This window comes from Arvicanthis niloticus, chromosome 30, assembly GCF_011762505.2.
Source record: "Arvicanthis niloticus isolate mArvNil1 chromosome 30, mArvNil1.pat.X, whole genome shotgun sequence".
Lineage (NCBI taxonomy): Eukaryota > Metazoa > Chordata > Mammalia > Rodentia > Muridae > Arvicanthis > Arvicanthis niloticus.
Genome location: NC_133438.1, coordinates 10,670,695 through 10,742,783, shown reverse-complemented (window position 1 = coordinate 10,742,783; position 72,089 = coordinate 10,670,695). Strand labels below are relative to the sequence as shown.

The 72,089-nt window shown below is 36.3% G+C and overlaps 1 protein-coding gene and 2 pseudogenes across 1 annotated transcript; all 3 read left to right on the top strand.

Annotated features, from left to right (window-relative positions):
• The first annotated feature begins 6,971 nt into the window (after nucleotides 1-6,971).
• On the top strand, nucleotides 6,972-7,943 carry LOC143440689 (formyl peptide receptor-related sequence 3-like). The gene has a single exon (XM_076927467.1). It carries the CDS (start codon nucleotides 6,972-6,974, stop codon nucleotides 7,941-7,943), a length of 972 nt encoding a protein of 323 aa, XP_076783582.1.
• A 16,880-nt stretch (nucleotides 7,944-24,823) lies between these two features.
• LOC143440688 (vomeronasal type-2 receptor 116-like) lies at nucleotides 24,824-44,486 on the top strand (annotated as a pseudogene).
• LOC143441074 (small nucleolar RNA U3) lies at nucleotides 27,211-27,323 on the top strand (annotated as a pseudogene).
• Nucleotides 44,487-72,089: the final 27,603 nt, after the last annotated feature.

Sequence of the window (72,089 nt, the reverse complement as noted above, 5' to 3'; positions counted from 1 at the left end):
AGCATAATTATGTATGGTTCACCTTGGTTAATCTTTTAGAGAGGCAATATTGCAGTGGATCAAAACAAGGCATTTGCTCATGGTAGAACTCTCACATAGAAGTATAATTTTAGTGCTATATTGTTTCCAATGTTAAAGATGTGGGTTTGCTTCTATGGATGATGTAGAGCTTCATCATACCATGTAGCTAAAAATGACAATGAACTCATCATCCTCAGTCACTCTGAATATATCATCCTCAGTCACTCTGAATATATCATCCTCAGTCACTCTGAATTTATAGGCCTCAACATTTACAGGGAGCTGTATACAGTAGGATTTGTGTGTGTTTCAGTGAATTCATGTAGATTTTTCCACATTACATATGTTTGATAATATATGTAATGTGGATTTCAGGGTTCAGAATGCAGAGTGTATGTGAGATCACAACAATTGAGACAATATATAAAAGACGTGCACAAGCTCAAGACAGACAAAATTCCAGCACAGAGCAGGAGATGTGGGTACAAAGATCCAGCTCTATGTGAATATCTCTTGGTCACTGTTGTGAGGAAAAAATAATTTTGCTTCAATGCTGTACCACCTGGTATATTGACCACACTCAATGGCAGTCCATATGCACAAGTGTAGTTGGTCAACACACACAGTGTTGAAAGAGAGAGAGAGAAAGAGAGAGAGAGAGAGAGAGAGAGAGAGAGAGAGAGAGAGAGAGAGAGAGAACAGCAGGAGAGAGAGGAGAGACAGAGAAAAAGACAGAGAGAGACACACAGTGACAGGGACACAAAGACAAAGTGATGGAGACACAGAGAGACATACACAGAGAGATAGATGGACAGAGATAGAGACAGAGAGCATGACATTTGGCGTGAGGATCTATAGAAGTTAGAAATGAGTTTGAGTGTGATTAAAATCATTACATAAAAATTTCAAATTAGTAAAATCCCTTTTGAAACATAAAAAAAAAGACAAATTTAAGAAATGTGAGAAAATCTTTTTAAGAATGTTAGTGGGAAAGAGCTCCCGAAGTATCAAAGTGTTCACTATAATGTTTATTTATTTTCTCCACTTTCTCCAGTTTCTATTCTGGAGCTTTCTTTTGTACATGTTCTGTTCAGAAGACATGTAGCATGTACTAAATAATGATGGTAGTTTTACAATTTTTATTATGCACATGAGGAAGCCAACATTGAGCATTCAAAGTAACTGCTAGATTTAGGACTAGACTGTCATTCCAACAATCCTCATCCTGCGTTGCCATCCAATTTCTGTGTGTGGGAAGTCTCACATAGAAAATAGTATAAATTGAGGAGACAAAGTATACAAATACATATCAAAATTCAAAGCTATAATGTTAATAAACTAATGTGAAGTATCTACTTAATAATCTTGTTTCAACTATGTGGCAAAATGATAATTTGGCTCTATAAGCCTAGAAAAATAATTAACAAAATAAGATATTAAAGTTATTCTGAAATATTGTTATATGATCTCCCTATATTATTTATTTCTGGCTTATCTATATATCTATATAATTGAAAACAATATTGTAACAGATCTTCTACATGTGCTTCCCAAGTCCTAGGAAATATCATCTTGCCAGGTTTCTTTTCTCCTCTTCTGTTCCTCTGTCTCCTCCTTGTCTTCTTTGCCCCTACACTTTTGTTTGTTCTTTTTTGTTTGTTGTATGTTGTTGATTCTGAAAAGGACTCATGTAGAAAAAGCTGGCGTCAACCAGGTACACCACTGAAATTTTGATCTTCTTTCCTCTACTTTTCCAGCTCTGAGATTATAATCCTGTAACAAATACCATGTTTGGTTAATGCAGTGCTGAGAATCAAATACAGGGCTTAGCTTATGTAGGGCAATAACTCTTGAAACAGAATTAGTTACATAGTTCTGTGACTACTTATTTCTTTAAATTATCTACTTCTAGTGGATAGTAAAACTGACATGTGTTTCATATTACTATGGAACCTTCTAGTCTTGCATATGCCACAAAAACAAAGTTAGGCTGAAGCCAGTTTCCTCTCAAGAATTTCTGAAGCAACTACTGAAAGAGTTTACTAATTGAATGAGATTTACAGGGCGGTGTTGGTGCACGCCTTTTATCCCAGAACTTGGGAGGCAGAGGCAGGCGGATTTCTGAGTTTGAGGCCAGCCTGGTCTACAGAGTGAGTTCCAGGACAGCCAGGACTACACAGAGAAACCCTGTCTTGAAAAACCAAAAAAAAAAGAAAAAAAGAAAAAAAAAAGAATGAGATTCTAGCACTGACAAGATATAACATTTAAGAGCAGAAGTCTGAGATAGGAGTTCATTGTTGGTTGTAGGAAAAAAGAAGGATTTCACAAGAACAGCAATGAAGTTGGCCACTGTTTATAAAGCCCCTTTAACCTGTCAAATGCTGAAACACATCCTCACAGTTTTTAGATTCTAGGCAGTATCAAATTGACTAATTGTTACCAACATTGTTATGGTAGATGAAACTCAGGCTTTGAGAATGGAATGTAGGCAAGACTAGTGATCTGGAGGAAGCAGAGGGGAATCCAGAACCGACAATGTGAAACACTGGTGTCCTGTTTTCTTGGATGCTCGTGGCTGCCCTCTTATTTTATTCCTCTTAGTTTTCATTGACTTAGAAGAAAAAAAAAAACTATTCTTTTTGGTTTTGACATAAAACTTTGAGTCTTTGTTCCAACTTAGACATATACAGCCTTGATTTTTTTTCCATGCAAAGCAACCATCTTCCTAATGGTCAGGTTACATAAGGGGCCACTACACTTTTTTGGGCTATGCTGAACAACATCTTGGCAGTATTGAGGCAATCTCTATAGCTACCAGCTGAGCTTCAACTACAGCTTTCTGCAGCTTATATCGAAGCCTTTCTGCCTCCAATCTCTTGAGTACAACCAGGTAAAACTCTGTCCACCTTAAAGAATAAGTCTTTCACTTGTGCTTTTGAAATCACTAAATGTTCTTCTGGACATCTTTAAATATATTCTCCTGGAATAAGTGGCCTGATTCTACCAGTTTCAGGGAAATATGTCTCAAAAATGAGAATTGGGAAACCGAACTGAAACCAGGAAACAGGAAATGAAAGATCATATTATTTACAGTGATGTCAAAACTAAACCTGTCTTAAAAAGTGTGGAGAGTAGGAAGGGTCTCTCTAGTGATTAAAGATGCTAAACACCTTTTCTACTTCTATGGTAAGAGAGAGAGATACAGCTCTATAGGTATCAGTGATAATGAGATCTGGCTCTTCAATCAGTAAGGTGTGAATGGGACTATTTGGAAGCAGAGTGTTTTATTGGGATAATTAAAGCTAAATGGGATCTTACCTGTGAGATCCTAATAAGTATAATTTATACTAAATAGGGAAATGCAATGACAGACAGGAGGGGTATAGAAACAAGGGACACAGAGAGAGGAAGCCAAATGTGAAAAGTTTATATAGTCCAAGGGAATAAAGCATTAACCACTCTGGCATGGTGACTTAAATTAATCCCACGATACTCTAAACATCTGCCCATTTAATCTATTGTTGATTTATAATAGGTACATTTAAAAAGCTTTCCAACATGAAAAATAGGTATGCAAATGTATACAGAACTCACAATGAAGTCTTCCAGTAAAACTTAAATGACCAAAACCTTCATTTTACCTAGAGAATGGACAAGCTGCCAAGAAAACATAAATGCCAAGAAAATGTATAGATAGCAATTGCTGATCAGATGTGAAATGCTTTGAAGTCTGATTGTTCTTTCTGATGATGACAAATGAGAATGCTGTGTTTCCACCATAGTCAAAGACACCCTTATTGAATTACAGGAAGGTTTGTTATCTGCTGCAAAATAGCCAGTGATTGTTATATCAGTATCTGTGAATGTATGCAGAGGAGGGTATGAGTATACCACAATTCATATAATGACATTAAGAAGGAGAGTTATCCAGTGGCCTTCTGTTCTAGGTGGCCCATTATACAACAAAGGCAAATGAAAAGAGACTATGATGGACTGTATTGAGTGGCTAGAATCCTTAATGAGAAATCCAAATCTTCAGCCCTCCTAGTAAATGGGCCTGCAAAGTCCTTTGTAAACAATTAAGGTTCTCAGTATGTATCTGGGCCAGGCTCTTTAATAACTAAATTATTGGATAAGTCATTTAACTGGGAATGAGCATTTTATGTAATGGTGAGATACAAATACTTCATACCAGGAGGCTGGAAACTATCAATCTTAACTTGGTCATGTAAGTACATCAATAACATATAATTTGGGTTGTTGTACTATGCCAACATATCTTCATTTAAGAGCAAAGCATATGAAATATGCATACCTGTATAAATCACAGCTTCTTTCTCTTGGTTTCTTTTAGTCAGTACAATAAAAACTAAAAACAATTCTTGACTAATTGGCTGTATAAACACATGTGAATAGACCAATGATTAGAGTATCAATCAGTTCACTTGTGACTTCAGTGTCATGTTTGTTACAGGTGTTTGTTTGAAAATAGCAAACAGGACATATGCAGAACATAGAGAAAAATTTTACTGCAATGATTAATATCTACATATTAGAGATAGAAAACATTCTTTACTCACAACTATTTAATATTTTTAAAAATTTTTGTATGTATGGTGTTTTTATCTTATTTTCCTGTAGGTATGTCTAAGCACAAGATAGACTATAGGACAAAGGAGACCAGACATTGATGTCAGATTCCCCAGGACCTCATTTACAGATGGTGTTCGGCTAGCAGTTAGTACATGTAAACACTGTGACATCTTTCCAGCCAGTAGACATTATCTCCTGTCTGACTATCTCTTTTGTGTTTATATTTTGAGATCTTACATTTCCTTCACCCTCACTCTAATCACGCTATCTCAGAACTTGTTATGGATATCCAGGCAAATCTTTGATTCAGTTGTTTCTTCAGTCCTAGCTCCATAATTCTTGCTCATTGCCTTTCTTTCCTACAATTCTATGTTATGGCTTAAGTTGATGTTTCTTTCATTTTCATGATGTATCCTTAATTATTATACATTGAAGTGTAACTATTGAGAAGCAGAATATTTACATAATAATTAAAGTTCTATAGGACCCTAAAGGTACTGTCTAATGAAGTATAGGTGGTGTCCTTCTGCAAATAAAGAAAAACCTCAGCTATTGACACAAAGAGAGAAGACCATGTGTTAACACATGAAGGTGATAATTATATATATGTCAATTTAAAAAGTTCTAGAAGAGGATGGTATCTTCATTTTTGGTTTCAAATATCCAAAAATGTCACAAGAGTAATCACTATGATGTAAGAAAAAGAGTATATTGTGTTTTCTTATGCTAACCTTAGGAAATGAATCTACTTAGTTTTACTTCAGCAATTTCTACCTCTCTGACATCCACAAATTAGATGAATTACCAGAGAGTTTTGAAGACCTTGACCATGTGATGAATATGTGGTTCAGTTGGTGTCCTGTCACACGTTTTTAAGCATGTGCCACGCAAATATGTACTTAGTCACACAAAGTGAACCAGTAAGAGACAAAATTAATGATCATATAGAAGCCTAAAATTGCTGATCCAATGAATTGGCTGAAGTTACTTTCAGGAGAATGAATTTATTTCATGTCTCTTGGAAATTTGAAATAATAAAATCTTTTCAACTACTATAAACATCATATAGTTCTTACAAAATATAAGCAGATTAAGGAAAGGCTATACATACATACCAAAATCTATTAAGTCTCACACTCTATACCACATAACACTAAATATGCAGGCATGGCAACACACTGTACTAAGCACTGAGGGTTGCATCTCAAGCAAGAATAATGGAAAAGATTACTTGAAGATAGAGATGGGATTCACTGACTTCCTGCCTTTGCAAGGGAGGCATACATTATCAAAAATTTCAAACTGTTAATAACTGTTGAAGATTCTCTTAAAGTCTATATTCAAACCAATGCCTTATATTAAGAGAACTATAATCTATAAAATATGCAGAAGCTGAGAGACTACGTGCTAACCTAGGTGAGAGATGTAAATATCATAAGTGTTTTTGCATTATGCGATGGACAGAATTAGATTTAAACCTGATATGAGCTCAGTATGAAGTTGGATATTAGATTATTTGTCACTTTGTCTTGGTAGTTGTTTGTTAAATTCCCCTTTGTCATTAAGCCCCTTTGAAGCTGCAGCTGAACTCTTCCTCATGATTATGTAAAATATTAAGAAAAACTTTAGCACTGTGAATGTAACTTGTGGCTCATAATCTTTATAAAAAATTCTCTTTGAAACTCACAATGTAGAAAGTATCAGAATCATTGGGTCAACCAAAATTTTAAGGATTTTATGGGCTTCATTGAGAGGTTTTTTTGTTTTGTTTTGTGTTTTTTTTTGTTTTGTTTTTTTATAACAGAGTGCACCTAGAAGGATAATTAATTGCAAAACAGACTAACAGAAAAAAAATAAATGCCACAATAGAAGTAACAATATTACAGCTAGAATTAAAAAAATCTACAATCTTTAGTAAACAAACTCCAATACTTCTATGTATTTCTTAATGATTTGTTTGTAAATAAACCCACTTAAAGTGTTTGCATTTCTCTACTGAATTTTCTTCTTTGAGAAGAACTGATAGCCTTAGCCAAGGGAGAACCTAGTCAGGCCACTGCTGTGATCCACACAGTAAACTCATGTCTGCCCACATTCTGTTTCCTGTCCACCCACAGCTCAATATCAGTAGTGAGGCATGGGAATTTATGATCCCTTTTATAGTTAGTCTGAGAAGTAATATTTCTTTTTCACAATCTGTAGTCATAAGCTTTCCATAAGGAACATTCAGCAAAGAATCAGATTTACTCTATTACCATTATAATGTAGAAGATGATGTTGGATCTGAGTAACAGTGATATAAATTGTACCCGCATCTGAGAAACTCTCATTGTTGAAATGGTTTAGGTGCTGACAAGATGGAAGCCAACTTCTCCATCCCTCTGAATGGATCAGAAGTGTTGTTCTATGAATCTACTAGCTCCACAGTTCTATGGATCATCTCTGTCATAGTCCTCTCTGTAACCTTTCTCCTCGGTGTGCTAGGTAACGGGCTTGTGATTTGGGTGGCTGGGTTTCGGATGGCACACACTGTGACCACCATCTGTTATATCAACCTGGCTTTGAGTGACTTCTCTTTCACAGCTACACTACCATTCCACATCATCTCAATGATCATGAGAGGAAAATGGCTTTTTGGTTGGTTCCTTTGCAAATTTGTTCACAGCATAGTACACATAAATCTTTTTGTAAGTGTGTTCCTGATCACTCTCATTGCTACAGATCGGTGTCTTTGTGTCCTGCATCCAGTATGGTCTCAGAATCACCGAACTGTGAATCTTGCCAGGAAAGTGGTTTGTGAAGTTTGGATATTTGCTCTGCTGCTTACCTTGCCACATTTATTCTTCTTGACAACAGTGAGAGATGCAAGAGGAGACATGTACTGTTTATGTAACATTGACACCTGGGTTGCAAACCCTGAGGAACAGTTAAAGGTGTCTGTTATTGTTACAACAGCTTCAGGAATCATGAATTTTATTATTGCATTCAGCATGCCCATGTCTTTCATTGCTATCTGCTATGGACTCATGGCTGCCAAGATCTGTAGACGCGGCTTTGTGAATTACACCCGTCCCTTACGTGTCCTCACTTCTGTAGCAGTTTCCTTTTTTGTCTGTTGGTTCCCTTTTCAATTGATTGTACTTTTAGGCAACATCTGGAAAAAGGAGACACCAGAAAGCATTTATATATTGGTTAACCCAGCCAGCACCCTGGCCACCTTCAATAGCTGCCTCAACCCAATACTCTATGTATTCCAGGGTCAAGACTTTAGAGACAAACTGACCCATTCTCTGTCTGCTAGTCTAGAGAGGGCACTGAGGGAAGAGTAGGCCATGAGTCATCGCTCAGTAATTGTTGCAGTTTGAATTTTTTGCTATCAATAGTAATGCTAAGTGCATGCTCCCAACACTTGTTTGTCCCAGAGATGAGAGAGTCCACATATAAGACTCTGAGTGACCATGCTCTGAAGTTATATCTGTTGGTAAATAAAAAGATGCCAACAGCTAATTGCTGGATAGAAAAGACATAGGTAGGGGTTAGGATTTCTGAACTTGGGGCTGGAAGAGAACCAGGAGGGGAAGAAGAGTGCATCAGGAGGAAGGAGAAGCTGCCATGTGTTAGGAGTCAATAGAACATTGCACTATGGGCTGGCTAATTGGATATAAGAGCAGCCCATATAAAATATAGTAATAACTCAGGGTTATCAACAGAAAAATAGATTCTAAAAGCATGGAGAGTAGTATCTGATCAGCTCTTGTGTTGTTTAAGGCTTATGTTAAACATAAAGTTTTGTGTCTTTCATTGGGAACATAATAAGAAAGACAGGATGGAATCAGGGTGGGATTAAATAAATTTCTACAAGCTATGACTAAGGAATGGCAGTTTCCTTAGAGGCCATGTGAATGCTTTCAGTGCCACCCTAGTCTCACTTTCCTTTTCACGATTCCTTGTATGAAAGTTTTTTTTTTTCTTGAGTATAAATCTGGTAAAAAAAATTCTTTGTCCTTTAGTTTGGCAGAAAGAAATATAAATGAAAATTAATATTACTGTTCTTTTGAGAATTTTTCAACTGAGCCTATAGCCTGGGCTAAAACTATGGTGACAAATCAGTGTAAGAAACAAAACATATGGGTATTTGAAAGAATTATATATAATAATATATTAGTAACAAAATTTCTTATTTTATTAAGAAATAAACCTTTGATGGCCATGTGGTGCAGGCCTCTACTCCTAGTACTTGAGACATATATAAAACAGAATCATATCAAGGCCAGGTTTTGTAGAGAATTTCAGAATTTAAGACAACATGGGCCACATGACACCAAGACTGAGATAAACAAAGGTGTTCTGCACAAAGAGGAAAAGTGTTATATCATTGCTAGGAAATGGGCAAAATTATTTATTAGCATAATGTGAACAATGCCATTACCAGGAGGAAATAAATTGCATGGTTTTATTTCTTAATTGTGATTCACTAGATTTTTATATTGATTTAGAAAATTTTGTATTTTCACATCTGTATATATGTGTGTAACTGGGTATGAAACATGAAAGTGCATTTAAACTGTCTAAGTGATCAAAGAGGCATGAGTGGAACAGGAGCAATGCAAGAAATGTGGGAGAATATATAATGGGTTGATTGTCAACTAGGCACCATCCAAAATTATCTGGAAGAAAAGTCTTCAGAAGAAAATTTCTAGATTTGCTTGGTTCATGGGGGCTTCTGTATAGAACTGTCTTATTGATATCAATTGAGGTTGAAAAACTTCCATCTTGTGTATTCCACACAAATTCTTAGGCATGGGCTGCATAATGAATTATGCAAGATTGCAGCTCTTTTCTCCCTTAAGTTACTTTTATGAGAGTATTTTTTTTATTATAGCAGCAGGAAATGAATTTTGAATATAAATTCTACTGGAGTATGTCCTTGCTATAATAAATCTGTTCCTGCTGTGGGAAATATAACTTTTATGTATTTGTAATTTTTTAATTACTTTTCTTTTTTTTTACCTTCTAGTCATTATTCCACTTCCAGTCCACTCCCACAAGTTCCCCATTCTATTCCTCCTTCCCACTGTCTCCAAGAGTATATTCCCAAGCTCCACTAGGCCTTTCTATTCCCTGAAGCCTCAAGTCTCTTAATGTTTAGGTGAATCTTCTCTCACTGAGGCTAGAACATGCAGTCCTCTGCTGTATATTCTTATCAGCTAGTGTATGCTGCCTGGTTGGAAGCTCAGTGTCTGAGAGATCTCAGGGGTGCAGGTTAATTGAGACTTCTGGTCTTCCTATGGGGTCATCCTCCTCCTTAGCCTCTCCAGCTTTTCCCTAATTCAACAACAGGGGTCTCCAACTTCTGTCCCTTGGTTTAGTGTAAGTAAACTCTTCTGTCTTAGTCAGCTGCTTGCTGGACCCCTCAGAGACAGCCATGCTAGACTCCTGTCAGTAAGTACACCGTAGCATCAATAATACTGTCAGCCCTGGAGCCCCACTTGAGATGGATCCCATGATGGGCTGGTCACTAGAATTTTTTTCCTCAATCTCTTCTCCATTTTTGTCCCTGAAGTTTTTTTAGAAGGGAAAAATTCTGGGTCAGAGTTTTTGACTGTTCGATGGCAACCTTATGCTTCCACTTGATGATCTTTCTTCTACTGGAGGTGGACTCTACAAGTTTCTTCTCTCCACTTTAAGGAATTTCATTTAAGGTCCCTTCCTTTGAGTCTTAATGGTCTTTCACCTCCCAGGACTCTGGTACATCCTAGAGGGTCTCCCTAGCCCCCACCCCCTGGGGTTGAATATTTCAATTCATTCTGCTGATCCTCAGGGCATCTCTCCTGTTTCTCCCACACCTGATCATGTTCTCCTTTTCCCTCTCCCACCTAGGTGCTTTCCTGCCTCTGTCCCACCCTGATTGATTTTTTTCTCTCTCTCAAGTTGGATTGAAGCATCTTCACTTGGGTCCTTCAGCTTATTAACCCTTTTGGGTCTGTGGATTGAATCCTGTGTAATCCATATGTTTTAGGCTAATATCCACATATTAATGACTACATGTATGTCCTTTTAAGTCAGAGTTACCTCACTTAGGATGATATTTTCTAGTTCCACCCATTTCCCTCCAAAACTCATGATGTCCTCATTCTTAATAGCTGAATAATTTTCTATTGTGTAAATGAACAACATTTTCTGTATCCAATCTTCTGTTGTGGGACATCTGGGTTGTTTCCAGCTTCTGGATATCACCAATAAGGCTGCTATGAACATAGTGGAACATGTGCTTCTGTGGTATGGTGGAGCATCTTTTGGGTTTATGCCCAAGAGTGGTACAGCTGTGTCTTCAGGTAGATCTATTTTCAATTTTCTGAGCAACCTCCAGATTTATTTCCAGAGTGGTTGTACCAGTTTGCAATCCCACCAGCAATGAAGGGTTGTTCCTCTTTCTCCACATCCTTGACAACATGTGCTGTCACTTGAATATTTTTTTATTTTAGTTATTTTGATTGGTGTAAGGTAGAATCTCAGGGTCATTTTGGTTTGCATTTCTCTGATGACCAAGACTTTGAGCATTTCTTTTAAGTGCTTCTAGACCATTCAAGATTCCTCAATTGTGAGTTCTCTGTTTAGCTCTATACCCCATTTTTTATGATTGAGTTTCTTGGTTTCTTGGAGGTTACCTGCTAGAGATCTTTGTAAATTTTGAATGTGGGGGTAGTGATGATTTTATTCAATCTTTAGGTTGCCAATTTGTCCTATTGACTATGTCCTTTGCCTTATACAAGCTTTTCAGTATTACGAGTTCCCATTTGTCAATTGTTGACCTTAGAGTGTGAACCATTGGTTTTCTGTCCCACTTTCTTATCTGTTAGATTCAGAGTACCTTATGTTATATGGAGGTCCTTGATCCCTTTGAATTTGAGCTTTGTACAAGGAGATAAAAATGGATGAATATTCAATATTCTACATGCAAACTGCTAGTTAGACCAGCATCATTTGTTGAAAATGGCTTTCTTTTTTCCACTGTATAGATTTGGCTTCTTTGTCAAAGACCAAGTGCCTATATGAGTGTGGGTTCATTTCTGGGTCTTTAATTCTATTCCATTGATCTACCTGCCTCTATCTATATAAATACCATGCTGTTCTTATCACTATTTTTCTGTTGTACAGCTTGAGGTCAGAGATGGTTATCCCCCCAAAAGTTCTCTTATTGTTGACAATAGTTTTTGCTATTCTGTTTTTTTTTTTTGTTATTTTAGATTGATTTGAGAATTGCTTTTTCTATCTCTGTGAAGAATTGAGTTGGAATTTTGATGTTCCCATGAAATTTGTAGATTGCTTTTGGTAAAATGGCCATTTTTACTATCTTAATCCTGCCAATCCATGAGCATGGGAGATCTTTCCAACTTCTACGGTCTTTTTCGACTTCATTCTTCAGAGACTTGTAGTTTTTATCATACAGAGCTCTCACAGGGACCATGCCAGCCCACAGCTTGTCTCTTGCAAACAGTGATGTGACATTATTCTGCCTTATTCTAGAGTCAGTACTTTGCAGATATGAAAACACACAGTCCAGTGTAGCTCATACAACTGCATAAAGATGTTGAACATTTCTTTAGGTGCTTTTTGACCATTCAAGTTTCCTCAGTTGAGAATTTGTTTAGCTCTGTACCTCATTTTTAAATAGGGTTTTTTGGTTGTCTGGAGTCTAATATCTTGAGTTCTTTGTATATATTGGATATTAGCCCTCTATTGATGTAGGATTGGTAAAGATCTTGTCCCAATCTGTTGGTTGCTGTTTTGTCTTATTGACAGTGTCCTTTGCCTTATAGAAGCTTTGAAATTTTATGAGGTCTCATTTGTCAGTTCTTGATCTTAGAGCATAAGCCATTGGTGTTCTGTTCAGGAACTTTTGCCCTGTATCCAGGTATTCGAGGGTCTTCCCCACCTTCTCGTCTATTAGTTTCAGTGTATCTGGTATTATGTGAAGGGCTTTATGCACTTGGACTTGAGCTTTGTACAAGGGGATAAGAATGAATTGATTTGCATTCTTCTACATGCTGACCTCCAGTTGAACCAGCACCATTTGTTGAAAATGATCTCCATTTTCCACTGGATGGTTTTAGTTTCTTTGTCAAAGATCAAGTGACCATAGGTGTGTGGGTTCATTTCTGGATCTTCAATTCTATTCCATTGATCTTCCTGCCTATCTCTGTACCAATACTATGCAGTTTTGTTTTGTTTTTTTTTTTTTTATCACTATTGCTCTGTAGTACAGTTTGAGGTCAGGGATGATGATTCCCCCAGAAGTTCTTTTATTGTTGAGAATAGTTTTGATATCCTGGGTTTTTTATTTTTCCAAATGTCTTTGAGAGTTGCTCTTTCTATCTCTGCAAAGAATTGATTTGAAGTCTTGATGGGGATTGCATTGAATCTGCAGATTACTTTTGGCAAGTTGGCCATTTTTACTGTATTAATCCTGCCAATCCATGAGCATGTGAGATCTTTCTATTTTCTGAGATCTTCTTTGATTTCTTTCTTCAGAGATTTGAAGTTCTTGTCATACAGATTGTTCACTTGCTTGGTTAGATTCACACCAAGGTAATTTATATTATTTGTGACTATTGTGAAGGGTGTCATTTCCCTAATTTCATTCTCAGCCTGTTTATTGTTTGAATAGAGGAAGGCTACTGATTTTTTTCATTTCATTTTATATCCATCCACTTTGCTGAAGTTGTTTATCAGGTTTAGGCTATCTCTGGTGGAAGTTTTAGGGTCACTTAAATATACTATCATATCATCTGCAAATAGTTATATTTTGACTTTTTTGTTTCCTATTTGTATCCCTATGACTTTCTCTTGTTGTCTATTTGCTCTGGCTAGGACTTCCAGTACTATATTGATTAGGTAGGGAGAGAATGGACAGTCTTATCTAATCCTGATTTTAGTGGGATTGCTTCAAGTTTCTCTCCATTTAGTTTGATGTTGGTTTCTGGCTTGCTGTATATTGCTTTACTATGTTTACGTATGGGCCTTGAATTCCTGATCTTTTCAAGACTTTTACCATGAAGGGATGTTGAATTTTGTCAAGTGCTTTCTCAGCATCTAGTGAGATGATCATGTGGTTTTTTTTGTTTGAGTTTGTTTACATAGTGGATTACATTGATGAATTTCTGAATATTGAACTATCCCTGCATTTCTGGGATAAAGCCTACTTGATCGCGATGGATGATTGCTTTGATGTGTTTTTGGATTCAGTTTGCAAGAATTTTATTGAATATTTTTGCATCGATATTCATAAGGGCGATTGGTCTGAAGTTCTCTTTCTTTGTTGTGTCTTTGTGTGGTTTAGGTATGAGTATAATTGTGGCTTCATAGAACAAATTGTGTAGTGTTCGTTCTGTTTCTATTTTGTGGAATAGTTTGAAACAAATTGGTATTAAGTCTTTTAAGAAAATCTGATAGAATTCTGCACTGAAACTATCTGGTCCTTGGCTTTTTTTGGTGGGGTAACTGTTAATGACTGTTGCTATGTCGTTCGGGGTTATGATACTGTTTGATGGTTTATCTGCTCCTGATTTAACTTTGGTACCTGGTATCTGTCTAAAAAATTGTCTATTTCATCCAGATTTTCCAGTTTTGTTGAGTATTGGCTTTTGTTGTAGGATCTGATAATTTTTTGATTTTTTTTCAGTTTCTGTTGTTATGTCTCCCTTTTCATTTCTGATGTTATTAATTTGAATACTCTCTCTGTGCTCTCTGGTTAGTCTGGCTAAGGGTTTATCTATCTTGTTGACTTTCTCTAAGACCCAGCTTCTGGTTTTGTTGATACTTTGTATAGTTCATTTTGTTTCTACTTGGTTGATTTCAGCCATGAGTTTGATTATTTCCTGTTGTCTATTCCTCTTTGGATTATTTGCTTCTTTTTGTTCTAGAACTCTCAGGTGTGTTCTCAAGTTGTGTATGCCCTCTCCATTTTCTTTTTGTAGGCACTTAGAGCTATGAGTTTTCCTCTTAGCACTGCTTGTATGGAGTCCCACAAGTTTTTGTATGATGTGTCCTCATTTTCATTAAATTCTAAAAAGTCTTTACTTTCTTTCTTTCTTTTTTCCTTGGCCAAGTCATTATGTTTCCTAAATGGTACAAAATTTACTTTGATTTCAAATTCAAGGTTTTCATTGGTACGAGTTTCTTATTGATATAAAAGTGAGATGAATATTGTTACTCTCATGGGCATTGTTCCTATATAACACATTTAGGAATACAAAGCTTAGACCCAGTCCTTCTTTAACTTTTTAAAACTGATTTGAGATGGTTAGCCTGTGAGTTAAGGGCCTATAGCAAATTCATGGCTCTGATTTTATTGTTAGGGTGTTTTTTTATATTTTAATTAGAAATAGCTGAGAGGAGTTAGTGGACAGACAATAGTCCAGATTGCCTTACATGGATAGTTGGTTTTCAAAACCTCAGAACTCCACAGAATTAATGTTACAAACATTTTTGTATTAATGTTCATTTTCATTAGAGACCTGTCTGCTCCGGACAGCTTCCTATGTTAAATTCTAAGAAGAAATTGAGCATCCTTGGAGTTACTCCAGTTGTGGTGAGACAGCCACTAGGCAAGAATTGCCACTTTCCTTCTACAGACAAATTACTGTCCAGAAAAGGACACACTTGCAGAATAGTCGACTGATTATATCTGCCTAGACAGAGTAATCAGCCCTTAATAATTCTGCAGCACTAAGGTCTGTCAGATGATCCTGGGCCAGAAGGCAGAAGAACAGATGCTCCAACGTTTTGAAGTAGAGCGAGTGTCCAGGTGTTCAGAGGTATCTATAAATTGGCTAAGTTTTAGAAGCTATGCTTTGTGCTTCCCACAATTATAGTCAACTCAGTCATTCTGGATTTCTGATGGGGTTGAAAACTTATAGCTATTTACTTTGAGAGAAAAGATCTGAGTGTATGGTCATCAGCTGACATTCATCCTAAAGCCAAGGAAAAAGCCAGGTTCAGAACTAAGTGTTTTAGTTAGGATAGATGACAGAGGTGCTGGTTAGTCAACAAAAGGATGGACTGGGTATTAGGACTATCTTGAACCTCACTGGTACAAATAGGCATAATTATGCTCTAATTGTATTTTGAGAGAAAAGTTTCCTTTTAACAGGAAGGGTGATGTGTAGGAGGAGCTAAGGTGGGAGGAGTACTGAGAGGAAGAAAAGGAGTAAGAAGAGGAGAAGAAGAAGGAGAGGAGAAGCTAGGTGATGAAAGAGAGATAGAGGGGGGAGACAGGGAAGCAGATGTTCATGTATCTCCACCAGTCAAAGATAGTTGATATATCTAAGTTGGGTAGTGGGTTACACCTCTGATTGAACAATACCAAACTTATAAAGCCTATGATTAACATTTCTTTAAAAAAATGTATAAATGCAAAATGAAAAGGGGGCATGGGATAGGGGTTTTCTAAGGGGGGGGGAATGGGGAAACGGGATGGTATCTGAAGTGTAAATGAAAGATCTAATAAAAAATTAAAAAAAAATAAAAAAAAATTTACTTATAAGGTGAAAGGATCCTTGTTGTCTGGGAAGATAGATAAGACAATGTTTAGATTATTTATGAGTCTGAGCAATTGATCACTAAGTTTCTGGGTTTTTAGAGTGTCCTCTGCACCCTATGTATAATGACTTTGAGACTTAAAGGTACTTCTTTATATGATAACTTTAGAAAATCAAAAAAAAAATTATTAAGACATGCCTAAATACATTGTGGTTCTCGTTTTTATATTTGTGATACCTTGCAAACATTGTTAAAAGTCTTTGTATTTGAAATCTTCAGAAATAAATGAGCTGAAATCAATAAAATTTAATTCTCTTGAGACTTCTATCAAAAAAAAAAAAAGAAAAAAGAAAAAATTGAGCATCTTTGGAGTTACTGTGGTGAGACAGCCACTAGACAAGAACCGCTTCTTTTCATCTACAGACAAATTATTGTCCAGAAAAGGACACACTTGCAGAACAGTCGACTGATTATATCTGCCAAGACAGAGTTTCAGTCCTTAATAATTCTGCATTACTTGGTCTGTCAGATGATCCTGGGCCAAAAGGCTGAAGATCGGATGCTCCAACATTTTGTAGTACAGGGACTGTCCAGATGTTCAGCAGTCTCTATAAATTGGCTAAATTTTAGAAGCTATGCTTTGTGCTTCTCATAATTTCAGTTAACCCAGTCATTCTGGATTTCTGACTGGGTTGAAAACTTATAGTCTCATAGCCAACTCTGGCTATTTACTTTGAGAGAAAAGATTTGTGAGGATGGGTTTCAGCTGACAATCATTCTGAAGCCAGGACATAAGCCAGGTCTAGAACTAAGTCTTTTAGTTAGGAGAGATTACAGAGGTTCTGTTTAGTCAACAAAATGATAAACTAGGTATTAGGTCTGTCTTTTACCTTACTGATACAAATTGGTATAGTTATGCTCTAATTGTATTTTGAGAGAAAGTTTTGTTTATTTTAACAGGAAGGGTGACATGTAGGAGGAGATAAAGTAGGAGGAGTAAGGAGAGAAAGAGGAGTGAGGGGAAGGAAAAGAAGGAGCTATGAGAGGAAAGAGAAGAGAGAGAGGGGAACATCGAGGCGGATGTTCATGTGTCTCCTGCAGTCAAACGTAGTTGGTATATCTAAGTTGGGTATTAGGTTACATTTCTGATTGCATGGGCATGTTGTTATTGATCATTACCAAGCTTATAAAGCCATTGATTAATATTTAAGCATTAGAGTCTCATTTTTGTACTGAGCTCACATGGATGGCGGGATGGTCTGGCCTCTGCCCAGCCTAGCAGAGACAGTGTGGAAGATTGGCAAAGCCATCTCCCATGCTGGCGTTTCATGGGTGGCAAGGCTGTTGTTTCTGGCTGGCCATTTCTAGCTGCAGCGTGCATGTGGCCTCTAGCCACTGACCATTGCAACTGAGCTAGGCAGAGCTGCATAACCTAGACAGTCAGCTTGACTGGTGGCCGATTTAAATAATTATAACAACAATTTAAATAACTGTAACAATTATTTAAATAATTATAGTTATCCAAAGGTATATTCTTTTGTTTTAGTATAAAATGTTCTATAGATATCTGTTAAAATCCATTTGGTTTATAACTTTTGTTAATTTCACTGTGTCTCTGTTTAGTTTCTGTTTCCATGATCTGTCCATTGATGAGAGTGGGGTGTTGAAATTCCCCACTATTATTGTTTGAGGTGCAATGTGTGCTTTGAGTTTTAGTAAAGTTTCTTTTATGAAGAATGTGGGTGCCGTTGCATAGATGTTCAGAATTAAGAGTTCATCTTGGTTGATTTTTTCTTTGATGAGTATGAAGTGTCTTTTCTTATCTTTTTTGATTATATTTGGTTGAAAGTTGATTTTATTTGATATTAGAATGAGTACTCCAGCTTGTTTCTTGGGACCATTTTCTTGGAAAATTGTTTTCCATCCTTTTACTCTGAGGTAGTGTTTGTGTTTGTCACTGAGGTGCGTTTCCTGTATGCAGCAAAATTCTGGGTCATATTTATCTATCCAGTCTGTTAGTAAGTCTTTTTATTGGGAAATTGAGTCCATTGATATTAAGAGATATTAAGGAAAAATGATTGTTGCTTCCTGTTATTTTTGTTACTAGAGGAGGAATTATGTTTTTGTAGGTCTCTTCTTTTGATTTTTTTTTGAAGATTACTTTCTTGCTTTCTCTAGGTTTTAGTTTCCCTCCTTGGGTTAGAGTTTTCCATCAATTATCCTTTGAAGTGTTGAATTTGTGGGAAGATATTGTGTAAATTTGGTTTTGTCATAGAATATCTTGGTTTCTCCATCTACAGTGATTGAGAGTTTTGCTGGGCATAGTAGTCTGGGATGGCATTTGTGTTTTCTTAGGGTCTGTATAAGGATCTTCTAGCTTTTATAGTCTCTGGTGAGAAGTCTGGTGTAATTCTGATAGGTCTGCATTTATATGTTACTTGACTTTTTTCTCTTACTGGTTTTAGTATTTTTTCTTTGTTTTGTGCATTTGATGTTTTGATTATTATGTGATGGGAGGAATTTCTTTTCCAGTCAAGTCTTTTTGGAGTTCTCTAGGCTTCTTGGATGTTCATAGGCATCTCTTTCTTCATGTTAGGGAAGTTTTCCTCTATAATTTTGTTGAAGATATTTACTGGTCCTTTAAGTTGGGAATCTTCACTCTCATCTATACCTATTATTCTTAGGTTTGGTCTTCTCATTGTGTCCTGGATTTTTTGGATGTTTTCGGTTAGGAGCTTTTTGTATTTTACATTTTCTTTGACAGTTGTGTCAATGTTTTCTATGGTATCTTCTGCACATGAGATTCTCTCTTCTATCTCTGTATTCTGTTGGTGATTGTTGTGTCTATGACTCCTGATCTTTTCCTTAGGTTTTCTATCTCTAGGGTAGTCTCCCTTTGTGATTTCTTTATTGTTTCTACTTCCATTTTTAGATCCTGGATGGTTTTGTTTAATTCCCTCACCTGTTTGTTTGTGTTTTCTTGAAATTCTTTAAGGGATTTGTGTTTCTTCTTTAAGGGCTTCTACCTGTTTATCTGTGTTTTCCTGTATTTCTTTAAGGGAGTTTTTTTTTTTTATGTCCTTCTTAAAGTCCTCTATCATCATCATAAGAAGTAATTTTCAATCTTAATCCTGCTTTTCCAGTCTAGTGGGGCTTCCAGGACTTGCTATGGTGGGAGAACTGGGTTCTGATGATGCCAAGTCACTTTTGTTTCTTTTGCTTATGTTTGTGTGCTTGCCTTTCCCATCTGGTTAACTCTAGTAATACCTGCACTCACTGTTTTGACTGGAGCCTGTCTTTCCAGACATCTTGCTTGTGTCAGAACTATTCAGAGTCCAGATGTCTCTGTGATCCTGTGGTCCTGAGTTCCTGGGTGGAAGAACTCCTGGGACTCAGGCTGCCCCTGGGATCTTGAAATCCTGCTGCTCTGAGTGTATTGCTTCCTCTAGAATGGCTCAGGATATGGTTTCTTCACATGAGCAGACCAGCTAGGTGTCTGCCCCAGCCAAAGAGACCAAGTGAGGGGCAGAAGGTAGTGGTATTTTGGAGGGGTGGGGTTTGGGTGACTGATGAGTCTTGAGTGTCCTTGGCTCCCGGGTGTAGGGTAGTGGGAGAGGGCTCTTACCCACTGTTCTGAGTACAGTGGCTCCTCTAGGATGGCTCAGGATTTGGTGTCTTCACAGAAGCAGACCAGCTAGGTTTCTGCCCCAGCCAAAGGGACCAAGCGAGGGCGGCCTTGAACTTCTGATTATCTCATATCTGTCTACTAAGTGTTGGTGTTATAGAATTTTGTCACCACACCCAATTCAGGCCGTGCTGGTAATTCAAACAAGGTATGTACTCATGTAAAAATTCTAAGAATTCTACCATGTCAGCCACATCCCAAGACATAAAAAGCATACTTTCTATTTAGAATATCTTGACAAGCTTTGCAATTATATCTGAATTTCCACCATTCTGTTATAGTTAGTCTCTCTGTCCCTCTTTTTTTGGCTCTCTGTTTACATACCTGCAACATCCACAGGTCTCAAACTTTTCTGCTTACTTGTTTTGACCCATGTATCTTTTGTTATTGAGGTTGTTTGGTTTGCCATAGAGAAAAATAAGGAAAACCAGTTGAGGGACATTAAACCTAGTTGACAGAATTGGGTGCAGAAGCCTGCATTCAGTGTCAAACAAAGAGAAACAGAGCTAATAGGACTTGAAATGCTACTGTCAATCACCACATTTTTGCATTACTTTTATGGACTCAGTTTATCCTTCCATGTGACATTGCTCTTAATTACTACATAAGAATGAAAGTTGGAATCTTTAGTATATTTTTCTAGGAGGTGACTGTTTTTCTGTATTTACAACTTTGGGAGTTTTGCCCAGCACAGGAGCAGTGCCAGGTAATATTTCTGCTTGTGAGAGAACTTTTATTTGGGGGAACTCAATAATGCTGTTTTGAGGGATGAGTAGAATGAATGTTTAAAAATGGACCTTGGAGAGGTGTTTGTTCTAGTTTTATGTTCAGTTAAGTGACCTGTCTCCTTATGGACTGTGTCCATGATTAAATATTTAGTTTGATAATAAAGAGCCTGAATTTATAATTCTTATTTTAAATTTCTACACTTAAAAAAGCTACTTTTTAAAATTGTTAGTAATAAATAAGAAATTTATGTTGGAAAACAGTCACATTATAAATGATCAAATCCTTTAGTGCATTCAAAACTATCATTGTATGTCGCCTCCTGAACCGACCAGCAGACAGAAGACAACGGACATGGGATCTCCTTCCCAACAGGGTTTATTCAGGAACCTTGAATTACCACAAAAGCCCCCCGAGCTCTAGCTTCCAGCCCTTAAATCTCTGTGTCCTCTCCAATCAGAACCTGCCAGGAAGTCATTCTCGATTGGTGCTGAGCACATATATCACATGGCCCGATCTTACGTGATGATGAACAAGCAAAATGCATGCGCAGTAAAGCCTAGCCTACTTGCCACCCAGGCTTCCTGAAATGGTTAACCAACACGCCAGGGGGGTCTGGCACCCAGCCAGGCGCCATCTTGAGTTTTGCTCCCCACAATTGTAGCCATGCTCAAAATTTATGCACTTAATTTGCAAATAAGCCTAACATTGCTGCTGTACATGTTTTGCAGCTTAAGCTTAGGATGACTAATGAGAAACAAGCAATATGTTTTATTTATATAGACTTTAGACAGATAGGTAGTTCTCACACAATTCAGAGATCTTGAAAATGTGGCATTTAAGATATTTTTATAAAAAAAAGTTTTTTGTGATAGAGAGACACATCTAGTAAAGCAACACTCTGAATTTCCTCCAAAGAAGATGATGGGTAAAAATCAATATTCACCTTGAGTTTGCTACGAATGTGTGAAAACTGACTACTAGGCTATAAAGTACTTTTTACCTTGACTGATGACAGAATAGAGCCCAAACTGTTGGCAAGCAAGATACTGGACAGGCAATTATCCCACATTTCCTAGACAATGTAGGAGATTCCTTCAAATTTCTGTTTCACAGTTAGGTCTCTCAGAACTTCTGGGCATAGCAGCCAAAAAAAAAAAAATGTCTTTACTGATACAGTTACACTTTGGGTTACTCTCCAAGGAGCCAGTAAGTTTTTGTCTTTTTATTTAAAACAGAAGCTACTTGGTATGCACATCCTGCTTACTCAGGTGAAAATTTTCTCTTCCAGGCATTTGATGGGTTTGAAAAGTAGATTAATAATAGACATTCCTTTTTTTTTTTTTTTGTATATAACAGTTTGCTTTATTTTACAAGGATATCTAGAAACAAAAGTAACAGAATATATCTCTTGCTCTTAAAATCTTGTAGAAATTTCAAACATCTGTTGTTCTGTCTGGTCTTCTGATAAGTCCTGGGAAAGAAATGAGACATTTATTTTTATATTTCTTATTCTCAAACAACAGATAATCTTATGAGATTAGAGTGGGAAAAGCAGGCTTAATCATGAAAAATCTATAGTATAGATCATGAATTTTCTGTCTTTCTTGAAATACACTTGGAGGAAGATATTCTTTGACTCTCATATGGCCAAAGATAAAAAAAAGACATAAATATAGAAGACTAGGTAGGTTAAGAGAGAGAAATCCAAGTGTTTCATGATTGATGAGAAGATGATATATAAGTAATTATATTATTATATACCATAACTATATATTTTGGCAAAAATAATAAGGTCATGAACAAACACAAGCATCAAACATCATGGAACATATTTGAACAAAATTCATTGAATCAAATAAAAAAATAAAGTTATGTTTATGTAATTTTATTTTCACATTTTATTTATTTCATTGTGCATTTGCAAGTACTTATGTATGTACCAGTGTTTATGAATGTGTTTTTAAGCATATGAAGGCTGAAAGGCAATCCTGATTATAATTATTCAGAAACTACAAGCAACTTATTCTAACACAACATTTCTCAGTGACTGAAGTTGACCATGGAGGCTAGCCTGGATGGTCAACAAGACCCTAGACTCTTCTTGTCTCCTCCTCTCCTATATTGTTAATACAAACTTACAATACAGGAATTGGCATTTTACATATTTTTGAGCATTCAACTCCAGTCCTACCCTTTGCAAAGCAAAGACTACCAAGTGAGCTATCTTCTCAGCTTCATTTCAGTTATTTAAATATGAAAAGAACAGAAGTTTTGTTATATGATTGAAGGAAATATAGAAATATTGATTATATAAACAAGTAGATTCCAGAATTCTTTGGATTTCCTAATTAATGTAAAACTGTTTGGCAAGACTTCTCAGTAACCCACCATGAAAGTACACATGGTTTTGAAGATTGCTAATGAGTCATGTGCTGTGGAACAGATTTTGATATTCTAATAATCCCAGTCAACATTATGTTATAAAAACTGTGCCAAAACTAATTTAGAACAAATTCTTAGTGAAAGACAATGTAATATGATATTTTTCCATGATTGTGTTCAAGTATTGAGTAGAAAAGGAAACACAGAACAATGTAAATCTATTAAAATCATACAGCATAAGTAGTATACATTGAAATGATACATTATTTATTTATAATAGTCCATTAACTTGATTACTTACAACATATTGGTATTGTTGCAGTTCTTTATATGAATCCAATATTCAAGTAGTCTTAAGAGTCATAATTGGGTATCATATAAAGTTAGTAAATTTCAGAAATAAGCAATAAAATTGCAATTAAGTCACAGGCCCCATGGAAATGTAGCTTAAAAAGGTGAAGACCCATTTAACAGTACAAAGATAATTGACCTTGAGTTACACTTAGATAATTATATTTATAAACATAATTTTTAGTATGATGAAAAACAGCCCTCATTATTAGAGCTGTAAATTAGAATTCTTTTTTTTTAATTAGATCTTTCATTTACACTTCAGATACCATCCTGTTTCCCCATTCCCCCCCCTTAGAAAACCCCTATCCCATGCCCCCTTTTCATTTTGCATTTATACATTTTTTTAAGAAATGTTAATCATAGGCTTTATAAGTTTGGTATTGTTCAATCAGAGGTGTAACCCACTACCCAACCTAGATATATCAACTATCTTTGACTGGTGGAGATACATGAACATCTGCTTCCCTGTCTCCCCCCTCTATCTCTCTTTCATCACCTAGCTTCTCCTCTCCTTCTTCTTCTCCTCTTCTTACTCCTTTTCTTCCTCTCAGTACTCCTCCCACCTTAGCTCCTCCTACACATCACCCTTCCTGTTAAAAGGAAACTTTTCACAAAGCTTAACATTAATCAGCAAAGTTCTGATAATATTATCATAGCCACAAACTCAAAAACTAAAATTTACTTAGATTATCTTCTAAGTATAAACTTTAAATGCACTTTTTATTGTGCTCATTTGACATTAAACATTTACAGAACTTTGAACTACAAAAAAATAGAAGTAATTTGTTAAAACTTGTTAGATACAAATGAGCTGGACATTGTTACAGTAATTCTGATTTCTCACATTTCTCATAAGTTTTCTTATTGTATAAAGTTTACAGATATTAGAGATAAAGTGCCTTTCTTAGACTAAAAGCAGGAAATTTGGGATAAGCTACACCAATGCATATTGTATAAACTGGCTTGAAGTTGTTTCCCATAATTCACACTTGTTAGTTGCCACCTAAAGCTCTGCAATATATTAATTTTGAGTGGTTATACCTGCAATGCTTTTTTTTTTTTTTTTTTTTTTTTTTTTTTTTTTTTTTTTTTTAGCTTTTTTTCTTTTACATTTAGTTGGTCTCTTCTGATGTAACCTGTGGGGATCAGCTTAAATTGTTTTTCATAATAGAAGTTTCTTGCTTCATTTGGTTAGCCAATTCATCCCAAGAGAAGATCAACCCTGAGCTCTTGCTGTTTGTAGTCTTTACTGAAGTCATAGTGCCTTTGGCTACTGAAGAATACAAACAAACAGATTTCCGAACTTGCTTTCACTTGAATAGAGAGACTCAGCCACAGAATCCAAGGGAAAGGATAGTTTCAAAATACCCAATGGCAGTCTCAATCCCTTGGAATGATTAGTGTGACAGACTGAGTCATGAACAAATTCAAAACACATATGGTCACAAAAACATGAACTGAGCATATATGTACTGGACATTGTGTGATCCACATCAAGTTGACCCATGCATTAATAGAATGTTCTCCTGGATTTTTATCCCATGGCTCTTGCAGATTCCCAAAGTTTTCTCTTCCACTGACACAGTTAATATCAGTAAATGTTACTACCTAATTACTGAACATTTTCACCATGAAGGAGATGTAATGATTGGTGCATTTTTCCCTCTTCATACTTTCTACACAAAGAAGAAAAAGCCACATCCAACTTTACCATATCGATATTTGGACAATTTCATACAGTAAGTAATTATTTATTTTATGAGTTCAGAATTCTTATGACTTAGAGAATGTAGTCATTAAAATTTACTTACTCTTTATTTTTTATTGTGATAAATTCACTCTTAGAGTTTCTAAAATCTTTTCATCACTTTTATTTTTCCTTTAGATTATTTTCCTCACTCATGGGGAAAGGAAATAGAAACTATGACTGTATTCACTTTAGTTTTTTCATTTGATTGTTAACTGTAACCATTTATTTGTCATTCTTGTTATGCCACAATGTCTGAATAGTTTTCAGTATTATGATTTCAAAAAAGAATGATGTTATTCTAAGACTGACCATGTTGTTCTTAGCATTTTGGAAGTCCTGGTTGCTTCTGTGATATTTGATGATGTCATCAAGTAGAATACGTTATGGGTATGTTGTGATGCTTGAGTAAAAAGGCCATGTGCATGATATGCAGCTGATTCCAGAGTTAATCATTTCACAATTAGAATTTGTGAATAATTCTGTGCTACTTAGATATTTCATTCATCTTATGTTTTATTAAAAGTATTTTTTTGATAATTTAATTTTTATTCTCAGACAGCTTTCCTTTGTTTACATGTTTACTCCATTGGTTTGCAGTATTTATTGATATTTTTATATATGTGTCTACCAAGACACATGTGAGACTATGAGAGTTTCATCTTGGTGTACTTTCAGATATGTGAGCAGTTAATGTCTAGATTAGTCATTATAAAAAAAAGGATTGATTCCTGTAAAAAACAGAACTTCCTTAAAATCATAAAAAAATGAGCTAAATTAATGACAAAATTCAGTAACTTTTATTATTAAATATCAGGAGTATTTATTGTATATAGTGTTTCTTACGAGTCTGGAATAATTTTAAGAAAAAAGTGGCTTGTTTTATAGTCACATTCATGTTACAGTATTTTAAGCCTTATTATTACATTCATTATTTGCATGTGTGTACATACTTTCAATGTAACCCACATTTGTAAGTGAAAGTAAAACCGTTAGAACAAATGTTCTCATTACAATGTGTGTGCTAAGATCAAGATCAGGTCTCCAGGTGCAGCACTAGGATCCTGCTTTGGTTGACTCATATTGAATCTTTCCATGTCAAACTGAGAATTTTCTCCAGGTTTTATGAAAGTGAATTATTTTCCTTCACATCAAATAAAATATGGGTCTGAACATAAATATCAAAATTAATTTAATCAAGTATATATTCATTCTTACTCTTCATGTTATGATAAAATCGATGTATCAAAATAATTGAATAAGAATTCAATTCTAAGCAGTTTTGTTTTTAGTAGACTATTATTTTTATTGAAATTATACACCATTTGAGCAATTTTACATATTAAAAAGACAAGTCAAATTGCCAGAATATTTCTCACATAGATAATATCATTCTGGATTCTTTCTAACTTGCATTTCTTTATGTATTTTAGCAGTGAATATGGCTCCATTCCTAACTGTATTGTGATTCTGAATTGGCTTTATAATTGATCTCACCCTTTCTTTGAATTTCAGCAATACAGTTTTTTAGTACAAAATCATTAACTGAATTTTGCATGCAAACAAAATTCCTTCATGGCCTTATTTTTATTTTAATTAACTATAGTTTTCCTTGGTGTTTACCGTGTTGTAATCACTAGATTTTATTCATCCCATTTGCAGTTTTTATTGGCAGTAATGCCTTTTTTTCACCTCTCTTTTTCTCTGTGTATATTCTAAGGAAGACATAATCTGCAGAGGTATATTCAATTAAATTTAAAAATACAAACAAAAGCAGCTCATAGCATATACTGCAAATGTTGCATAAGTTTTTTGGCAAGTTTTCACTGTGGTGAGGACTGATAGCTCTTTGGTCAGCACTGTATGGATTATTTTACCATTACTCTTATAGAAGTGGAAGTATGCATCCAACTAAACATTCATATTCCACAACCAATAAGACAAGTGTAGAACTTTAGATATGGATGCATGGCAAAACACAGGGTTAGATATTAAAAACTGATTTACAGAGAATGAATAATTAGGTGTGCTCCTTACAGCATTTGCTGTTTGAACTGTGCTTAGGAAGGTATTGACAGATGACAAATAAGCCATATGTGCTCAGGATACATTATATTCACCTTCTTGTGAGGGGACTCCATTACTACTGTCTCGATCAAAGACTATACTTTCAGGGATCATTTCTATAGTTCGTTACTACTGTCTCGATCAGGATCTAAGAACAATGTTTACTCTTCAACAAAAAAGTCTCAGAAAAGTAAGGTCAGAAGAGGGTAGTGATAAATCAAAAAAGAAAAAATCAACTCCCGAGGAGGAAACTGACTCAGAAAAGTAACTAACAAAATATCATAAACATAGGTGTCCTACCCTGCAGCATTTAAATATAAGTTATTCCATAAGACTCCCTGAAAAATATAAAAAAAGAAACCAATCAGTCTGACAAATCTACTGCTGGTGTACTCCAAGATCCACTGCAGGGCAAATTGTTAGGCTGTTTCCCAGGAATATAAAAAATAAAAAAAGAATAAGGTTGTCTTATGGGAACCTTTGTTATTTTCTGGATTTCAAACAGGTGTTTGTACATGTGTTAAGGCTTTTTTAATTGTCAAGTTAAAAATACCTTTGTATCTTCTGTAATATTTAATGTAAGTTGCATTGATTGTTTGTGTTTTGAAATCTGGCATGTCAGTTATGGAGATCTATCAACCCACTCTTGTTTTAGTGCCCTGAGTATCACAGAACCTTAGTATTCTAAGAATAGCTTGCAAGTACTGGAAGAAATGAGTCAGGATTTAAGCAGAAGCAAGAGGGTAGTGGGCTTGATTATTACTGGTATAACAACTTTAATTACATTAATTACTACCACCACTGCTTCTGCAATTCATTGGACACAAGAAGTTAAGACAGTAACTTTTGTTAACCATTTAGCAAAAAATGTTACTAATGTGTTGAATATACAAGAGGATTTAGGTAGGCATTTGGAAGAACGGATTGATACTCTTTTGCTATTCAAATTACTGGAAGGAAGTTCAGAATTTAAGGGTAAGGAGCCATTTTGAGTGTCATGTCAAATACTATTGGATTCATGTTGGTTCTAAAATTTACAGTGTAGTCATTATAATTAGGAAGAAGTTTAATGACACTTGCTGTGTATTTGGCATAATTCTAACACCTCTGTGGAAGTTTTAACAATACATAGGAAACTTATAAATTTAAAGAATGCTTCTCTGCTAAGCATTGATGTGGTAAATACTGCATACAAAGTTACCCATGCCTGATGTCAGTTTTTCTATTTTGGTCAAGCTTCAAAAATGGCATATATATATCTTGATCTGCCCTTTTTATCCTGGGAATTTTTTTATTCCTGCCCATCATGTTAAAGCTTTTCTTTAACAACATCAACATGTTGGCAGTCAAAGTACATGGCTTGAACCTGCAAATGGACCCCCAGACAGAGTTATGTAATTAACACACTGGCAAACCAAGGATGGGTAAGATTGTGCACAGAGCCTTACCAATTTAAGACAGAAGTACATTGCTTTTGATAATGCATATCCCATGATGGGTAAGGAAAGCATTCCTGTCAGAATGACCTAAGACAGAACAAATCTTGTTAATGAAAAAAAAAAAAAAAAGAAGAAGAAGAAGGAGAGTCAGAGAGCCTTTGGGGCTACTTGGCAAAAATCTGACTTGGGCCATGAACAAGGAATTGGGCTTTAGGCAGAAATCTGACATTAGGCTAGAACAAAAAAGTAATTTCAGGCAGGAATCCAAATATTAGGCTAGAACAAGGAAGTAGACTTCATACATGAAAATGACCTTGTGGGCTTCCTAGAGGTATTGTCCCTATGCAAGGTAGTTTACAAATCTATGAAGCTCAATTTGCTCAGGATCTTCTCCTCTGCTGCTTGTGTATAAAAAGGTAAAACTCTCAGCTCCTTATCTAAGACCATTTCTTCCTCAACTTTGCAATGTTTCTCACCATAATGAAATGGAGAAGATTTCTGAAATTGTAAGTTTTTCTTCATAAGACTTGTTATGGTCATTGTGTGTCTTCATATCCACCAAACACAAAGAAGACAGACGTTTATACCAGAGAAAGGGTTATTGCTTTAAAAGGCAATGTTTTTGTGTTTGTAGCAATATTGATTTTGGGACTTTTTAGGGGGGGGAGGAGGAGTGAAATCTTTTAAATGCTCCTTAAAGGACCAACCTAAGAAGAGTGTGGAAAAAAGTGTTGCTGAGTGTAATTTGACCTCAAATGGACATAGAGGAGATGAGTATTAGAGTTTCCTAGAGATTGCTATTAAGATGTCTTGGAAAAGAATGGTGCAGCATTTTGACGTAGTTCAAAAAGTGACCCTGAATCTAAAGCGTAGAGTTATAGATTTATTCTATTGGCAAAGAAAATGTCAGCACAACTGCTTATTGACACTGGCATGTGGTTATTATTATTTAAGCACATGAAGACATATAAAGAAAAGTACAAAGCTGAGAAACAAAAATACACAATGTAGAGATTGAGGAGAAAGCAGTGCTAAAAACTTCCATTAACCTAATTTGTGTGTTTAAACACATACAAATTATTAATAAGGAAAGTATTAATATTAAGAAAACCTGATGATAAATGGAATAAAGGGAATGAAAGTCTCTGGGCACAATTCTACCCAGTGATGCTTCTAATTTGTGAAAAGAGTTTTAAGGCCACCAGCCTTGTCTACAGTTTGAGTTTCCAGATACACTAATTTAGAAAGTAAATGAAAGCAATAAGAACAGAAAACTGCTGAAAATTTAATTTTATGAGGGAGCCATGTTCCATCCCTAGCATGCAACATAACTTGGCAGGTTCTGCCATGTGGTTCTGGCATTAACAGTCAAGGATTAAAGAAAGGGGTTATGACTTTTTTTTTTCTCTGTGTCTAAGGACATCTATTAAGGCCAAGATTATATCAGGGATGTCTGTGCAAGGGGACCTAGGGGAGCCATTATGTTAAACTCCAAAGGAGAATTCTGAATTGCCTCACGATGTTGAAAATGCCAGAGCTGTGGTGTAACTGCCCAGGAGCACTGCTAATAGGGAATGAAAAACACCCAAGAGAAAGAAGTGTTTTGAAGTAAACAGAGATTAAGGGAATTGGAGATGTGAAGAACTGTTGGACATCAGACATGGAATTGCAGAGTTTGGAGTTTACTTACTTGTTTCTGATCTTGCTTTGGTCCCATATTTCCTGAGTAAGTTCTTTTTTTTCCCTCAAAATTGAAATGGTACTGTAAATTCTGTGCCATTATGTGTTGAAAGTATGTGATCTACTTTTTTATTTTTATTTTTCAGGTATGGTTGTGTGAACTTCAGAAGAGACTTTGAGCTTTGGACTTCAGATAAACTTGAGGCTATTTTAGAGTATGGAAAATTAACTTGGACTGAATGTATTTTGCACCATTTTATGGCTACCATCCTATCAGGGTCAAGGAATGGAATGCTGTGGTTTGTGCAGGAATGGCTCACTAGACTATTCTGTTTAGTTGGTTTGACCATACTGAGTGGCACTATTAGGATGTGTGAGCTTGTAGCAGGAATGGACTTGTTAGAGGAAGTGTGTCACTCTGGTGGTTGGGTTACACATTTAAGAAGAAGAGGTCTAGCCAGTGTTTCCCAGTTTCTACTTTTGCTGCCTGAGGATTAATATGGAAAACACTCAGATACATTTTGAAGATCATTTCTGTATATATATATATTCTGTCTATATATCATTATGGTTCCCACCATGATGATATTAGACTAAAATTCTAAAATTGTAAACTAGCCCCAGTTAAATAGTTTTCTTTATGAGAGTAGCCATGCTCATTATGTCTTCTCACAGCAAGAAGTATTCCCTCTTATATACGGGCTGGACTTAGTGATGACCTCCATTTTTTTCTTGCTGGTATTTTAATTCACTTGAACACTCACAGGTCATTGCATGCTATTATATTTAACACGAGATTATAAATATAACTTCCTTCTTGTCTTCAGAATTCATTGTTTCCCTGAGGGTATTGTTAACCTCAGGTTCTTAGTTACTTTCTACTGCTTTTGAGCTAAATTTTTAAGCATTGGGGGAGAAGAAAATTATATACAATAAAACCTCAGTAAAGTTCTTTTTTTCTGTGATCAACTCACTCTGACAGAGAAATTAAGTGATAATTTTTGGCGGTGTGAATTTGGGGAGAATAGAATATATATATATATTATATATTATATGTTATATGTTATATGTTATATGTTATATGTTATATGTTATATGTTATATATTATATATTATATATTATATATTATATCCAAAAAAGTTATTCTTTTTTATTGGATATTTTATTTATTTACATTTCAGATGTCATCCTCTCTCCCCATTTTCCTTCCCTAGAAATCCCCTATTCCATTTATCTCCTTTTTAAATTTTATACCACTTCAATTATTAAATGGATGAAGAGATGTTTCAGAGAGTAGAACACTCCAAGTGTGAGGAACTGAGTTCATACCTCCCAAAAGAATATGAGTACATGCCTGTACTCCAGTGATCATATGGACGGTAGAAGAGAGAAACAAAAGAATTTCTACAAGTTTTCTATGTAGAAATCTAAGCATATGTAATAAAATAAAGAAAGTCAGCAGGAACATATGCTGGTGTATGACTATATTCCACGTAGTCTAGGAAAAGTGACAGGTAGGTATTTCTGAGTTCAAGACCAGCCTGATATACACAACAACTTACAGTCAAGTCATAGACTCTTTGTTATTGAGTAAACCAAACAAGGAACAGAGAACTAAGTGAATAAAATACATAACTGCATAAATACATAATAAATAAATAAAATATACTATAAATAAGTTGAATAGGAATCAACCTGGGGTTGTCTTGACTTGAATTCACACTTTCTGAACTCCAATCAACTGTACATACTAAGAGACAGGCATGCACACAGTCACACATAAAAACACCATAAATAAACATAATAATAGAAATATAAAGGGCATGATGCTGTATTCATTTAATTTCATTAATTCAGATACAGAAGCAGACTCTTTTATGGTTTTTCTCTGACACTAGTAATTCTATGCTGCCACACTCAAAAAATTATATCAAAGAAATAGCTACAGGGGCCACATACAATAAAATTACCTTCAGAATATTATTAAATTAAGGTAATTTAATTTTTAAAAAGTGGTTGGGTTGATAAAAAACATTGGATTTTCATATGTGAAGACCCCAGAAAGCCAAAGATCTTGAATCCAACAGATGTGCTTTTTGGAGGAAAATGATTCATGTTTTGTAAACAGGATGTATAAAGAATCAATCTATGAAATATAAATGATGTATGATTTGAAGTTCTATAAATTATGAGTAGTAATGGTAAAAGGTCTTGTCTAAATTTAACATAGTTACCATACCTAGTTAGTCTATTCATAGTGAAGAAATTAAATTACATGCCTCAGAGAATCAAAGTTGAACTGTAAAAGTTACTGTAATAAATATCTAGATATGTGTGATATATATAATCATCTTCATATGTGTTCCTATGCTACTTACATAGGTATAACTTTAAGAACTACCAGTACATTTTGGCTCTGCTATTTGCCATTGAGGAGATCAATGGAAACCCCCATCTTTTACCCAATATATCTCTTGGATTTGATTTCTACAACGTCAGATTCACTGAGAAGGAAACACTTATGAATGCTGTTATTTGGCTCACAGCTCATCTGAAAAGAAAGGTTTTACCTAATTACAATTGTAAAAAGAAAAATTTCACTGTTGCACTCACAGGAACATCATGGATAACATCTTCTCAAATTGGGACATTACTTCAACTCTTTAAATTTCCACAGGTAAGAGAATTTGGATTGAGGGAACTGAGAGTCAGTATTCTTTGTTCATATTATAGGTGTCTTTAAACTGAAAGAGTGATTGATCAATTATCCAGACATTAAAGTGATACACAGACATGAAGTTCAGTACAAATTTCTCTTGTAAGAGAAAGGTTCATGTAGTAAATAAAACCAGGTAAGTCCTTGAAATTTACAGGCTTAATAGAAATTTCTCTAAAATGTAGTAAATGGAATGTTCCTTTAAAATACTGTCCTGTTATCTATTGCTTCAGGAATGAAATTTTGTTTGATGTTAATATTCTTCCTCTTCTATTCAATTTGTCTCAGATTACTTTCGGACCTTATGATCCTCTCTTGAGTGACCGTGGTCAGTATTCTTCTCTTTACCAGATGGCTCCCAAAGACACATCTCTTCCACTTGCCATTGTTTCTTTGTTGGCTCATTTTAGTTGGTCTTGGGTTGGTTTCATCCTCCCTGATGACCACAAAGGAAATAAAATTCTATCAGATTTTAGAGAGGAGATGGAAAGAAAAAAATCTGCATAGCTTTTGTAAAAATGATCCCAGCCACATGGACTTCATATTTTGCCAAATTCTGGGAAAATATGGATGAGACAAATGTAACAATTATTTATGGGGACACTGATTCTCTAGAAGGTGTAATGAGAAATATTGCTCAAAGGTTATTAACATGGAATGTCTGGGTCATGAACATTGAACATCATGTTTTTGACTATGCTGATTATTTCATGTTAGACACATTCCACGGAAGCCTGATTTTTAAGCACAATTATAGAGAAAATTTTGAGTTTACCAAATTTATTCAAACAGTTAATCCTAAAAAATACCCAGAAGACATTTATCTTCCTAAGTTGTGGTATTTGTTTTTCAAGTGCTCATTTTCTGATATTAATTGTCACATTTTGGACAACTGTCAAATCAATGCTTCTTTGGATGTACTACCTAGTCACATATTTGATGTGGCCATGACTGAAGAGAGCACTAATATTTACAATGGTGTGTATGCTGTGGCTCACAGCCTCCATGAGATGACACTTCAGCAACTTCAAAGGCAGCCATATGAAAACAGAGAAGGGATGGTGTTCTTTCCATGGCAGGTAGTAACATTTCTACAGTATTTTACTGTCTCCACTCTAGCATATGAGATTTGCAACAACAGTCTTGTAAAATTTAATTTATCTTGCCCACAATCACAGATTTTTTTTTTGTGTTTCTAAACTTACCTAAATGTCAAGGTAGTTTGAAGTGTATGATTTTGTGAGATAGTGTGCAAGATACAAGGAGCAAATATGCTTAGTCAAATTTTAGTTCATGTCATCAATATCTATCTGTATAGTCTTCTCACAGAAACAGTTGCAATTTAAAAACTCATTGCTTTACATATTTGTTACAAAAGAAATTAAAACAGGGACATTTAAGTGAAACAATGATCGTTTATTTATATAGCAATGATGCATTTTAATTAATTTCTAGATATCAGCACCCTCATTTTAGACTCTGAATCTCTGAATATATTAAAAAAGCAAATGGGACTTTTTGGATCTCAATAAAATGATTTTTTTCATAGATCAGTAGTCATTCATTGCTTACTTGAGCTTGGTTCACAGTTTTCACTTGAAGATCAATAATAATTCAGAAGCAGAATGGCATTCTGCACACACACAGGTTTTCTCTTAGTCATCATTAAATGGGATCTTCATTAATGCTGATGTTCACAGCAGAAATTATGAACAAAAAAGACACATTCCAAAACTCACTTTTTACTCTGCCCCTTGGGCATAATGTAATATAACATTATGTTTCTCTTTCAGCTTAACACTTTCCTGAAGGACAGTGAAGTGAGATACAAAAGGATTTCAGATTGGAGACAGAATATAGATGCAGAATATGACATTATTAACCTTTGGAATTTACCAAAGGGTCTTGGGTTAAAAGTGAAAATAGGATCTTTTTCTGCAAATGCTCCCCAGGGTCAACAGTTGTTTTTATCTGAACAGATGATACAATGGCCAGAAGTATTTTCAGAGGTGGGTTATGTATTATCTAAATGCTTTCTGCTTATATTACTAACACAGTTATGTTTTCTGATATAATGATGCTTGATTCAAGTTCCATTAGACTTCAAGTATCAGTCTAGAATACTAGGAAGTAATACTAGTATACTGGCTTTTCTTTTTTCTTGATTCAGATCAATGGAAGTATATAATGTTCAATAAGTTCCTCATTGTTAACTCATATGAGGATTAGGTTTCCTCCATTTGTCACAAATTAGGTATGGGACGTGTGGTAATAGGAAATATTTAGCTCCAAACAACTCATGTGTTAATTGCAGAAAAATCTCCCTTGGGATAAAATCATGAAACAATAGCAAATATATTTTTATTGTATGGTAAAAAAAAAACCATGACAAAAATGTCTTTTATAATAAAGACTATCTATATCCTTTTAAATTTTGAACTCATTTCTATTTTTATTGACTTTAAAAATTTTGTTTTTGTTTTGACTTTTTTTGTGTGTTAGTAGTCTTTTGCCTGCCTGTTTTGAGTTTAGGGGGCAGAGGGGTTATTGCTCTTTTTTGTTCTTTGTTTCTATTTTTAAGAGATGGGGCAAAGAAAACAGAATTGGCTGAGTAAGAGGTAGGAGTGATGGTCTATGAAGAAAGACTATATTCTGTTTTATGCTTCTACAAGCATCAGAGTCTACTAAAAATAGAAGCACGACAACAAGTGGTCATACTGTAGACAGTCATAGGAAACAAAAAGAAAATGTTTATATCTATACATATTAACAGTAAATAAAATGAGAAACCTGGAATTGAGGAAATATTTTAGTTTTTTAATAACTAACCACTGTGCCACAATTTTATCAGGAAGTCTGAATCCACTAATGTTTCAATATCTTCCCACAAAATGTCACCAAAAGGAAATAGACACTCAAATGCCTTAGCCTGTATGGAATATATTTTTTCAACATATCATATAATAACTCCATTATCATCTTTCAATTGTTCTTTGATTCTCAATATGTCCTATCTCATCCAATGGTGACTAATAACTTGAAATAACTTACAGAACAATTTGAGGGTAAGGGGCATTATATTTAAAAACTAATGATTGTCAAATGTAAGAGGGTGCTGATGATATAATGTCCTGTGAATGCAGGAAGCAATGAATACTACAGCTATCTTCTGTCTCCTCTACAATTGTGACATTTGTACAATAAATAGTGACATCTAAACTTTAACTGACCCTTTTCACTTTACCTAAATTTATCTATATATTTCTTCTTACAAATAAATGTTTATTTTCTACTACAATAATTACAAGTATTTTCAAATTGACAGTCAAGAGTCATGATAATAGCAGAAGTTAAGATGCCCAACACAGGTATCAGAAAGTACAAAGATAGTTTTATACTAGATGGACCCCATGACCTTCCATATCATGTTCCTAATCGCTAATGCTTCGCACACTTGTCCTTAACTCATTAAGTTTCCAAAGTGTTTTTTAAACACTTTCATAATTCTCAAACCAAAATTTAAACACATTTACTTTCTCAAGGATTTAATCTTTTATATCTCCTTTTGAATTTTTTTTTAAAAAATTTTTATTGGTTATTTTTTTTTAAATTTCAAATGCTAGCAATTAAAGTAATACCTCACTGGTACAATTAGGAATAAGTATGCTCTAATTGTATTTTGAGATAAAAGTTTTATTTTAACAGGAAGAGTGATACGTAGGAGGAGCTAAGTGAGAAGGAGTACTGAGAGGAAGAGATGGAGTAAGGAGAGAAGATGAAGGAGAGGAGAAGCTAGGTGATAAGAGAGAGAAAGAGAGTGGGGGCATAGAAGCAGATGTTAACATGTCTCCACCAGTCAAAGATAGTTTTTATATCTAGGTTGGGTATTGGGTTACACTTCTGATTGAGCATTACCAAACTTATAAATCCTTTGATTAACATTTAAAAAAATGTATAAAAGCAAAAAGGAAAGGGGGGCATGGGACAGGGGTTTTCTAGGGAGGGGAAGTGGGGAAAGGGGATGGCATTGGAAATGTAAATAAAATATAAAATAAATTTTAAAAAGAAGAGTATATTATAGTAGGTAAAGGGCCTGCCTTTAAAGGCTCAGAGTCTAAGGTACAATTCTGTTTTTATTCTCACTAGAAATGCCACTTGAGGGAGTTTTCTTGGCCTTTTTTGCCTCAGTTTCCGAATCTGTTAGGAAGCCATTAGTTAGATTTACCTCAGGGATGTCACGTGAGTGAGAAATAATGCACTCAGTGTAAATTGTCCTCAGGAGAGCTTGCCATCATGAGGACCTCATAAATGCCACAGCTGGGTAACTGGGCAGTGTCTGAGCCAAGATGACCACTTCATTACCCACTAGGTATTAGAACAAGACGTTTAAGCACAAGAGGGAAAGTGTTTTTTTGCAATGTTCCCTTGACTAATAGATCACCACCAAATCTTAGCTCATTCCAGAAATATCATTAAAAACTCTTAAAAAAGTAATGTATTGATTGTACACCTTCTAATTGTGTTTGTGGTTTGATATCCAGCTTGTCAGTTATGGAGGTCTATCAATGAACTTTTGTTTTAGTGTCTTGAGTATCACGGAACCTTGGTTTTCTAAAAATAGCTTGCAAGTACTGGAAGAAATGAGTCAGGATTTAAGCAGAAACAAGAGGGTAGTGGGCTTCATTATTGCTGGTATAACAACTTTAATTACATTAATTGCTAACACCACTGCTTCTGCAATAGCATTGACACAAGAAGTTAAGACAGCTACTTTTGTTAATCAATTTGAATATACAAGAGGATTTAGAAAGGCATTTGCTTTCAAGAATGGATTAATGTTCTTTATCCTATTCAAATTACTGGAGGGAGGTTCAGAATTTAAGGGTAAGAAGCCATCTTGAGTGTCATGCCAAATACAATTGGTTTCATCTTAGTTCTAAAATTTACAGTGGTAGTCATTATAATTAGGAACATGTTTAATGCCACCTGCAGTGTATTTAGCATTCTAACACCTCTCTAGAAGTTTTAAGGATAAATGGGAAGCTTAGGAATTTCAAGAATGCTGATCTACTGAGCATTGATGCAGTAGATACTGAAGATGAAGTTATCCATGGCCTGAGGTCAGTATTTCTAATTTGTTCAAGCTTTAAAAAAATGGCATATATGATCATGCTAGCCCTTTTTGCCGTGGGAATATATTTACTCCTACCTATCATGTTAAAGCTTTTCTTTAACAACATCAACATGTTGGCAGCCAAAGTACATGGCTAGAACCTGAAAATGGAACCCCAGATGGAGTTATTAAATTAACAGGCCACCGGGCGGTGGTGGTGCACGCCTTTAATCCCAGCACTTGGGAGGCAGAGGCAGGCAGATTTCTGAGTTCGAGGCCAGCCTGGTCTACAGAGTGAGTTCCAGGACAGCCAGGGATACACAGAGAAACCCTGTCTAATAAAAAAAAAATAAAAAAAAATAAATTAACAGGCCGGCAAAACAAGTATGGGTAAGATTCTGAACAGAGACTTACCAATATAAGACAGAACCACATTGTTTTTGATAATGCATATTCCATGATGGGTAATGGAGGCATTCTTGTCAGAATGACATAAAACATGCTCAGTCTTGTTAGTGAATTAAAAAAGAGAGAGAGGCAGAGAGTCTTTGGGGCTGCTTGGTGAGAATCTAACATGGGCCACCTACAAGGAAATGAGAAGGAAATGGGCTGCTTGGCAGGAATATGACATTGGCCAAGGACAAGGAGCTAGGCTTCTGGCAGGAATATGACATTAGGCTAGAACAAAGAAGTAATTTCAGATAGGATTCTAAATTTTAGACTAGAACAAGGAAGTAAACTTCAGACATGAAAATAACCTTGCGCTAGGACAGGGAAGTAGGCTCAGATACATTGGTCATCCTGATAAACCCTTAGAAACAGTTATCATAGGAGTGTTCACGTAATTGGGTTTAATGCCTTGCTTGTTCTTTGACTATTTGTGTTTATTGTTTTGCTTGTTCCTTGACTATTTGCATCTACTGTATTGCTAGACCCTCAACCTAGAATTGACTTTAATACATGCATATAATTAAAATGGTACAAAAGCACGAAGGAAGAGGGGGGTGGGATATGGGGTTCTAGGGAGGGGAAATAAGGAAAGGGGATTACATTTGTATTGTAAATAAATAAAATATCCAATAAAATATTAAAAATTCCAATGTTATCCCCCTTCCCAGTTTCCAGTCTGCAAACCCCCTATTCCATGCCCCGACCCAAGGCTTCTATGAGGGTTCTTCTCCAACACCCCTCCACTTCTGCCTTATGGCCCTAGCAAGAATTCCCCTATGCTGGGCATCAATCCTTCAGAGAACTAAGGGCCTCTTTTCCCACTGATGCCAGTTAAGACCATCCTCTGCTACATATGTATCTGGAGCCATGGATCCCACCATGTGTATTTTTGGTTGGTGGTTTAGTCTTTGAGAGCTCTGGTAGGTCTTGTTGGTTGGTATTGTTGTTCTTCCTATGGAGTTGTAAACTCCTTCAGCTCCTTCCATCCTTGCCCTAACTCCTCCATTGGGGTAGCTTTGCTCAGTCAGTTGGTTGGCTACAAGCACCTGCATCTGTATTGGTAAGGCTCTGGCAGAGGCTCGTAGGAGACAGCTATATCAGCCTCCTGTCAACAAGCAGTTGTTGGCATCAGCAATAGTGTCTTGGTTTGGTGGCTGTATACAGGATTCATCTCCAAAAGGGGAAGTCTCTGACAGAACTTTCCTTCAGACACTGTTCTACTTTTTGTCCCTGTATTTTATTTAGATAAGAGCAATTCTGGGTTAATTTTTTTGAGATTCATGAGTGGCCACATCCTGCAAACAGGGACCTTGGTTAACTTATAGTCATAGTCTCTACAGGTTCTCTCCTTTTTATGGGGTATTTCTGCTAATATCAGTGTTGGATCCTGGGAACCTCTTGCTTTTCTGGCATCTGGGACTTTCTGGTTGCTCCTGTCAGTTCACCATCTCCCATTACTACAAATAATCTTTTAAATATCTTTAGGTTTTAATAATAGTACTTTACCTTTCAGTGTATAATCTTTATGAACTCTATTTTTATGAATTTTCATAAAAACATTAGATGACATTTTCTTCTTTTTCCTCAGGTCCCTCTGTCTGTGTGTAGTGAGAGTTGCAGCCCTGGACTCAGGAAAGTTACCCTGGAGGGCAAGGCCATCTGCTGCTACAAATGCACTCCTTGTGCAGACAATGAGATTTCTAATGAGACAGGTAAATGCAAATTTTATTGAAAACTTCCTATTTCTCCACTTGATTCCACAATATGGTAGCAAACAAAAAAGATCTGGGTAGAAGTCAGAAATAAATCTTTTTATTTCTTTTTAAAAGGAATTTAAATGTTATAATCCATCACCATCCCCATGAAATAGTTCAACACACCCATTACAAATCATTCTTGTGTTATATCTTTAATCCAGTGCCAATATTGGTATTGGGAGATATAGTATTTTCCTCTGTACTTCTCATAGTTTTTATTACACAGTGCTATTTTACATGTATAATTAAAGCATCAATAATAGTTTTTCAAAGTGTATTTCAATGATCTTTATGAACCATATAAGGCTCAGATCTGTTGCGCCTTCATAGTGATAATTAACAGCTCATTCCTCATTTTAGTTGTTTGATAATTTTATACAATTTGTTTTCTTTACATTTTCCACTCACACTCCTTGCAGGTTATATACCCCTTCCCTATATCACAAAATTTGTAATTAAGCTATCTAATACAGTTCATGATACTCACCTATATTTACCTGTGTGCATGTCACTTAATGGTTGTTAACCAAGCAGGTGTTGCACACTGAAAAAGAAAACTGAATATCATCCCAGCAGCTATCAATTGCTAATACCTCCTTTCCGGGGAGGGGAGGTGTCTTCATGGCTGCCTCCATTATGTATGCTTAAATTTGGCCTGAGTTAAGAAGGCATGCATCTAACAAATTTTCTTATGTGTTATGAATTTATGGGAACTATTTCTCTCTGTTTATAAAACAGTGTTATTTTGTAGTCTTGTATACCGTGAAGGTCTTGCAAACTTTCTGGCTTCTCTTGGGTTAGAGGTTTACCAAACTTTTTATTTTGTTACTGGACTCATTAGGATAGATTATGGGATGTGGTCTTTTAGGGGATGTAGTCTTTTAAAGAGAGGTGTATGTCTAGAGACCGGCTTTAGGTTTCATAAGTCCATATGACATCTAGTCTCTTTTTTTTCTCTTTTCTTTCTCTTTTTATGGATCCCCATTATTCTATAACCAGCCTTTGCTTTACAACTCTCTAACTGCATAAGCTTGGCTGTCCTGGGACTTGCTCTGTAGATTGACGTTGAACTCAAAGATCTGCATGCCTCTGTCTCCAGACTGCTGAGATGTAATGCATGTACTAATACACCTGGATTTAAACTTTTCTCTACTTGGAACTTGCTCCTACAGGCTGGTCTTTAACTCACAGATCTCTTGTCTTCTGGGATTAAAGGTTTATACCACCATGCCTTGTCCTAAGCTTTTCATGGCCACTGTTCTCCATGATATGGGTAAAAAGCCTGTGCCTTCCAGCCTCAGAATCTATATCACAAATTTGCCCTCTATTTCTGAATTGTAGTTCATTCTAGATTAAAACTCCAATGTGTTTCCTTTTTAACTGCAAATACAAAAAAAATAGTTTGGTTGGGTGAGATCTTGTACAAAAATCAGTACTCTGTTAACTCTCTCCTTGAAACTAGAATTCAGCTTTATTTTATTTTCAGGTGCCCCTTTATTTTTATTTGAACCATATATTTTCTATTTTTCATTTCTTAATCTATACATGTATGAAAATGCTCTTTATGAGTCTTAACCAGTGATCTAAGTCTCTGTTCAGGTTTTTGGGGCCTTCCTTTTTCAATGAAATTAGTATAAATCTCTTTTAGCCTCAGTTAGTCTCTTTAGGCAAGGGCAAAATGCAGCCACATACTTCACCAAAATATGTCATAGCAGCCCCATATAAAAATTCTTCTCCTCAGAAATTTCTAGAACCAGGCTTTCATGTTTCAAATCACCGTAAGCCACAAAGGTTTTTATGTTACTACAAGGATGACCTATTAAGCCCCACTATAAACACTCAACTGCTTTCCAAATCCAAAATCTCAAAATCCACCTCCTTCCAACTAAAAATGTAATTAGGCCTATCACAGAAATATCCCACTTCATGTACTAACTTATGTTTTATTTTGGGTTTTACTACTGTGAAAAATCACTTTCACAAAGTCAAATTTTATAAGGACAACATTTTATTTGGCTGACTTACAGAATCATAGGTTTAGTAAATCATGAGAATGACAGCATCCAGGCAGGCATGGCACAAGAGGAGCTGGGAGTTGTAAATTTTCAGGCAAAATATTCTAAGAAAAGACAGACTTCCAGGTATCTAGGATAAGGGTCTTAAAGCCCACTCCCACAGTGACATACTTTTTTCAACAAGGCCACACTTCAAAATTGTACCACTCTCTGGGTCAAGCATATTCAAACTACCATACCACCATAATGTTATTTATAAATCTTGGAGCATCAATTTTATGTTAATCATAAAATTTACAAAATTTCAAAAAATTCCAAATCAGAGTATTATAATTTCTTTTCAAAAGTTCCTCAAAATTTCTAAGAATATTCAATCTATGTCAAAATTAATTTTTACTTCAAATGTTATGAAAACATATTATTGGGTGATTTTTGAGCACTATTAATGTAGTAGTATCTATCCCATAAACTCTAGCAGAGAGAAATAGATTTGAAAATGCAAGGATTTTAGGTAGAAAAGTAATTTTAGTATTCACATATAAGAAAGCATTATCTGAAAAATTTTGCAAAAAATGTTTCCTCTAAGCTAGATTTCCCATGTCTACATTATAAAGGATCCATGAAGTATGAGTATTATCAAGGCCAGAGTAGGTTTTTGCAATGGCATTTAGTATTCTAGTTACTTTCAAAAGAGTTACAGTATTGTCAGGAAAGGCAGAGAAATATCTTTAAGAAAAGAGAACAAAGGCATAAAGGTATTATAATTTGAATCAGAATCATGAAGATTGTTAAGGAATTTATTGGAAGATGATAGGTACCTGAAAAGATACAATACTGTTCTTTAAAAAGTTAAGGCTTGAAAGTCTACACATTTTTCCACTGAAGCCATCCCCAGTTGTACATACACTGGCAGTACTAAGTGGACTATTCGGCTATTAAAATGTAAATGGTAGAGATAAAGAGCATGAGGAGCTGTGAGAAAAACTTAGGAAAGGGAAGGTGTGTGATGGTAGTAATTAAAGACTGGATCAAATCCTATTATAGGTGAATATAATTATGGAAAGAAGTATGTAAGGAACAAGGTGTAGTTTATAAATCTAGAATTATGCATACCAGTGTATTAATTAATTAATTAATTAATTGCCCTGACTCTGAAAAAAAAGTATGGTGACTTCTTTGACAGTCCCTGTAGTTAGAAATGTCTCAGAATATAAGAAATCACCATAGACTGGACTCCTAATCTCATGATAACTTATATTTCTGACTAGATGTAGACCAGTGTGTGAAGTGTCCAAAGAGTCATTATGCAAATACAGAGAAGAACATTTGCTACCAAAAGTCTGTGAGCTTTCTGTCCTATGAAGACCCCTTGGGGATGGCTCTAGCCAGCATTGCTTTGTGCTTATCTGCACTTACTCTCTTTGTTATAGGGGTCTTTGTGAAACACAGAGACATTCCTATTGTCAAGGCCAATAATAGGTCTCTGAGTTACATTTTGCTCATCACACTCACCTTCTGTTTCCTATGCTCTTTGAACTTCATTGTCAGCCCAACACAGCTGCCTGCATCCTTCAGCAGACCACCTTTGCAGTTGCATTCACTATGGCACTTGCCACTGTGTTGGCCAAAGCTATCACTGTGGTCCTTGCCTTTAAGGTCAGTTTTCCAGGAAGAATGGTAAGGTGGCTAATGATATCAAGGGGTTCAAACTACATCATTCCTATCTGCACCCTGATCCAGCTTCTTATTTGTGGAATATGGATGGCAACATCTCCACCATTCATTGACCAAGATGCTCATACTGAACATGGACACATCATCATTTTGTGCAACAAGGGCTCAGCTGTTGCCTTCCACTCTGTCCTGGGATATCACTGTATGTTGGCCCTTGGGAGTTATACCATGGCCTTCTTGTCTAGAAATTTGCCTGATACATTCAACGAATCCAGATTTCTGTCATTCAGTATGCTGGTGTTTTTCTGTGTCTGGGTCACCTTTATTCCTGTCTACCACAGCACTAAAGGGAAGGTCATGGTGGCTATGGAAGTGTTTTCCATCTTGGCTTCCAGCACAGCACTCCTTGTCTTCATATTTGGTCCTAAGTGTTACATTATCTTGTTGAGACCAGAGAAGAATTCATTTAATCATATCAGGGAAAAAACATATTCTAGAAGGAATAATTCTCCTAAAATATAGTTGAAAAATAAATTTAGTTTTTATGTTAACAACTTCATAAAAGTGATCATTCATATATCATTCTAAGATATTTTATACAATTATAGTATGAAGGCAATTTTATCAAGTTTTATTCCTTTACTCATCTATATTATAATGTTATAGTATGAACACCATTTATATTCCATGTTTGAAAACCATGATTGCTCTGTTGATTCAACTTCTGTGAGTTTAAGACTTGGTGGCTCCATTTCTGTGTCATGTCAAATGTTGATATCCTTTCTTGATATAAAATCTTCCTTTACATTTATTGTTTTAATTTTATTGAACTTCATGAGCATTCTTCCTTCTGCCTGAAATAGCAAAACATTTAGTTTGGAAAGTGCGTTGGAATATAGTTTCTTATTGTCTATTAATTAGTCATACTAAAACCTTAATTGCCATATAAGTAGCATTTAAATTTATTATATATTTAATTTTCAAGATACCATCTTTAAAAATGAACAACATAATATATGTAAAGCCCTCAAAGCACTCATTTATTTATAATGGTCTGTATGAATTTATGTGTTTATATTAAAAAGCAACATCTGTCAAAATTTAAATGTAATCTTTTATAATGCATAACATTCTAGTTGGTGGTATTGTGTTTTGCATAGTAATTTAGTGCAAAGCTTCATTTAGAAATATATTTTATTACCCAAAGTAAAATATGTGTCAATCATAACACTCCATCTAGAGCCCATATTCATAGTTTGATCAAATTTGTGACATGTCTAGCTGTTTGAAAGTTAGCTAACTATATTCACATTCATTTAAATTTAGACATTTACATGTATTTTATGTAGTTTTTACCTTTCTGGTGAATCAACTCATCTGACAATTGCTGGGGTCACAACTTGTTCATGTTGAATTTTTGTAATGTTCTTTAATATAAATTGTTCATTTGATTTCTATTCATTTAATTTTTTCTGACTTAATTATTTGTAAACTGGAATAAAATACTCAAAATTAAAAAATCACTGATATTTTATTATTACCAATTTCTCCACTATGCCTTATTATTTTACAAAAATAATAGACATTAGACTTAAAATAATCTTTCTATTCTTATAGTTATATGAAAGAAAGCAAATATAAAATTGTTAGAACAATAGCATATGACTTTCCCTTATTCATGCTCTATCCTTGCTTTTATCACTATATTCTCAGCTATACCATTTCAAGATTTTTTTGGTAACTTTACTATTTGGCTTATGACCAGCTCAACTAGAGTTAATCCATGTCTTCATTGGAAATCTATTTAAGTATTCCCAGTGGCAGAAATACAATGAGCCTTGGAGGGAAACAAAGCCTCCCATATTACTAAAATAACATCACCACATCCATATCTATTGGGAACAGTAAAGTAAAAAAACTAGTACACCGTTTTGACAAAAATCTAATAAAGCAGACCTTTATGTTATGATCATTATCAACTATGTTTCAATTTTGTTCTGGATCTCCTCAAGTTGCTTGAAGGAGGCTTTTATTATTTGTAAAACATGAAGATATTTGATTGATAGGAAATTTCTTAAGATGATTGTAGATGAATGTACATGATAGCTCTGTTCAGTCAGTTTATAAAGGATGACTATATTTACGAATGTATTTGGGTTCCTGCGTGGGAAGAGGAGGTGACCTCTTCAGGTTCCATATCTTCAATAGAGTAGGTCACATAAAAGGCTACCCCCATTGATTCTTGGGTGCTTCCTTTATTTCAGGCCTCTTTTTTTCATGGAAATGTACCCCCCACCTCCTCAACCATATCAGTTGCATATTTGTATTCATTTTCATGGCCCTCTAGCCATCTCACCTATCCTTTCCAACATCTGATACTGAACCCTTTTTCCCCTCCCCATTCCCTCTCTATTTTGCTCTGAAGGTTTACCCCCAGCAGATGATTCACACAGATACAGTCACCTACAGCAATACAGTAGATGGAGATTGGTGACTTTCATGGAAGAATATTAGGAAAGATTGGCAGCCTCAAGGGGATAGGAACTCCACCAAAAGACCAATGGATAACCTGGACCCATAGGGCTCCAACAGAATTAACCACTAACCAATGCACATACATGGGTTTAAATTAGGCATCCTCGCACATGTGTAGCAGATGTGCAGTTTGGCATTCATATGTGTCTGGAACAACTGGAACAAAGGCTGTTGCATATATAGAGACTATGTTCTTCTAGGTGGGCTGCCTTGTCCGGCCTCACAGAGACTTGTAGTGTTAGGGTGGGAGGGAAGCCAGGGTTTCCACATCTGTGAAGAGGAGAATGGGAAGGGTGTGTGAGAGGTATTGTGGTAGGGGGTGACTGAGTGCGAACAGTGAACAGTATCTAAGCTCAATAATTAAAAATTAAAACAAGATTAATAGAAAAAAATTATGAAACAAAAGAAAACAAAACAATAAAAAAGGAATCAATCTCTACCTATAGAATTTCATATAATTAAATTAAAAGGGAACTCTGCCAGGCAGTTAAAGTTGCAAGATTATCCTGTATAAGATGTCTAACTCACTTCTTATTTTCAACCTTATTACCACTTCTCTGTTAACTACTGTCAGCTGCTGAGGCTTGCCCTAAGCACAAAATTTTCTCTAAACATGCTAAATAGTGAAGTCTATATTCACACATAAATCTTGTTTCCTATACTCATCAAAGGAATGTCTCTGCAACAGATCCAGATCATTAAAGAAAACCAAACCACTAAAGATGCAGCATTGTGAAGATTAAATCAAAACTGATACATTTGCAACACACTAACAAGCAAAGACTCAGGGTTAGTTGGTAAAGAGGAGGCAGAAAGTGTTAAGAGCCATGAAACCAGGATGTTTGGTCAGAGTTTGTATGTTTGAACAGGAAACAACTACTTGTAAAATTATATAATATATCGTTAACATAGTTGTCTAAATATGACCTAAACCAGAGCAGTAATATATACATGCTGCTGTCAATGTGGACAGCTCATGAGACAATACATAAAGAACTACAGATAATTAAATAAACCTCAGAAAGCAATAAACAGTCATATTAGGATATTTAATCTATGCTGAAGAAAACACATTCTGCTAAAACATTGAATGAAAATAGGTAGTGATAAAGATTATTGTTAATTAAACCACATATGGTCCTGTCATTTGAGTCTATGTTACTTGCTTTCTTTTGTGCACATTTAGAATACTATTTGTACTTTCATTTTGGCTTGGCTACTCATGGAGCACTGTTGAGAAACAGCACTTTTGAAGTTTAGTCTGTGGACTTGCATCTAGTGACTTCTCTTTCTTTGTTTTAAGATTTTATTTTGATTAGCCTTTCCCTGATGATTAGACTTTTAACATTTCTTTAACTGCTTCTTGGCCCTAGAGATGCCTCAGTTGAGAATTCTCTGTTTAGCTCTGTGTGTGCTCATTTATAAATTGGGTTATCTGATTTGTTGTTGTTTGAACTTTCAAGTTCTTTATAGTTTTTGGATATTAGCCCACTGTAACATGTAGGTTTGGTGATGTTCCCTTCACAATCTACATTCTTGTTTTGTCCTATTGACCATGTCCTTTGCCTTACAGATGCTTTGCAATTTTATATCTCACTTATCACTTTTTATCTTAGACCCAGAACCATTGATGTTCTCTTCAGGAAATTGTTTTCTGTACTAATGCATTCAAGACTCCTTCCTCTTTCTCATCCTTGAGATTTAGTGTATCCACTTTTTTGTAGGGGTCATTGATCCACTTAAAATTGAGGGTGATAAATATGGATCTATTTTTATTCTTCTACATGTAGACATCCAGTTAGACCAGTACCATATGATGGTGACAATATCTTTTTTCTGTGTATGGTTTTGGTGTCTTTATCGAAATCAAATATCTACATATGTATGCATTTATTTCTGTGCCACTGATATCTGTTTCTGTGCCAGTATTATGTATTTTTATCACCACTGCTCTATAGTGGTGCTTGATATCAGGGAGGCTCATTCCTCTTAATCTTCTTCTAAGTTTCAATATTGTTTTGGTTATCTGTTTTTTTTCAATTGTTGTTTTCAAGAAAAGTTGACAAAATGAATGGGAATTTGCAACTGATATGGATGATGAAGTAGAGGGCCTCTCCAGGCAGAGACAGAGTCCTGGGATATAAGAGGCACCCAAAATTCAATGGAAGTGTTCTTAAATGTGATTCACCACATTGGGTCTATGGACCCTGAATGTTCCCCTTCCTGTAGCCAAACAGGAAACCCAATAGCATGATAGGGACACCAACACACTCATGTAACATTCAGCCCAAAATTTATCACATCTACAAAAAAAATGCAGAGACAGTGAACGTAACAGATCCCCAGGGAATGGCCAAACAATAGGCAGCTGAACTTGAGACCCAACTCATGGGCAAGTACCAATCCCTCACATGATTATTAATTATATTCTATTATTCTTAAAGACAGGAGTCTAGCATAGCTGTACTCTGAGAGGCTCAAAACAGCAGTTGACTCAGGCAGATGCAGACACCCACAGCCAAACCATAGATGAAGCTATAGAAGAACAGGAGGAAAGATTCCAGTCTCTAATGGAAAAGGAATTCAACTGGAAGATAAACAGAATCAACTAACCTATATCTTTGGGGATCTCAGAGATGGAAGCACTAACTAAAGAATAGTCATGGCTGGAACTTGCTTCCTGGGATATACAGCTTGGTTTCCATGTGTGTCCCAATCAACTGAAGTGGGGGTTATCCAAAAAGCTATTGCCTGTCAGTGAAATATGTTCTACTAGTTTGAATGCCTTGTGTAGTCTCAGATGGAAAGAGATATATCTAGCCTCACAGAGACTTTACATACCAGGGTAGGTGAATACCCAGGAGGAACCACACTTCTTTAGAGAAGAATGGTAGTGGTATATGGGAAGGATTGTTGATTGGAAAATAATAATAATTATAAATTTAAAAAGGTTTTTATTTCCTTCATTGTCTCTGTTTCTCTTACTCTGTATATCTGTCTCTGCTTTCTCTCTTTCTCTGCATATAACTATGCTTGTGCATATGTATCAATATATGTATGTATGCATATTTGTATGTATGTATGTATGTATGTATGTATGTATGTGTGTACGTATATGTAATTTGTCAGCTCCCTATTGTCTATCTGTGAACTCTCTCTCTCTTTGTAGTAGATCATCTGTCATCTTATTTTCTGACTCTTTACTTATCTATGTCTTTCATCTGTTTCTCTCTCTGTTTGTCTGTATATCATTTTTCCATCATTATCTCTTCCTTTGTCTTTTCTTCTTATCCAAATATTAATGTATGTATCACAGATTCTGGGGAAAAATGAACTAATTTTTTTCACCAAAATATTGTTTGAACATAGACTCAAACTTAGTAGGAAACAATAAAAACTGACTCACATGAACTATAATTCATATTTGATTTTTTAAAATACAAATATCTGATCAATATATCAGTTCACAGTCATATGACTGTCAAGTAGTTAAATAAGAATTCTATATTTGTGTTACTTATGTCTCTCTTCATCATGAAAAAGGAGCTTATATGAAGCATTTTATTGAGTAATATTATCTAGATTTGTATATTACCGAATATATAGCCTTGGTGAATGAATCTCGTCAGACCATGGAGAACTGACCTGCTTGAATTCCTGATGTCCTGCACTTCCAGATGGATCCAGTTAAGACACAGACATCAATCACTAGTGTGGCCTGCTTAGGCCAACTGATTCCTCTATTTGCCCTTCTCCCCACCCCTCTACAAATATCTCAATGCCTAAATACAGCTTGAAGAAGTTAATGAAGAGTCAGCATGCCAATTCCCTGAGGTAGGGAGTGGTCATTATTAGTTTTTTTTTTCTAGAGGTTTTAGAAATAGTTTTTACTGGAACAAGGAGGAATAGCTAGAATTGATTGCATAGCCATATCTACTGGTAGAAATCTGTATAATTGTTACTAAACTGAAGTTATAATTTCTTATTTTGTTACAAAATTTATTTTGATGCAAATTCAAGTGTTTCATTGGTATAATTTTTTCTATTAATTCAAAATTTGTGGGTACAAGGCTTAGACCCAGTCCTTCTTTAACTGTCTTTCTTTCTTTCTTTCTTTCTTTCTTTCTTTCTTTCTTTCTTTCTTTCTTTCTTTCTTTTTTTTCTGCTTTTAGATAATTAAACAATGTGAGTTAAGGGCATATACTAAATTCATGGCTCTGAGTTTATTGTAAGGGTGTCTTCTAGATTTTAATTAGAAATAGCTGAGAGTAATTAATGGACAACAGTCCAGATTGCTTTACATAGATAGTTGGTTTTCAAAAATGTCAGAAATCCACAGAATTGACTGTACAGACATTTCTTTATTAAAGATCATTTGACTAGAGAGAGACCTGTCTGCTCCTGACTGCTTCCCCTTTTTGGATTCTAAAAAGAAATTGAGCATCTTTGGAGTTACTCCTTTAGTGGTGAGACAGCCACTGGGCAAAACTTGCCTTTTTTCATCTACAGACAAAATATCGTCCAGAAAAGGACACACTTTTGGACTGCTTGACTAATTATATCTGCTAAGGCAGAGTGATAAGCCTTTTAATATTCAGCCTTACTGATCTGTCAGATGATCCTGGGCCAGAAGGCTGAATATCAGATGCTCCAATATTCCGAAGTATAAGGGACTGTCCAAGTAATCAAAGGTCTATATAATTGGCTAAGTTTTAGAAGCTATACTTTGTATTTCCCATATCTTCAGTTGATTCAGTCATTCTGGATTTCTGACAGGGTTGAAGACCCATAGTCTCTTAGCCAACCCAGACTATTTACTTTAAGAGAACAGATTTGAGAGGATCGTTTTTAGATGACGTTCACTGTAAAGCCAAGACATAAGCCAGGCACAGAACTATAGTCTTTTAAGTCAAGATAAATGACAATGGTTTTTTTTATTGATAATATTGAAATGTGTTTTAGGTTTGTCTTATACCTTATAATTACAAATTGGTAATCGTTATGCTCTAATTATATTTTGAGGGAAAGTGTTTTTCTCATTTATTCTTAACAGAAAGGTCGATGTGTAGCAGGATATTTACTGTGCTACATCACATTTGCATTGGAGCTCGCTGATTAGACAGTAGAAGAGGAGGTGGAGCTAGGAAAAGAAGAGAGGAAGGGGAGGGGAGAAAAAGAGGAAGGGGAGGGGAGAAAGAGATAATGGGGAGGAGAGAAGGAGGCTAGCAGGCATTGAGAACCACAGATGGGTCAAAAGCTGTCCCGAGTAGCAACTTCTATCAAAAGGTTAGATATTGGGTAACAATTCAAATTGTGACAGGCATCTTGTTAATTGTGCATTTCTAAATATATAAATCCTTCAGATAATCATTAAGCTTTGAGAGTCTTCATTCCACTGGGTACTGTGAGGACGGCAGATATTGTCTGTGGTTTAGCCAAGCTTTGTGGATGCAGCGTGTTGGATTGGCAGAGCCATCCATTATGCTGGTGTCTTGTAGGTGGCAGGACCTGCACATTTAGCTAGCAGAACCATGGTCAAAGGCAAAGAGCAGTGTGGCCATGGTGGTTGCCCAGGAACAAGCCGAGTCAGGCGCCATTTTCTAAATGTCACCAGTATACTTCCTTTCTTTCTTCTTCCCTCCTTTCCACCCACCCTCTTTCCATTCCTTCCTTTCACTCTCTCTTTCATTCTTTCTCTTGAAAACTAATGATTTTGTGAGATTTTCTTCAGTCTTATGGGTGAAGACTTATTTCCAGGTGCATAGATATTAGCTGACTACTGAAAAGTCTGCCTCAGGTAGGTAAGACCTCATGAAAGTTGTATCATTGGGCCTTACACTCTAACAATCACACAGCTCAACAATCTTTTAAGTCTCCTCTTTCCCTGGAAGATTTTTATTGTCTTTATGACCACACAATATACACACTTTGATATTTTTATTATCTTTTGGCACTTCCAGAGGTTTTTGAGTTTTTTTACTCTGAATTTAAAGTAGATACTAGGTATAACGGAATGTTTCACAGTAGAACTTTCTGAGTCAAGAAGAACATTTCTCCAGAATTAAACTGATTTTATTTGGAAAGCCGTGCTTATCCTATATCCAATGACCTCTCTGTTCTGTAAACACTCTTTACTTTTTTGAAACTATGATGTCTGTCATCTCAAGGAGTGAAACATTTCATATAATACTCCATACCGTGGACCTGGGAATAACCATCATTTGTAAGAAGGATATGCTTCTCTTAAAATACAGGACTTAAGATGGTGTAGAATTCTGTTGCCAAAGTATTTATAAATATGGTGAATGTTTTTTTTTGATTTCTTTACTTGTTTCAATCACCATTTGAAACTTCAAACCAGTTGCAGAGCCACAACCAGATGGACTTTTGAGGGGGATAAGCTACTTCACGTTTCTCTGCTGTTGTATTCCCTTTTAAAAACATCTTATTAATTCATACTAAATTCAAAATAATGCACTCTAATTCCACTAATGTCCCTGTCCATTTGTACCACTCACTCCCTTACAACATTTCCCCCAAAAGGAAAAAAAAAAAAAAAAGGAAAAGAAAGAAAAAACATGCCTTTGTGGAAGGATTAGTCTATCAGTATGTGTCACTTCATACCCCATTGACCACATTTCTTTACTTATACATGTTCATTGCATTAATGCATTTATTTAGTCTGAGTTTTATGGCTTGTACTACACTATTCATCTGGGACAGTTACCAGGACTGGTCTGAAATATCATGTTCTTGCCCTGTGTCATTGATATCCAGCAGCTTCAGATCTTTTGGTCTGGGCCTTTTATGTACTCCTGTAGATCATAACATAAATGTGCAGGAGGACCAACTCAAGGTTCTAAATGTTTTTATGACTGTGTAGTTGCAGAGCCACACACACACCATCAGAGATAGCTTCCCAGCTATGTCCTGGCTACATCACCAAATGCTACAAATGGCAAGAGGCAAAGCCAACACTCCTGCTCTCATGTCCTAAGGGCTATCTGATCCACAATATGCAGAGCCATGACTAACTCTACTGTTCTTGCAAGGAAAGATGCTGGCTATGTTCTTCCAAGTGTTGTTGTCAGGGACAGCTTTCTTGTTCTCATTACCTCAAGCCAGGCTGTTGTTGTAGTAATTTAAAATGATGTTTTTCTGGGCCAACTATCTAAGTGGCAGTGGCTCTGCTTAGTTCTAATGCAATGTTTTGTGTCCAGAGGCCATGTGTACGCTGCAGCTAGAAACAGCCAGAGGCCAAGCACACACCATAGCTAAGAATGGTCAGCCAGAAACATTGGCCCTGCCACTCATGAGATGCCAGCATGGAAGATGGCTCTGCCAATTTTTGATGCTGTCTCCACAAGGCTGGGCTGAGCCCAGACCATCTCGCCATCCACTTGAGCCTGATAGGAATAAGACTCTAATGTTTAATGATTAACAAAAGGTCTTATATGTTTGGTAATGCTCAATAACAAGATGCCCACACAATTGGATGTGTTAACCAATTAACTAACCTAGATATAATTTGTTACCCAGCAGTGCTCTCTGTCCAAGTGTGGTTCTCCATCTTCCTACTTCTCTGCCTCTCCCCCATTCCTCCTCTTTCTTTCCTTACTCCTCTTCTTCCTCTACTTACTCCTCCCACCTTAGCTTCTTTCAGCTTGTGGGGAATCTTTCCTACTACACCTGCCCTCTTGCCTGCTATAGTTAGTGAGAAGGAAGTAGCTTATTGGCATGTCTTCATGGCCCATACCAATGATAGTAAACAAATTGAAGGGCCACAGGTCATATAATCATACAATCACAGGCTACTCAACTTTGTTCACACCAACAGCATCATCTCTAACAATGCTAATCACGTGGAGTACAAGTCCTTCTTTCAAGAGTTCTATAGTCAGTGAGGGGTAGGGAAAGCTCTGTTATTCTCATAAGAACAGAAATAGCTCTCTAGCTTACTGAAGATAGTGAATACTTTTTTTTTTTTACTTTTTGTTTGATCTGTTATAAGTGTGTTTTCATGTAAGTTATTAAAATATTGATTCAGAAAAAATAAACTTGAAGACATTATATTGTTATAAAGGGTTATTTTCTTTTTTGAGTTATATTTTATTGGTTAAATTATAAGACTTTTATATCCTGATTACAGTTTCCCCTCCCTCCTTCATTCTCATTCCAAATCTTTTACCTTCTCTATTGAACACACCTCCCCTTGTCCCCAGAAATGGAGAGGCTTTCCATGCATATCAGTGAGCCTTGGCATAATAAGTTGCAGTAAGATTAGCCATATCTTCTATTGAGTATAGAAACAGCTCTCAAGTTAGTGGAAACCTATCCAAATGAAGATGATGTAAATTAATTTTTTTTGTAATTGTATTAATTTCTGTAACATTTATAGGTGATTTGGCAGAAATATTGTTTGCAACTCTCAAATTCCTTAGTCTCTTTTTCCATTGTTTTTCTGTGTTATATGGCTACTAGTTTGCTTTCTCTGTAGTCTTGAATCATAACAGTGGGAAGTATTACCTGACTGTGGTGCTGACTCTTGCAAATTGTTCTTTCAATTGTTTTTAGTTCAGTGCCATTCAGTTTACTAGGAAAAGGGCAGAATTCAATGGAACATTTGGAAAGATGTAATAGCAATACCATGGATGTTTCATTGGGTGAGGTCCTGAGTGTAATAGTGTGAAAAACTGAGTTCCATTCAAAGAACCCATTTAAGCATGTAAGAAGCGATCGGTGGCTACGTATTTATTCACTTGCCTCTGTGCTAGGGGCCAGCCCCTGTGTGGGTAGTTCTTCTTTCTGATCAGTTCTTCTTGAGGCAGTGGAGGGTGAAGAGTGTTGTGAAGGATAAGACTTGGTCTTAGATGATTTGAGGGTAAGACATTATCTTATGAGATATTTAGGGTATACTATATAACAAAAACATTTACTTATCTAAGTCTAATTTACAATGCTACTATAGCTGGCCTGCCTTCTGTGATCCTGCAGTTTCTGGCACTTAGCACCTCTTCTTCAAATAGCAAAGGATTAAGTAAATAGCCTTTGTTTTATCTCAGCAGGAACTGCACAGCTCTAACTTTCAACCTGCTCTTCGAAAGTCCAGGGGGGGGGGGAGGGGAAAGAAAAAGACTTGTAGAGAAGTGATTGTAGAATTTATTACTAAGTTGTAAAATGTTTCCCATGAAAGCTATCTAAGAGGAAAAGTAGAAAGATCCTAAGTGAGGCCCCATATTCTGACCCACAAATATATCAGATGACCTCTGCATTCCAGGATGCCACACTCAATTTAAAGATCCCAGAGGCAACATTGGCAACAAAAAGCCACGAGAATTGTATGTGAAAACAAAATAAAAAAAACTCAAACTAAAACCCAGTGGAGGCGCCCAACTGGACCTGAAGATTCACTGATGGGCTATGAAGGCCAGAGAACCAGAAAAGAAACAAAAAGCAATAGAGACAAACATCATTAAAAGAAACGGGAAACAACATTGATAACCCTCAATTTAAGAATAGATTGAGAATGTGTAATTCGCAGGGCAGTGATGGCACATGCCTTTAATCCCAGCACTTAGGAGGTAGAGGCAGGTGGATTTCTGAGTTCTAGGCCAGCCTGGTCTACAAGTGAGATCCAGGACAGCCAGGGCTACACAGCAAAACCCTGTCACATACAGAGAAACAAACAAAGAATGTGTAATAATGTGTAATTCATCTATTCAATGGAATACTTTCCAGCTATTAAAAACAAAGACATCATAAAATTTTCAGCTATGTCAGTGGAACTTGAGCATATCATCCTGAGTGAAGCATTACAGATCTAAAATTACATGCGTGGTATGTACTTATTAATAAGTGAATGTTAGTCATAAAATACAGGATAACCATGCTGTAGTCCACAAATGCAAAAGAGCTAAACAGGAATAGATGTCCAATCAATGACACTTGAAATCTCACTTAGAATGGGGAATAAAATAGTTATAGGAAGCAGATGATGGGAGGCAACTAGGCAGTTGAAGAGATTGGACAGGGATGATGGTGCTTTCAGTATCAGATGAGGGAAGGGAAAGGGGATATGGCCAGGTGGCTGTGAGCTTAAATGGAAAAGTGAAACATGCTGGGGTCTGGGGGATGTGAGGAGTTTAGGGGATGTGCCAGAGGCATGGGATAGTGGAAGCTAGAAAGAAATAGTGGGGGGTGACATTAGCTGAGACTCACAGCAGAGGGGATAAGGACAGTAAAGGCATCACCTTCTGTAGCCAGGCAGGAGCTCCAGTGGAGCAACAAGAATATAAACTTACTCACAAAATTTACCTCACAAAACTTATTCTGCCTACAAGAAATGCTGGAATGGGGGGTGGTGCAGTGCCCAAGAGAATGGGCATGCAATAAGCAGCCCAACTAGAAACCTATACCATGGGCAAGCATTAAACACTGACACTAATAATTAGGCTCTCTTATTCTTAATGAGAGCCTAGCATCGCTCTCCCCAGAGAGTCTCCACCCAGCATGTGACACAGACAGATCCAAAAACCTGCAGCCGAATATTGGACAGAGGTTGGGGGAAAGATTAATGACCCAAGTCCTGGATATTTCAATATAGCTAAAGCATAAAAATTGACATTAAATCCATTGTTATGAAGATGATAGAGGTAATTAAAAAGGGAATGAATAAAGCATGAAAAAACTCATCCATAAGAATATAATAACAGGTGAAGAGAATGAAAAATCTACAGAGGGCATGAAAACAGAAATAGAGACTATAAGGAAAACACAAAGTTAGGGAATCTGGAGGTGGCAAATCTAAGTAAGTATACAAAAAGTGAGACAAATGCCTCATCAACTAAATATAAGCTATGGAAGACATAATGTCAGGTATAAATGATATAACAGAAGAAAGTGATACCTTGACAAAAGAAATATTTAAATCTAAAAAGTTCCTGAAATAAAAGAAAAACTCTGAGGAAATATGGGACACTATGAAAAGACAAAACTTAAGAATAATAGAATCAGAAGAAGAGAAGACTCAGAAATCTATGACAAAGTAAGTATTCTCATCAAAACCATAGAATAAAATTTCTCTAACTTCAAGAAAGTGATGAGTATAAACTTACTAAAATACAGAATATGAAATAGATTACACCCAAAATGAAATTCTACTCACAACAAAATAATCAAGCAAAAATGTACAGAAAAAGAAAGGATATTAAAAGCTGCAGAAAAAAAGGCTACACAGCATTTGAAGGCAGACCTCTTAAAATTACTACTGACTTCGTGAAAGAGAATACATTTTTTTGTCATTTATTTATTTATTTATTTACACTCCAGATTTTATTCCCTTCTCTCTGTCCACCCTCCAACTCTCCCATATCGCATAACTCCTCCCCATGCCCCTGTCTCCATTAGGGTTTCACCACCCCAGAGCCCCCACCCAAACAGAACTCTAAACTCAGTGGGTCCTCCAGTCCCTTGAGGGTTAGGTGCATCTTCTCTGACTGAACCCAGACTTGGCAGTCATCTGCAGGATATGTGTGGTGGTGGTGGTGGGGGGGGGCTCATATAAGCTGAGGTATGCTGCCTGGTTGGTGGTTCATTGAGAGAACATGGGGTCTAGGTTAGTTGAGATTGCTGGTCCTTCTACAGGGTCATTCTCCTCCTCAGCTTCTTCCAGTGTTTTATTAATTCAACCAAAGTGGTCATCAGCTTCTGTCCACTGGTTGGGTGCAAATATCTGCATCTGATTCTACCAGCTGCTTGTTGCATCTTCTAGAATGCAGTCATGATATGTCCCTTTTGTTGAGTGCTCTATAGCTTCAGTAATAGTGTGAGGCCTTGGGGCCTGTTCTTGAGCTGGATTCCACTTTGGTCCTTTCACTGGACCATCTTTCCCTCAGACTCCTTTCCATTTCCATTCCTACAGTTCTTTCAGACAGGAACAAATAAGGGTCAGACTTTTGACAACCCCTCCCTCACTTGATGCTCTGTCTTCCTGCTGGAAGTGGGCTCTATAAAATCCCTCTCCCTACTATCCAACATTTCATCTAAGGTCCTTCTTTTTGAGTTCTGAGATTCTCTCACCTCCCAGGTCTCTGGTACATTCTGGAGGGCCCTCCCAACCTCCTGCCTCCTGACATTGCCTGTTTCCACCTTTTCTGCTGGCCCTCAGGGCTTCAGTCATTTTCTCTCACCCAACACCAGATTAGGTTCCCCTCTTCCAACCACCCCCTGTTTACTTTCACTCCCAGGTTTGTCCCTCCCTCCCCACTTGTTTGTTTGTTTTTTTGTATTGGCTATTTTATTTATTTGCATTTCAAATGTTATCTCCTTTCCTGATTACACACTCAAGAAGCCCCCATCCCATCCCCCTTACTCGTACTTCTATGGGGCTGTGCACCCATTCACCCACTCCTTCCTTGATGCCTTGGATTCCCCTACACTGGGGCATTGGGCCTTCACAGGACCAAGGACCTCTTCTCTCATTGATGCCTGATAAGACCATTGTCTGCTACATATATGTTTGAAGCCATGGGTCCTTCTATGTGTCCTGCTTGGTTGGTGGTTTAGACCTTGAGAGTTCTGGTTGGTTGATATTGCTGTTCTTCCTATGGGGTTCAGCCCTTTAGTCTTTTCTCAAACTCCTCCATTGAGGACCATGTAATCAGTTCAATGGTTAGCTGCATGCATTCACCTCTGTATATATCAGGCTCTAGCAGAGCCTCTCAGGAGACTACTATATCAAGCTCCTGTCAGCATGCATTTCTTGGCATCCACAATGTGTTTGCATTTGGTGACTGTATATGGGATGGATTCCCAGGTGGGAAAATCTCTGGAAGGTTTTTCCTTCAGTCTCTGCTTTTGTCTACATTTTTTTCTCCAGATTTTCTTTAGACAAGAGCAGTTCTGGGTTAAAAATGTGGAGATGAGTGGGTAGCCTGCCGAACCTCTGGATATGGTCTCTACAGGCAGTAGGATTTGAAAGTTTTTGAATTCTCTCCATTTCTGTTGTTATGTCTCCTTTCTCATTTCTGATGTTAATTTTGATACTGCTCTGGGATCTTTTGTTAGATTGGCTAGGGGTTTATCTCCCTTGTCCATTCTCTCAATGAACTAGCTTTTGTTTTTTTGTTTTTTTTTTGATTCTTTGTATAGTTCTCTTTGTTTCTTGTTGGGAGCCGCAGTGCCAAGATGGCATGGACATCCTGTCCTCCCACTTGTAAACAACTGACTGTGCAGGTGCAAAAGGCAAAAGGCGCGCCAAAGTCACTGTCCATCCCGGGGCGTAATATGGGGTGATGAGTGAACAGCCAATCAGAAGTGAACACGCCACTCTAGGGTATATATAGCAGTGCCATTCCCGGGCTTGGGGTCTTTTCCGCTTTTGCTGTTACAAGAAGTAAAGCCTCGTCTGTAGTGATACCCGATTACTGCCTCCGTGTCCTTATTCGCGGGCGAAGGGGACACAAAAGAGGTGCACGCAACAACTGGTGCCGAAACCCGGGAATTTCAAGGCACCGCGGAAGACCCCCCAAGTTTTGGGGCGGGTTAAAAAACTACAGGATACAAGGTACACCTTTGGAAGGTATGCTTGGGGTAGAAACCTTCGTTGCGGGTGGATATTCACCCATTGCCACCACAGCAATAGCTAGCTTTTTGATTGCGTTGCTTTCAGCTATTAGGGCAAGTCAAGAGGTTTCAAGAGAGGTCAGCTCCAGGCTATCAGAACCAGAGTGTGTTAGTGTTAGCCGGCATCAGGCCAAGGAGCCTGGAGGTCAGGCCAAGGAGCCTGGAGGTCAGGCCGAAGAGCCTGGAGAGATAGAGTACTCAAAAGGAACAAGGCCTACTGCAGAGTCCATTAAGCTTGAGGACCCTCCACCGGATGGTGGAGAGAGAACGGAGGTCAAAAGGACCCCCCTGTACTTCATTAAGGAGCCTGACTCTATAGAACTGGGCAGCTCCGAGGAGGAGAGCACAGAGGAGGAAGTAGCCGCTTGTGCAAAGGATAGCCGTTCTGAGATAAGGCTAAGAAAGATCTTAAGTCACTCAGCCCAGCCCCACCGACCTCGTCCGGCGCCAGCTGCTCGCTCGGGCTGGAGGGTCCCCTGCCGTGCTTCTTGCCTTGGGCTGTGGGAACAGAGTCCCTGCGATGGGGCCTGGGTCAGACCGGTTGCAGAGGCGTCTGTGCTCTGCTACGTGTGGCGGCTTGCAGCCCGGCAGAGCAAGGGAGCGTGCCATGAAAGGCAGACAGAGGAGGGAGGCAGTCTGCCCTGGGAAGCTGCCTTCCAGCAGCGGGCACACAGGGAGTGTCCCGCGAGCTCAGAGCAAGCAATGCCAGTGATAGAACAGATGATTTTTGAAAATGCTACAGCTAAATGCCGTACAGCCACTGTCCCTCGTAAGAACAGGAGGCTACAAGATTGGCTGAGGGCCTGCTGTGGCCCGGGGTGGGAAGCTGTTTGTGCTTATTCCACAGGTGAAAACAATTCAATTTGGGTCCCTATGCGGCTGGTGCAGATTGTGAAGAATGAAGCTAGGTTGCAAGATTACGGTTCTGAGTCTCCTGACACTGCCGTTCGAGTTGGTGATAAGTATACCATTGTGGGCCATAGTCAGATCTTAAACTGTTCTCTTGCCAGTATATTCAAATGCTGAAGTACTGCCTAGTTCAAAGCTATTGAGAGTTACTTGGTTGCCCTGGCCTCAGGCGGATCCGCCAAAAGCCTGGGTCATAAATGCTACAAGTTTTCCATTAGATTTTACACTTTGTTTTGTGGCAGCAAAACTTTATAACATAAAGGTAATCCACTTGGTGTTGATTTGAGAGAAAATAATTGCTTACATCGTTAAAGATTGGTTTTTTGATTTGCCTATGTTTATAGAGAAAAGATACAACATGTGTCTTTTAAGGTTTACAGTTTAAATTTAAGGTTCAAAGCTAAAGCCAAAATGCACAATTCGGCTTAGCCAAGCCTCAGAGAACAGGCCTGAGGGAGGTTACATTTACATTTAAATTAAGACAATGCGGACTGAGCTGCAGAAGCTCAGGTGTTAAAAGCTCCTTTTGTTCTGGGTCTTCAGACCAGGCCCTAGAAATGTGCTTAAGGGAATTTGTCTTTTGTTCTCATTGTTTCTTGTGAGAGGAGGGGTAAACCTAAGACCCAAAGATTTTACAACAGTCTGTGGGCTAAAGGTTATGATTGTACTGCAGAAATTAAAATTATGCCTGCTTCCCTCCATGAGTATAGCTGTGCCTGCTGATAGAATATGGTTCAGGTTGTTTTAATTCCTCTGTATTTGAAATTGTTGAGGATGAGATGCTTTGGATTCCTCTAATATATATGTAACAATTATTGGAAAATAAGGTTGGCTTTTATCCGATATTCTCATTGGACAAAAAAAGATTGGTTATTAAATTAATCCAAAATAAAGTTCAAATTTAAGATTTATACAACCTAACTTGTCTATTCCAGCTGCCATTTTAATAAATGCTTATAGAATTTTATAGCTATAAAAGATGTTTTTTACCATCCCTTTACATTTCTGGTAAAGGAGAAAGGTTTACAGATAGTAAATTTATTCATAATTTTTAAGAACCCATGAAGCGATATTTGTTAGATATAATTGCTTCAAAAAATGGTTAATCGTTTTACATTTCATATATATAAATATTGTTATTGCTTTAATACAAAAAAGTAAGAGGTTAAATCTTTTGATGTGTATTGTTCATTGTGTTATACTTTATTAGTGGATTTCTCTAAAGAAAATTTTTCTGCAAGCCATTGCTTCAATATAACGAGTTTAAAAAAAAATTTTAGAGTACTTGTTACTCCAAAAAAGGGTTCAAAGACAGTGTCTTTCAATATTTGAGACCTCAATTATATCCTAATCAGTTGGAGCTAGAAAAATGGCTCAGCCGTTAAAGGCTAGATTTTTAAAAATAAAGGCTGAACTCCCAGCAACCACATGGTAGCTCACAACCATTTGTGGTGGAGATCTAAGGCCATCTTCTGGCTTGTGAGTGTACTTACAAAGAAAAATAGTTTACTTTTAATCTTGATTTGCTCTTAGTGATTTTTAAAAGTTGCTTAGAGATATTATTTGGCTAAAACCTCATCTTAAGCTTATCATAGGAGGATTTAAACCTCTGATGTTTTCAAAGGGATGCAAGTCCTAAATTAAATCATATATGTATTTTCTTGAGTTTATCTTGCTTCAACACAATTAAATTATGTGTTGTAGCCACTGTTTTAAATGTTAAAAAGGGGTATATCTGCCTTTGTCTTGTTAAATATGTTTCATAAAGTGCAAAATGTTTCGGCTACAAGATTTAATATCCCTAGCCATTTAAATAACATTAAAATTAATAAGGTGTTTAAGAATGCATCTACACAACCGGTGTCGGTGTGTGTGGACCCTCCATTTTTCTTTATGTTATCCAACTTTCAGAGTAATTCTGATATCTTGGATTGTAAAAATGTTACATGCTTTTTAGCACAAGGCTAAAATGGATCACTAGACCTAGCCTTGGTTGTGCATATGCCTACCTTTGTGCCCATCCCAGTACATCGTTATGGAGACTTAAAATAGACTTTGGTCAATCAGAGAGTTGATTGGCTCTAAGCCCATGTGAAGCAGCTCACGGATGTGGTTCAAATAAACTGTGTGTCAGCAGCCCCACATCCAGGTGTTACACCTCTGAGATTTGTGAATGATGCATTTACTTAAAGCCATAATCTTTCTGCTTATTTAAAAGGAAAGTAGAATGGGAAGTTGGACCAGGTACAGCAGCAATTGCAAATCCAGATTTCGAGCCTTGATGGAGTGCGGATGGAACCTGTTTCCCGTGGAGATTTTACTTCTTAAATTTCTTCTGCCCTTTTCTTTCTTTCTTTCTTTCTAAAGAGCGGGAATAGGCCTGCTTGGTGCAGCCCTATGTTGTGGATTATTGTTCATGATGGTTGGTCTGTAAGCTCAGAGCCCAACAAAAATGTGACAAGGTCACTATCGCCCAAGCACTAGTAGTCTTGGAGCAAGCATCTCCCCCTGAAATTTGGCTATCTAGGCCAAGAAAGTAGCTGATGACTGAGACCCTCAGTCGATGCACCCCAAGGGTTCAGCCCATTGCACTGGGTCGATGAGAGGTCTAAGTCCAGCCAGCCCTTGCCTGAATAACTGGTACCTAAATATTTAGAGGTGTTTGCGAGTGGGTACTCGACAGGGAATGTTCCACGAGTGTGGATAGATTTCCCAAAAGTATGCCTGATTGCACAAAGGTTTGATGCCAAGAAACCTCCCCTGGTGGCGCCCCAGGGTGGAGGCTCCCTTTCCCCGACAAAAGGCATCAAGATGGGTATGGGAAGTAAACCCATTACAATATCTCATTTTGCACAGGGGATCAGGCCTCTGCTCTCCCTCACTGAGTTGGTGCCGCGCTTGATAGGCAATAGGCTGTTCCATCTTAAATATATAGATAGGGGGAGATGTTGGGAGCCGCAGTGCCAAGATGGCACGGACATCCTGTCCTCCCACTTGTAAACAACTGACTGCGCAGGTGCAAAAGGCAAAAGGCGCGCCAAAGTCACTGCCCATCCCGGGGCGTAATATGGGGTGATGAGTGAACAGCCAATCAGAAGTGAACACGCCACTCTGGGGTATATATAGCAGTGCCATTCCCGGGCTTGGGGTCTTTTCCACTTTTGCTGTTACAAGAAGTAAAGCCTCGTCTGTAGTGATACCCGATTACTGCCTCCGTGTCCTTATTCGCAGGCGAAGGGGACACAAAAGAGGTGCGTGCAACAGTTTCTATTTGGTTGATTTCTGCCTTGAGTTTGAGTATTTTCTGCCTTCTACTCCTCTTGGATGTGTTTGCTTCTTTTTGCTGTAGAGCTCTCAGGTGTGCTGTTAAGTTGCTAATGTAGAATCTCTCCAATTTCTTTACCAGGGTACTTAGTGCTATGAATTTTCCTCTTAGAACTGATTTCATTGTGTCCCATAAATTTGAGTATGTTGTGTCATCACTGAATTTCAGGAAGTCCTTAATTTCTTCCCTGATCAAGTTATCATTGCCTAAATAGTTGTTCAGTTTCCACCTCTCTGTGTGTGTGTGTATGGGGGGAGGGTGACATTATGTTGTTTCTGATGTTATTAAAGACCAGCTTTAAGGCTTGGTTATCTGATAAAATATATGGAATTATTTCAAACTTCTCATATCAGCTAAAGCTTGTTTTGTGCCCAATTATATGTTGAATTTTGGAGAAGATACATGAGGTTCAGAGAAGTAAGTTTATTCTTTTGTTTTAGGGTGAAATGTTCTGTAGATATCTGATGAATCTATTTGGTTCATTACCTTTATTAGTTTCACTGTGTCACTGTTTACTTTCTGTTTCAATGACATGTCTATTAATGAGAGAGGTGTATTAACATTTCCCACTATTGTGTGGAATTCAGTGTGTGTTTTGATTTTAGTAATGTTTCTTTAATGAATGTGGGTGGTCTTGTATTTGGGGGCATAGATGTTCAGAATTGAGACTTTCTCCTGGTAGATTTTTTTCCTTTGGTGTTTATCAAGTGTCCTTCTTCATCTTGCTTGACAACTCTTGGTTGAAAGTCTACTTGGATATTGGGATGGCAACCCCAGCTTGTTTCTTGGGACCATTTGTTCAGAAGTCTTTTTTTCAGCCTTTTAATCTGAGGTAGTTTCTGACTTTGTTATTGAGGTGTGTTTCTTGCATGCATCAAATAGTTGGATCCTGTTTGTGTATCCATCCAGTCTATTAGTTTATGTCTTTTATGGGTAAGTTAATTTCATTAATATTGAGAGATATTGAAGACAGATTATTGTTAGTTCCCCTTATATTTGTTTTTATAGGTGTCCTTATGTCCATGTGGCTCTCTCCTTTTGGCTTTATTGTGAGATAATTAATACCATGTCTTTTCTTTTATGTAGGTATCCTGCTTGTGTTGGTGTTTTCCTTCAGGAATCCTCTGTAGGGCTGGATTGGTAGATAGATACTGTTTCAATTTGGTTTCGTTATGGAATATTTTGGTTTTTCCATATATGTTCATTGAGAGTTTTGCTGGGTATAGTAGCCTGCTCTTGTATTTTTATTCTCTTAGAATCTGCCTGACCTCTGACCAAGCTCTTCTGGCCTTTAGTGTCTCTGTTGAGAAGTTTGTTGTAATTCTGATTGGTCTGCCATTATATGTTACTTGGCTGCATTCCCTTGCAGGTTGTACTATTCTTTCTTAGTTATGTGCATTTAGTGTTTTGATTATTATGTGAGGAGATAATTTTTTATCTGGTCCCATTTATTTGATGTTCTATAGGATTCTTGTACATTTATGGCCACCTCTTTCTTTAGGTTGGCGAAGTTTCCTTCTATGATTTTGTTGAAGATATTTTTAGATTTTTTGAGCTGGGCATCTGCATTTTCCTCTATTCCAATTTTTCTTAGATATGGTCTTTTTTATTGTGTCCTGAATTTCCTGGATGTTGTAATTTAGGAGTGTGTGGTCTAAGGTTTAAATAAATCTTATATATCAATCAACACACACACACACACACACACACACATATATATATTTGATTTCCTTGGATTTGAAATATAGATATTCAGAATAAAGAAGTCATCTTGGTGAGTGTTCTATTTTATGAGGTAAAATGTTTTTTATCTGCTTTTATTAATTTTGTCTGAACAATTATTTTGTTAAGAATTAGTATTGCTATCCAAACTTGTTTCTTGGGGTCAATTGCTTGAAAAATGAATTTCAAAACAATATTCAGATGTAACAGTCTATCATTAATGTTGTGGTATGATTTTGTATGCAGCAGAATAATGAATCTAGTTTTCACATTAATATTTGAACTTGCTTTCGTAAGTAAATAATTGAGACTGTCTAAATTAAAATGGATAAATGAACAATTATGATTAATTCTTGTTATACTGATGTTGTTGTTGGTAGTGGTACCAGTGGTGGTGGTGTATGTATGTATGTGTGTGTTTGTGTGTGTGTGTGTATGTGTGTGTATACACATGTCCCTTCATTTGGTTTAACTGATATAAAATTATTTCTTTCCTATCTCTTCTTGATTGTCGTTACCTCCTTGGTTTGAAGTTTTCTTTTTAGTATCTATTGATTGTAGGGGTAAACCTGTATATATATATATATATATATATATATATATATATATATATATATATATATATAGTTTAAATTTGGTTTTGACATGAAATGTTTTGATTTCTCAACCTATTCTAATGAAAATTGTTGCTCTGTAAATGAGTCATGACTGGTGTCTGTATCTCCACAGTGCAAGACATCTGTACAGGAACGTTTGTATTTTAGATTCTCTCTTCTGCTGTATTTGTTCCTGTGAGTATTCTGTTACCCCTTCTAAGAAGGACTGAAGCACTCACACTTTCTTCCTTCTTCTTGAGATTCACGTGATCTGTAAATTTTATCTTAGGTATTCTGAGGTTTTGTTTTTTGTTTTTTTTTTTTTCTGATATCCTCTTATCAGGGATTGTATACCATGTGTTCAGGATGATATTTTCTAGTTCCATCAATTTCCCTAAGAATTTCTTGAAGTCATTGTTTTTAATAGCTGAGTAGTACTCCATTGTGTAAATGTACCAGATTTTCTGTTTCTATTCCTCTATCTCATTTGGATACTTTCCAACTTCTGGATGTTATAAATAAGGCTGCTATGAACATAGTGGGGCATGTTTCCTTGTTATATGTTGGAGCATTTTTGGGTATATGCCCAGAAGGAGTGCTATAGCTGGGTCCTCAGGTAATACTATGTCCAATTTTCTGAGAAACAGTCAGACTAATTTTCAGAGTGGTTTTCAACAGCTTGCAATCCCACCAACAATAAAGGAGTGTTCCTCCTTCTCCACATCCTCACCAGCTGGCCCAAAAAACATAAGTAAGTCCATGGTTTTAAAAGGTTTATTTTCATGGTGGAAAATGAATGTGGCTGCACCCCCTCCCCCATTTTTCAGGGCAGACCTGAGTTAAATAAGGAGGGAGGAGGGCAGAGGATTTGGAAAGGAATGTTTAATTGGCTACACCCTCTGGCCTTTAGGTATATCATTATTATGAAGATCTTTTGAGACTTAGGCCTGTAGACATGCCCTCTATCTTTGCTGGGTGACACAACCCTCTTTTTGGGAGAGGTTGTAGTAGTGTGACTCTATGTGACTGAAAGGCACAGATAAATGGAAGACTTTCAGCAGCATGTCAGGAGCTTGCTGTCAGGAAATATGGTGAAATGTATGTCATCTCTTGTAGGGTTTCTGGCAATCTCTTGCCAGTGCTCTACCAGAAACCAAGCTATCCTTTCATGGTCCCACATCTTATTTTTTTAATTGGGTTATTAGATTCTTTTGAGTCTAACTTTTTGAGTTCTTTGTATTTACTGGATATTTGCCCTCTATCAGGTGTAGGATTGGTAAAATTTTTTTCCCTATCTGTTGGTTGCTATTTTGTCTTATTGACAGTATTGTGCCATCTTTCCAGCCCAATGGCCTCATTTTTAAAAGCTACTATAAATTGTCTAAAAATGACAGGAATAGCTAGCAAGATGCCTCAGCTGAGTTAGAGCACTTGTTTCTAGTATTGTAATATCAACACTTACCTGTCTTTTTACAAGAAACTTCTAAAGGATCTGAAGGGTTTTTTTGTTGTTGTTGTTGCTTTTGTTTTTTTATCTGTACTAGTACTGCATACCAATGATACACTGACATTCATCTTATAAAGTACTCATTCACATGAAATAAATATGAAACATTTTTTCAAGAAGAAAGTAATTTGAGTAGAGTAAGGTAGTTATTGAGTTAAAATCATTTGCTTCTAAGCCTGAGAACAAACTATTGTTAAACAAGACACACAGAAGTAGAGAACTGCCTTGTGATTTCTACAATAATGAGTGCATGCAAGTATACATTCACAGACACACACACATTCACAAATTAATATAAAACAAAAATTACTTCATTTAAAATGTGTCTGTGTGAATAATTTCATCTCTTTTTATAAAACAAAAAAAAGTTCTCAAAACAAATTTCTCCCCCCTAGAAAAACCAAACAAACCAACAAATTGAAACTGTAGATCTATTGAGAAAGATATCAATCAATAATGTTTGGCTTGTATGCACACAAAAGAACAGTATTCATAACTATACATAAATATAAAATAAAATGAAATAAATCTGGGCAAGCTGCATGTTTTATATTGCTCCATACCTTTTAAAAATGTAAGTTTCAAAAAATTTGTGAGAGAAATCTTCATTGATCCTCTGAGAATTCATAAACTTTCACTCACAACTATTGCCATTTCAGTAAGAACAAGCTTTCTTTTTCTTTGCCTTATAGGTCTCTTTATTTGTCTGTATTGATGGGTGAAGAATAAGTGAGTGATGATCGATGATGTGTAATCCTTGATTATTTTGTGCAAAAGAGATTCAGACCTTTACACTCTTACTTCAGATTACCTTAATAGACCCATTTTTCTGTTACTGTGGGAAAAAACCTTTCTAACCAAGCAGGACATGAGGAAAGGTTTTATTTGGTTCAGAATTTCAGGCTATAGTACTACATGACAAAGAGGTTAAAGAGGCATGTCCTTAATCTCTTAGACAGATTCTTAGACAGAATCTCTAGTATAAACTTTTTCCTTCTTCTGTTACTCATAACTGATAGGCCTATCCCAATTTGTTACCAATGGCTTTATAGGCAGAACAATTGACTTTCAGTAGTGTATAATATTCCTCCTCTTCTCCTCTATCCAGATGTTCTGTAATGATATGTCTTGCCTCAGACACACCCATTCTATCAGCCCATATCCCACTATTTCTACATAATCATCTGTCAATTTCCAGAAAAAAATAGTGTGCAAGACAAATATAATACAATGAAATAATGAAGTTAAAGCTTAAATTTGTCATCTCCCCTGCATGTCCCTTGCACAATCTTGAGACACACAATATTCTCATTGTGTTGTGATAGATGTGTAATACTCCAGTGGATATAAAAGGAGATTGTAAACATACCAGGAAAGTAGTATTTGGCTAACTGCCATAAATGATCAGGGTCCTATGTTGAAAAAAAATTAGGGTGAGACCGGAGCAAATGTAACAATAATTTCACCAGGTTAGTAGAATATAACTTGGCCACTTCAAAATGTATCTTTACAACTGTTAGGTTTTGTCACAGGTAAAACAGTAATGATGTATCTTCCTGAGACACCCCAACTTTTAGGTATTTTTAGATAAACCATCTCCTGTTGCCACATATAGAAGTGACTAACTAAAGTTTTTTTTTTTAGTAAAACAAAATCAGACACAGACCATATAACATATAGTCTCATGTGAATAATATTATCAACTCTCATGTTTTGACTATCTTTGCCCCACTATTAGGACATATGGCCCTGTTGGAGTAGGTGTGGCCTTTTTGAAGTAGATGTGTCACTATGAGCATAGGCTTTAAGACACTCATCGTAAATTCCTGGAAGTCAGTCTTCTCCTAGTGGACTTCAGATAAAGAGATAGAAACCTCAGATCTTCCTGCATCATTCCTGTATAGACACTGCTATGCTCTGGTTTGTGTATAGAGTAAAATGAAACAATATTTACATATTATAACATAAAACATATTATAGGTATTCTTTACAATTTTATAGATTACACAATTGTGAAAAAATATAACTGTACTTTAAGTGAGATGCTAATAAAACTGAAAAAGAATAATATAAACTAGAGATATATTATATAATGCTTTATTAACATACAATTTCTTGAATGTGAGTGAGACAATCTTAAAAGTGTTGACTCCTGGCAGGGAAACTAGAAAGGAGGAGACTCAGAAGACAGCAAAACTGATGAAGATGTGAAAGTTGATTCCCTTACATGGGAATAGTTCAAAAAATTAAAAAAAGAAGAGAGGTGAAAAATCTTTGAATGTATAAAATCTCTTCCTGGCTATGATAATTATGATAACTATACAAATAACAATGCTCATTTTTTTTTTCTCCAAACACCTGCAACTATTAGTGGAATAAGGTGAATCTTTTTGGCAACCTTGTTTTCTTGATTTATTATTACATGTCATGCATTCATATGGCAAAATTGGAGATATGACCCAATATTACAGCTTCTTTATGCAGTCCAAAATGGCTTACAGATATGGACAGATGGTATAATTTTGCTCAGGCATAGAACAGAGCCAACATTATCTGCTTTGTGCACACTACATATTTTGTTCGTATATTAATACAAAAATGTCTAGTGTTATACTATGAAACTGGGGGTTAATACGTGGTAAAAAGAAAAAGAACTGTAAAATATTGTATCTCCTTTAGAATACGAAAGTTACAATGTCTGGAAAATTTTAGATTGATAAGGATTTTTGGAAGAAGACTGAAAATTTAATGTTATAAAGATCTAATTAGATTAAAAATAATTAATTTAAGGTGTATGTCTAACTACTTTTGTCTTTGTTAACTCACCAACATCAAACTGTTAAGCAATTTAGATAAGTAACAAAATTAGTTGAGTTCCCAAGAAATTTTTTCCTATGCTCAATGATTTAGACAAAAGCACCAGTCCATCAGAAGGTTGAAGAAGCTGCTTCCTTGCTAAAAAGAGTAATTCTTCTTATCTTTGGAAAGAGAAACCGTGTCCCTTCCATTAATACAGGACTGATACCAATTGTCATGTCAAGATGAATGCTCTCTACAAGGATTTCTCTATGATTTTCTTGAAGAAAGTTTGGTCAAATTAGAATTACCCTTTTCTCTTTAACCCATGAAGTGATTATTTTAGTTTCTTTATTGTGCCTATTTTATGATAAGTTATGCAGCCTGTCTCTTAATTGAATGTTCATGATAAATGTTTAATTTGATAATAAAAGAGGTCTTCAAAGTCCTTATTTTAAGTTTCTAGACTTATAAAAACTACTCTTATAAACTATTAGTAATAATTAAGAAATTCTTGTTGAAAATAAGTATCTTACAAAAAATCAAATCCATTAGTTAATTCAGAACTACCATTGTAGTTATGCTCAGAATTGATGCACCTAGTTACATGAATATTAACTGCTGTATATGTTTTTCAGCTCAAGCTTAGGATGATTAACAAAAAAATAATCAAGGTTTTCTCTTTAGATAGACTGTAGATATATAGGTTGTTCTTGCACTCTTTAGAGATCTTCAGAATATGGCACTGAAGGTATTTTAATGAAAAAAACTTTTTGTGATAGAGAGATATATCATGTCAATACAGTACTATGAATCTTCTTCAAAGTAGATGATGGACAAAAATTAGACTTCACTTTTAGTTTGCTACAAATGTGTCAAAACTGTCCAATAGGCTTTAAAGTAATCCCTACCATTACTGGCCACAGTACAGATTCCAAACTGTTGACAAGCAAGATGCTGGGTATTCAACTGTTCTAAATTATCTAGACAAGGTAGGAAATTTCTCCAAACTTTCTGCTTCACAATCAGGACTCTCAGAACTTCTGTGCCTGACTGACAAAGGTGAATGTCCCTACTGCTATAAATAAACTTTGGGTAACTGTCCAAGTACC

What these genes read in the sequence shown, in the direction of transcription:
- LOC143440689 (XM_076927467.1), top strand. Translation starts at nt 6,972, where the DNA reads ATGGAAGCCAACTTCTCCATCCCTCTGAATGGATCAGAAGTGTTGTTC.